Source organism: Narcine bancroftii, chromosome 3 (assembly GCF_036971445.1).
Source record: "Narcine bancroftii isolate sNarBan1 chromosome 3, sNarBan1.hap1, whole genome shotgun sequence".
Lineage (NCBI taxonomy): Eukaryota > Metazoa > Chordata > Chondrichthyes > Torpediniformes > Narcinidae > Narcine > Narcine bancroftii.
The window spans coordinates 260,859,316-260,931,404 of NC_091471.1; the positions used below are offsets into that span (position 1 = coordinate 260,859,316).

At 41.0% G+C, this 72,089-nt stretch overlaps 3 protein-coding genes across 5 annotated transcripts in view; 1 reads left to right on the forward strand and 2 right to left on the reverse strand.

The window, feature by feature from the left end:
* The first annotated feature begins 12,683 nt into the window (after positions 1–12,683).
* LOC138758622 (cytokine receptor-like factor 1) lies at positions 12,684–31,299 on the forward strand. The gene is made up of 9 exons (XM_069927851.1): positions 12,684–13,056; positions 18,483–18,761; positions 20,938–21,067; positions 22,389–22,558; positions 22,936–23,093; positions 25,995–26,163; positions 27,055–27,227; positions 28,864–28,900; positions 30,496–31,299. Exons 1-9 carry the CDS (start codon positions 12,999–13,001, stop codon positions 30,510–30,512), a joined length of 1,191 nt encoding a protein of 396 aa, XP_069783952.1. The 5' UTR covers positions 12,684–12,998; the 3' UTR covers positions 30,513–31,299.
* A 4-nt stretch (positions 31,300–31,303) lies between these two features.
* On the reverse strand, positions 31,304–40,211 carry rex1bd (required for excision 1-B domain containing). The gene is made up of 5 exons (XM_069927852.1): positions 40,072–40,211; positions 38,250–38,332; positions 36,527–36,731; positions 35,400–35,488; positions 31,304–33,918 (listed from the first exon to the last, which is right to left on the reverse strand). Exons 1-5 carry the CDS (start codon positions 40,072–40,074, stop codon positions 33,837–33,839), a joined length of 462 nt encoding a protein of 153 aa, XP_069783953.1. The 5' UTR covers positions 40,075–40,211; the 3' UTR covers positions 31,304–33,836.
* A 2,769-nt stretch (positions 40,212–42,980) lies between these two features.
* The window catches only part of LOC138758624 (F-BAR domain only protein 2-like), an 87,105-nt gene continuing 57,996 nt past the window's right edge, over positions 42,981–72,089 (reverse strand). For 2 of the 3 annotated variants that reach the window (XM_069927855.1, XM_069927853.1), the window contains 12 exons: positions 71,798–71,855; positions 71,349–71,443; positions 69,604–70,014; positions 68,892–69,004; positions 67,281–67,401; positions 65,853–65,964; positions 62,466–62,621; positions 52,207–52,339; positions 51,098–51,291; positions 50,382–50,443; positions 49,359–49,523; positions 42,981–45,908 (listed from right to left, as the gene is read on the reverse strand). In XM_069927855.1, the coding sequence (XP_069783956.1) occupies positions 45,886–45,908; positions 49,359–49,523; positions 50,382–50,443; positions 51,098–51,291; positions 52,207–52,339; positions 62,466–62,621; positions 65,853–65,964; positions 67,281–67,401; positions 68,892–69,004; positions 69,604–70,014; positions 71,349–71,443; positions 71,798–71,855 (1,643 nt within the window). In that variant the 3' untranslated portion in view covers positions 42,981–45,885. The remainder of the gene's footprint in view (positions 45,909–49,358; positions 49,524–50,381; positions 50,444–51,097; positions 51,292–52,206; positions 52,340–62,465; positions 62,622–65,852; positions 65,965–67,280; positions 67,402–68,891; positions 69,005–69,603; positions 70,015–71,348; positions 71,444–71,797; positions 71,856–72,089) is intronic. The other variant, XM_069927854.1, reaches the window with a different exon arrangement.

The window sequence follows — 72,089 nt, forward strand, 5'->3', positions numbered from 1 at the left end:
ATTGACTACCGCCAGTGGGCTGATCTCGCCTCAAACCGTGCATCTTGGCGCCTCACAGTTCGGCGAGCAGCATCCTCTTTTGAAGAAGACCGCAGAGCTCACCTCACTATCAAAAGACAAAGGAGGAAAAACCCAACACCCAACCCCAACCAACCAATTTTCCCTTGCAACCGCTGCAACCATGTCTGCCTGTCCCGCATCGGACTTGTCAGCCACAAACGAGCCTGCAGCTGACGTGGACTTTTTACCCCTCCATAAATCTTCGTCTGCGAAGCCAAGCCAAAGAAAAGATGTAAATGGTTGGTCAAGTTGAACTTCTGGTCAATGGTAAACTCCAAGTTATATTGATGGTGAGGGACTGGAAGATAGCAATGCCATTGAATGTCATGGTTAGGTGGTTAGAATCTCTCTTTTGGGAAATAGTCACTGCCTGGCATTTTAATGGCATGACTGTTACTTCTCACTTCTAAGCCTATGCATGACTTTTGTCAAGGTTTTGGAACATGACTCATCTGCTAAGCAGTTGGGAATGGAATTGAAGTGTGTGCAATCTTCTAACCTAATGATGGAATGACAGTCATTGGTGAAATGGCTGAAGAATCTTGGGCCTGAGACTCTGTACAGAGAAGCTGTGCTATCCTGGGCAGGAAGGATTGATTATCAGCATCCATTTTCCTTTGTCAGATATATGATGCCAAACATTAGAGCATTTCCTGCTGGGTGCCCATTGACCTCAGTTTTACCAGAGTTCCTTTATACCACATTTGATAAAATGGTATTCTCACCTCACCTCTGGAATTCTGCTTTTAGACCATGATGGCGATGAGGTCTAGCAAAATCCAAACTGGGCATCAGTGAGCAGGTTATGACAAATCGGTACTACTCAAGAACATGGCTGATGACACCTCCTTCCCTTTGGTGATGATGGGAGAGCAGATTGACAGGTTGGTAATTAGCTAGATTGGATTTGACAGAGCTGGTAATATTCCACATTGTCAGATTGCTGTGACATTATGACAGGACTGTGCGATTTTGGTTGTAGGCCACATACAGAAAAATATGAAGAGTCATATAATTAAGCCTAGTAATTTCCAACCAGTTTGTGATAGTACAAATCTATCACCAATGTATATAGTGTATATAGTTACAGTATCTAGACCATACATGTCAAACTCTGGCCCGCGGGCCAAATTTGGCCCGCGATATAATTATATTTGGCCCGCAAGATCATTTCAAAAATGTATTAGAGGTGGCCCGCCCTGCAGCGAGAGCCGATGCTGTTTTTTGGTAATGTCACCCCCACCATCCTCCCCCTTCATTGCACATCCTTCCCCACCCCCTAACTATCCCCTCCCCCCTAAAACCACCCCCCTTAAAAGATGGCCAGAATATTCTCAAAAAGGAATCCAGAATGGTAAAGTTCCACAAACCTTCTGCTGGGAATCCTAACAACACCCGGGCATCAGATCCACGGGACGCGGAGGGAGCAAGAGTGTTGCAGGTTGACCGTGCAAACTTTGAGAATGGTGAAAACAAAATTGTAACACGAGAAGTCTGTCGATGTCATCAGCCGGCAAGCCAGTTGGAAGGCTCCCCGCACAACCAGTCACTTCTCCCGCCTGTCGAGCGGTGTGGCGGATTGGCGAGCGCCTGTGATTTCCTGTCGGCGCGACGGAGATGGCAGGCTGCGCACGGCCCCCGCTGTTCCGCAAAGGCTGATCGGCAGCACGCTGGGCCTGAGTGGGTGGGTAAGCAGGGGTGGGCAGAGGGTGTAGGTGAGGAGTAATGGGCAGGGGAAGTTATAGTGGTGCGAGGGGCAGTTAGAGGGAGGGATGAGTAGAAGGAGGGGTGGATAGGGAAGAGGTAAAAGGGGAGGGGCAGGGCGAGTAGGGGAGGGGTGATTAGAGGGTGAGAGACGGGTAGAGGGAGGAACAGGTTGAGGGGAGAGGCAGTAGAGGGGTGTGTATAGGATGGGGTGGGTAGAGGCAGAGCGAGTGGAGTGAGGGGTGAGTAGAGGTTGGGTAAAGGACTGGTCAGGTAGAGGGATGGTGGGTCGAGGGTGAATAGAGGCCTAGAGCCTGAGGAGTGAGCAAGAAATGCTGAGTCCTGATGCAGGCCAAAATGGACACAGCCTGTGAATGCTGACTACATCTCCACAGGGACCAAATATCTTTCCCTCAGGTCAAGCAAAGGGTGAACTTGAGCTACCTACTCCTGACCTGTAACATTATTCTCCTAAAGTTATATCCTAAAGTTTAACATTACATATGTTGAAAGAAGAGAAAACATGCAGATGTTGTTGAAAATTTTCAATAAATATTTAGTTCGGCCCTCGACTTAGTCCAAGTTTTTAATTTTGGCCCTCCGTGAATTTGAGTTTGACACCCCTGATCTAGACTGTGCTTACAGCGATTGGCTGAGAGCTAAGCCACGCCTACTGTCTGGGCCTTAAAGGGTTGTGTCCCTAGCCAGGTCGGATCATTCCGGACTGGTCGGCCACCTGTCAAGAGCTCCTGTCTTTTGCTAATAAAAGCTTTGGTTTGGATCAACAAGTCTTTGGTTCTTTCGACGAGCTCTACACAGTTACACTGCAAGAAAAAAAACTAGAGTTTGACCATAAAACCTGTGTCATCAAAAATTCATTTTCTATCAAAATTACTATAAGACACTTCTTTTATTTAATACTTCACCGTGAACCATGTCAATAACAATATATACAAATATTCATCATTAAAATATACAGTGACATTTTCATTTTCCCCCCTTTCCTCCCACCCTCCCCACCCTCTATAATGTAAAGCAAGAAATTAAAAGAAGAAAAATAAAAAATAAAAGAATACAAAAGAAAAGAAGGAAAAGAAATTGTGTCGTCCAAAACTCCATATTTAAGTATTATTGTATTTGTATCTATCACTTTTAAGAGATGGAGGTCTAAAATCGGTGGTTTCTAAAATACTCTTTGTAGGGTTCCCAAATTTGTTCAAATAAAGTATGTTTGTCTTTTTAAATAACTAAAAGACACCACTAAACAGTTTTAACTGTTGGCGTTACAGTAGATTATCGATGTGCTCACATACTGCAGAGGGCATTTCTGTATCTGCTGCTCTTAAATTTAATTGAAATGTATGCAATAAAACTCTAAAACTCATTTCAAAAAGCAGAGCAAAATAAAAAGCTGGGTGGAAAATAAGAACAGGAGAAAAGATCAAGAAGGCGACAAGGCCGTCTCCAACATTTCTCCACAACTCTCAGTGAATACAGTTCATGGCCAAAGTGTTCCCCTTAAATTTTGTAAATCTGCAGACAGGCTATTAAAGATAGGCTATTAAAATTAACAGATTCATTGCAAATCAAACATAGTTCCTCTTGACTTCCATGAAAAAAATATTTATTTTCCCACTGTGTCTGAAATCCTTGGCACTTCCTTGTTATTTTCCATCTTTTTGTTTTATCAATTGAGGGAAACATTTTTTTAAATTTAAAAAATCGATGAGTAACATTTAGACAGTCTTGTTCAAAATGGCAGCAACATCTAGTGTTGAAATTAAGAAGTGCAGTGCACATACAGTATAATGTGAGATTCAGGATTCGATTTTGTCATGAAATGAAGACAAATTCACCATCTGCAGAAATGTCCTGAAAGTCAGAAAAAGAGAAGCAAAAAAGAATCCCCCCAGAGTCACCTCCGCAGCCACGCAGAGTCCATTTCAAACCATCAGTACCCCAAGCTCCAGATCTGAACCTCCATCACAACCAGGAACCCTTTGGCGCCTCTTGCATCTCAGTTCTGATACCTGGTACTCATTCAACACATCTTGAACCGGTCTCCAGCAGTCTGCAGCCCAGTGTGAATCCCTTGACCGTAGTCACCAGCTACCCGCAGCCTGCATGGGTTCCTCACCTCGAGTCTGCAACAGTCACCGCCTGTGCGTTCTTCAGCCTCAGAGCCCCTCACTGGTCCGCAGCCATGGTCACTGTCCCGTGGGTTATCTCCTCTGCTTCTCCTTCTCAAACAGGGGTTTTCCCCATTTTCTGGTGACCTGCGCCAGTCCTCTGCTTCCCCAGAGTCTGTAACCTCTCGTGGCTGCTGCTAGTCATAGGTGCCGCCATCTTGGGCGCAGACCCTGCGGTTGCAATATTTTAAACTAAAACCACTGTTGGCTCAATTTACAGGGCGTTTAAAGCCTGTAAGGAACTGATAGCAGTTGGACTGGGTGGCTGGCCCCTGCGAGAGCACTCTGCAGGTCCACACCAGTGGCAGCACCTCTGGCAGTGCCGCCATTAGTATCATATTCCATTTTATTTTTAAAATTCACCCTGGGCTGTTTAAAAAATGGGCAACAGGCCACAGTTTGCCCAGGGGCTTTAGTTTGGCCACCCCTGCAGTACAGGAACATTTTGGTTACAGGAACGACTTGTTCAGGAGTACAGGTCTCACAAAGGTGTTATAAATGGGATGTTGTCTGATCACATAGACTTCGCTATATTAAGTGTTTTCAACTGTTTCTTGCTATCAATGGGTCTGTGCCACCATAGGATTAATACTCAAGTATTAAAATGATCGAATTAATGTGGGGGTATTGATGCAGCACATTAACTTAATGCTTTGATTTGGGTCCCCACTGCAATCTTAATATCTGGACTAAAACACTGTTGCTTAGGTGCTGATATGGGGCATTAGTATTAGGATGGTGTTACAACATTATGACTGTATCATTACAGCAGAAATTTTGGGAAATGGGTTTTAGTTCAGAGGCATATTTGGAGTGAGAAATTCTTATAATGCCAACATCTGTATGTCCTAGTTTTTAGGTTATGTGCAATTATTCTATTGAAGACATTAAGGGATAGAGATGGGGTAGATGGATAGGAACTATTGGTTGGGAAACATGGAACGTGTTACCATCTAAATATAAGAGCTGAGTGTTTCCTAAAACATACAGAGACTTACAGAGGTTTGGAACACTTTACCCTAAATGACAGAAAGTGGATGATGACATGAACTAGATGGAGCATAATTACATAAAGTCAACAGTGATACAGTTGATAGACTCAAACTTTCTTTCTGAGGAGAGCCACATTTCTCCTGAGTTGATCTCAGACACAAACTGACATTCCTCAAATGTGCCGATGTTTCAAGTTCCTGCTTGGTTGGCTGCAATAGCCATGAAACAGGAATTATACCCCTCGTGTAATGAACATGTGTCGGAGGGGAGTTTGATATTTTTAAATTGTTCATCAATGGATGGGCATAATCTGTTCATGATCGTGAGACAATCGTACAGTAAATCCCCTGGAATCAGGAAGGGAAAATATTTAAGATTTATGTTACCATTTTTAAGATTTGTAGAAGTAGTTGACAAGGGGAATTAAGTTATTGAAGAGATGTGAGTGATACTGATAATAGACACTAAATGTTAATGAGAGGATGGGAAGCTGATAACAGCAATGGCTAACAGAAGAGAGGAAGATATTTGGCCCTTTAAGGCTGTGGTGCTTCTCCTGGCCAATCTGTGCCCTCACTCCATTTGATTTATCTGTCTGGAGTGTCAGCTTCACTGAAAAGGACTGCATTTATTGCCCATGAGTGGATGGAGTCACAGAAAGGCCAGAATGGTAATAAGGGAGAATAGCCCAGCAGGTCTGCGGTCATCATTACTCATGGCTAGGGCTCATTTTTTAAATGCCAAATTGTTAATGGAATTTCAATGTTGCAATGGCTCTGATACTGTTTGGTTCTGGATAACTTGTGTGGGAACTTAACCCTTATATCACATTCTTTCTTCCTTCTCCTTTGGTCTAAAGATAACTATCCATCTCAGGTATGAAATTAACTGTTGATCTGGAATCAATTGTCATTTGGAGAGAGAGAGTTCTGATTTTGAATGCATTTGCAAAGTTCCCTCATTTGACTTCCTAGCTGCCGATTTGACTTCTGTGTTGGCTCTCAGTAACTTGCATGCAAGGACATCCAGCTCAATTCAAACATTAACCTTTTCTAACCTTTCACCATTTAAAACAAAAATACACATTTCTGCTTTTCTACCAAAAATAGTCCTGTGCTCACCCAGTGACCAAATCTGATATTCGCCCACGCTGACTTGCCTCAACCCCATTCCAGGCCTTTTGGAAATCTTTCTGACTCTCTCTGCTGACCTGCATAATACTCATTTTGAAAGAACACTAAAAAAAAAAGATAAATTTGAATTAAAAGAAAACCCAAATGCGAACAAATAATTAAACAGACATTAAAATAAAGAAAGTCCACTCTTTTCACGAGATCAGCAACCTGTTCAAAATGGAGTTGTAGTCCTTGCTCGAACTAGCCCTGGTATAAATGCAAGGTCAAATGTACATGAATCCACCCTTCTCTCCAACATACCAATACCCTGCCACTATTGAGTCCACCATCTTCTACATTTGGCTCCATTATGATGAGCTCATGTCATGGACTATAAACATCCTCTGATCAACTGTCAATCAAATTGTAAGCTCAATCCAATTCAATTTTTTTTAGCTTTGGACCTCCATTGAATCCATTCTCTCGCTGTTTATAATGCATTCTGGTCTATCACTGTCAGGCATGAAGTGGATCAATGTTTGAATGGAATTCCTTATGGCACTGCTTGGGTCTTCAGGAATGGTGTGCTGAGATTGAAAACTAAACAAAGGTTCAAAGGTCAATATTGGTTCAGAGCATTTCTTCAGTTGGTACTGTCATCCTTGTTTGAAAATCAGTGCCAGTTACTGGCACCAATGCCTCTCTAAAAAGGACCCACACACTCAGCCCCAGTTATGTCACCCCTGACTTCACTGTAAGTGCAAACGCTTGCTTACTCACCGTTCTTTGTCCCTATAGAGATGCCAGTGATTTGTGGGTGGTGAATTGAGCCTGCAATCTGCCCACTGACTGACGCATTACAAAGAGACCAATGCAGGCATCAGAACGAGACTTTGGCTCAGTAAGAGGTGACAGGTCATGGGACACAATTTATAATTCTGGGAATACACTGTATATACTGAGGAGGATGCTGGGTTATTAACCTTTGCAGTGCTATGGTTCTTCAATGACAGGATCAACGGCTGGAGATTGGGAAACATTAGCCTGTGCAGAACTAACTATTCGTATTGATGACAGCTTTGGGGAAGCTAAGCTGGTGTGATGTGAGAAACAAGTTCAGCGGCAGTGCCAGATTTAGGCATAAACTAAACAAGCTACAGTTTAGGGTTTCACAATCCGCAAGGGCCTTAAAAATATGTTAAAATTATTTTTAAAATTACATTTAAGTATTGTTTATGTTATAATCTATTATAGAGATCAAGCTACCAAATGATAAATATGTAATCAGTAAATGCATTCATTTGAAATTAATTTGTATTGTAATTTTTTAACAAGGGATCTCCAAGCTTTATATAGCTTAAGGCCTCACCAAGTCTAAATCTGGCTCTGTTCAGCGAGTCCAAGAAGTAATGAGACTGAATGCTGATTAAGTATAAAGATAGAATCTTTATTACACATGGGGGATGTCACAACACAGGTGGCACTCACTCAGATACACAGATACACACAGATCGCACACAATTCACCTGCAGTAAATGTACACTATAATCCACAATAGTATGGAAAATCAATATAAAACAATACCCACCACCCCTAGATTTTTTTCCAAAAATAGACCTTATTCACAATAAATTATTTACAAAAAAGAAACCTGTTCAGAGTCTTTTTGCTCCCATAGTGTAAATCACATCAATACATTACCATCAATGTACATTGTTACATTTGTTCTCCATTACCAAATGCACCATTACCACCCCTGTGGCACCTTGTCACTTCTACCCCCAACTCTCCCCTGTTGTTTGACGGACTTCCCATTACCTTGGCCCCTCAATGCCCGGTAATGGGAGGACTCTAGACTGTGGTCCTTCGCGTTGGCCGCCCTAAGTCTCTGTGCATCCCTCAGCACGTAATCCTGCAGCCTGGAAAGTGCCAGTGACATCTCCATGTGCTGAAAGTCCAACACACTGCGTTGGTGGTCTTCCAGCAGTTCTGGGTGTTGGAATCTGTGTGTGTTCCCAGGAACAGCCCGTAGATTAGAGACTCCTCTGACACCCTGCTGTTGGGGATGAGCCATGACAAGGCATCCTTCTCCACACTTTCTTAGCAAATCTACATTCAGCAAACAGGTAGGTGACTGACTCCACTCCACCACAGTCATCTCAAGGTCAATGTGCACAGACGGTGATGTTCTGGTTGTACAGGAAGGATCTGACTGGGAAGGTTCCTCTCACCTCCAGCCAGACCAGGTCCTGATGCTTGTTTTTGAGCCCGGGGGATGACCTGGACGGTCAACTCATGGAACCACCCCACCTGGTCCATCAAGTCCTTGTCTCTCATTTTGTGCCGACCACTGCCTAATGTCCACCACCCTAGATAACCGGCAGGTATGGCACTACACTGGATAAGAATTAAAACAGTCTCATGGGTTTGCACCAACTGTAGCTCCCCACCCTTTAATGGCGCACACCTTATAATGGTAATAGTCTTGCCCGTGACTCACCATCTGGAATGGAGCTAGGGTTTTATCCTCAAGGAACCATCTGCTCAGATTGCATGAATTGTTGTTCCCCTTTCTTTTTTACATCGAAAACATCTATCAGATACTGTTGGGTCCCATTTATTTAACTTTTGCGGTGTAATGTATAGTCTGTGTAACCAATTATATTGTATCATACGCAGCCTCGTATTTATTGTATTTCTCATCGTTCCAGAGCATAACTTCTCCCATGTTTCCTTTTTTATCTTTATATTTAAATCTTGTTCCCATTTTTGTTTAGTTTTACCATTTGTTTCCTCATTCTCCTTTTCTTGCAGTTTAATATACATATTTTTTATAAATCTTTTGATTAACATTGTATCTGTAATCACATATTCAAGGTTACTTCCCTCTAGAAAAATTTTGGGATGATCTCAATCAGATATTAAATAAAATAACAGAAAACAATATACCAAAGAATCCAGAGATCTTTCTCCTAAGTAACATAAAAAATAAAGAATTTGGAATTGACTTGGAAGATGCACAAAAAAGATTTGTCAAGATAGCCCTAGCCGTAGCAAAAAAATGTATTATGTCAACCTGGAAATTGGAAGATAATTTGAAAATACAACAATGGTATATAGAAATGAATAAATGTATTCCATTAGAAAAAATAACATATAGTTTAAGAAATAATATTGAAATATTCGAACAAGTATGGGAGCCTTACATTAAATACAATAGCGAAAACCTACCGGGAACAAACATTACCTAAGTTGATGGAAGGAGAAGAAAAGAAAAGAATGGACTCAGTAGAATTTCTGGTGTATTTTTGTTGAATGACAACATTGTCTAACTGAATTAATGCAACCTAGATTGTATACCTAAAATGGATGAGAGGGGGGGGTGGGGGGGGTGGCTTGGGAGGAGGGAGGGGGGAGGGAGAAAAAGTCACTGTAAATGTGTGGAAAAGAAAAAGTGTATATCATGGCTATTGTGATTTATGGTGTGAAAAATAAAAAAGTTAAAAAAAAAACTTGAACTCAAAAAAAAACAAAAAAAGGAACCATCTGCTCCATGTGTTGGACTTTATGCAGCAGCCGGCTGGAGGGGCCGGCTCGGGTATGCCACAAATGAGGGAGCCAGTTCCAAGGTGTGTATAAATTCAAATGAGCCAATAGCAAGTTGTGCATTTACCTGTGGGTGGGCTGAGCCTTGACTGGCGGGTGAGGTGATTTCTGACTTGCCTGGTCAGGAGTAAGCGCACGGATTATCCTTTGGAGGAGTTTTCAGTCTGACCTGTTGGATAATCCTCCGGATAACAGCTGGCTAGAGCAGCAAGAAAAGATCTACCAGCAAAGGAAATTTCGTACAACCCAGGAGTAGGAGAGCTTGGGAGAAAGACATTCAGGCTCTTTCACAGAACAGACTTGCTCGTTCACCATGAGCCTTTGTCCAATTCCCTTTCAATGGCACCTTTTCAATTTTAGATTTCAGATTTATTGACAAAAGTACATACATGACATCACATACAACCCTGAAATTCCTTTTCCTGAGGGTGAGGCAGAATTATCACTAATCGGTAATGCAAAAAATAAACTGTACACAGTGTAGACATATAAACAAATAAAAGAATTGTAAACAGATAACACATGTAAACAAGGTGACTGTGCAATACAGAGAGAACAAAGAAGATCAATAAAGTGCACAAGTAAGAGTCCTTAAATGAGTCTCTGATTGAATTTGTTGTTGAGGAGTCTGATGGTGGAGGGGTAGCAGCTGTCCCTGAACCTGAATGTGTGAATTTTTTGGCACCTGTACCTCCTTCCTGATGGTACAAAAGTGAAGAGGGCATGGCCTGGGTGGTGAGGGACCTTGCGAACAGAGGGTGCTTTCTTATGACACCGCCTCTTGCAAATGTCCTCAATAAGAGTGAAGACTGATGCCCGTGTCTCATTAAAGCCCCACATTCCTCACTATAGCACTTAATGGTCTACCTCAAAGCCCACAATGTAAAAGCCTAATATATCAAACTTTCACTGTAATAATCACTGATATACTTTGTACTTCTCATGTTCACAACCATTATCATACTCCAAATACCCAATGTAACACTCAATAATATCACAGACTCCACACTTAACGTGTTCTGTTAATCCTTGCCACTCACAGACACTGACTGATACTCTAATCTCAGATCCCATGGATACTAATTCTCTCTGTCACGTAAGAATCAAGAATGTTGATGTGAGGTGACTGGCAGAACAGCTGAAGGAAAGATTAAAAAAAAGTAATACATCTTGGTGATTTGGAATAGAATAGAATAGAACCAATGCCCCTGAATGTAAAGCCCAGGTAAAACCCTGAAAAAAAATCACTGAAGACGAGCACTCAGTGGCACAAGGACAGCTTCTTCCCCTCTGCCATCCGATTCCTTAATGGACAATGAATCAAACACGACCTCACATTTTCTTCTCTGCACTTAAAAAGATGTAATTAAGAGCAATGTTTGCACTGTGACGCTGCCACAAAACAACAAATTTTATGACAATAAATTCAGATTCAATGGATATTGCAATTGAGGGCCGTCAGATATATTCGTGAGCGATCTCAGTAACGTGGAGTATATCTGTGAATGATGCAGCCTACAGTAAAAGTGTTTTACATAAGGGAAGATGCAGTCTTTCACAGAGGTGATGGCCAGGGCTCTATCGGAGTGTGTTATCATGGGAGTGTAAGATAAATCATTAAGCGTTATATTAAAGGGTGTGAAGTATATTAGTGTATGATATATCTGTGGTGTGGGATCTATCAGTGAATGTTAGAGTGGAGAGTCTGAGTGGTCAGTGGTTAGGGGGTATTTCAGGCAATACTACAGTGAAGCGTGTAGGGTTATTGTTATAGTGAGGAATGGGAGAATAATTCAGTTGATTATTGGTGTTGGAAGTACCTGGGTGCATAACAATGAAGGATGTGGGGTATAACAGTGAGGGGTTATATGACATCTCAGTTGAGTGACATGATTGTGCAGCAGGTAGTACTGTTGCCTCACAGTGATCCAGGCATGATTCTGCTTTCAGATGCTGCTTGTGTGGAATTTTCACATTGTTCTTGTCATCACGTGAGTTTCTTTCAGGATCTCCGGCTGCGGCGTCTACCCATACCCCAAAAACAGGTTGATAGGTTAATTAGCTACTGTAAGCTATCTCTTAGCATGGTTGGGTAACAGGTGAATCAGGGGAGTTGATGGTCTGCAGGAGAGAATAGGCTTCGAGAACTAAAATGAATACCAAACCTCTCACTGCAACATTCCCACATGCTGATATACTGTACGTTACATTACACATTGTAACGTTTACTGATTTGCCCTTGACCAATGGTTCTCAAGCTTTTTCCCCCCATTCACATACCACCTTAAGTAATCCCTTACTAACCACAGACCTGCTATGGCATAGTCTGGAAAAAAAGGTTGAGAACCACTGCCCTATACCCTGCATTGTACCATTCACTGATATATCTCACACCCTTTAAAGTAACATACACTCATTAATATGCCCAGCTGTATTCACAGTAACACGTACTGAAATACCTCACACATCTCACAGCCTCATTGTAATACTCACTGATATGGTGATGTATATCAGTGAGTATTACATTGAGGCTATGAGATGTGAGGTACTTCAATATGTGTTACTGTGAATGTTGCAGGGCATATTAATGAGTGTATGTTACTTTGACAGGTGTGGGATACAGTGCAAGGTGTAGGGCATATAGTAGATGTTACAGCAAGGAGTGCATCAGCTGCAGGAATGTTGCAGTGAAAAGTTTGGTATATGTATCAGTGAATGTTTCAGTGAGGGATGAGGAAAAACAGTGACTGTTGCTATAGGCAAACAATAAATATGAAGATGTTGGGGTTCTGTGAGGCTTGTGAGGTATATCAGTGCCTAATACTGTGGGAGTTGTGGCTCATGTGCGCATGCCCACTAAGTGCTGAACAGTCGTGGTTACGGGAAACTGGATGCTGTTTACTGTCCCGTTAAGATTTCCTGGAGCCAATTCATCAATTTACAAAGTGAGTCATGCCCCACCACTGACACGAGCTGAGGGACCGGCTCAGACAAGCTCGTGTGCTGACAGGAATCACAGGCATCCTGGCTTATTACAGGAAGGATTATTCAGTTTAACACAAGAGACGTAATTGTGCAGAGGGGCTGAGCTTGATCAAAAAAGGGGAGATTGAGGGACAGGAGGGGTTTGAAGGGTGGAGCACTTGAATAATTAATCTGCCACATCCTAGTTGGAAAGGTAGAAGAAAAACACTAAAAGCCTGAAGATTCTCTAGCAGAAGCACCTCAATAACTGTCTGAGGAAAGAAAAATTTGGGTGTTTTAAAAATTTTGTGGTGCACACTCTCTTTCACTCTGAGGTTAATTGCTTTAAATTGAACTTCAAAGAAACATGCTGCCTTTCCATTTTCTTTTACTCTGTATGATGAAGCTGGTTTTGTGCTCGACACGTAAGTATCAATTTTAAAAGTTTCTGAGAGTTTGTAGCTTTGATTAACCAGAGGTTAACACGAGAAATTAAACAGGGCTCAACTAGATCCAGAGTGAATAATCTCTCTGATTGTGTGTGCGTGTGCTTGTGTGTGTGTGTGAGAGAGAGAGAGAGACAGTGAGAGGAGGGAGAGAGGAGAGAGATGGGTTCACTGAGGTTCAATGCCAAGGCCAGCATTTAGTCTCTAACTTTAATTGCGTATAGGAATTATTGAAATTTATGTAATAGTAGTCTGTTCAGCCACTGCCTTTCTGCTTGCAAATACCAGAGTTATCTAGGTGTGCCATCTTTCAGTTTTTAATCTTGTGAGTTGTGGCTCTTCAAGTGCTAGTTGAGGTACCTTTTAAAAACAACAAAAGTTTCTCCTTCCACTACCGAGTCCTAACTTCCAGACCTCTTTGGATGAATTGTAGCCAGCACCGTAGCACAGCTGGTGGAGCCACTGCCTAGGTTCAATCCTGACCTTGGGTACTGCCTGAGCAGAGCTTATACATTCTCTCTAGAGCTATCTTCTTGGAAATTCGGGTTCCACCCACATACCAAAAGTGTGTGGGCTAGTAGGGTATTTGGGCCACTGTAAATTCATCCAAGTGTGTAGAAGGGTAGTGGAATCTGGGGGGGTGGGGGGGGGTGCAGCTGAGAATGTAGGGAGAATACAAACTAGCATTAATGTTGATTCAGTGGTTGATAGCTGGCCTGGACGAAAGGAGGTTGCCATCCTCTATCTGCATTTTGGCTCTATAAATTATTTTAACTCAATTCCCTACCAAGATCCCATAAGGCAGTGAAGCTTGACTGATGGACTGAAGACAGAGGGTAGGAATAAACAGGTTATTTTTGTATTGAGGGCTGTGACAATTGATGTTCTGTTAGGATTGGGATGCTGGAAACTACATCAGTGATTTGGGAAGGAACATTGAAGGTCATGATGATGTATGTTTTCTGTGTGAGTCCATAAGTTTCCTCTGGGTGCTCCAGTTTCCTACAACATTGGCTACTGTAAATGATCCCTAGTGTAGGTGAGTGGTCAAATGTTTACCCTTCCATGTCGTAAGGTATGCTGAGATTTAAAAGGATATAAACAGTCTAAATGAATGTTTGAGAGATGTGGATCTGCTCTGGTAGAAAATATGGAAAAAAATAGTATTTTTTAAATGGGAAAAGTTTGAAAAATTATCAGTGTTCAGAGAGATCTAGATCTCCTTGTACACAAATCACAGACAACGACCTTGCTGTGGAGCAAAAACAGGATAGCAGCTCTATGTCGGCAAGAAAGTTGAGAACAAAAATAAGGAATACTGCAATTTATAGAGGTCTTTGTTGAGTGAACCTAGAATATTGTGGATTGTGATAGAAGGTGTGTGATGAACATTCCTGGTCTGCAGTGGGGTGGGGGCGGGGGGGGTTGTCTTATGCAGAGCAGTGTCTATATTTTCTGCAATTTAGTAGAATGAGGGGTGATCTCATTGAAATATATGAATGCACGCTATTGGATCTAAGGATAATGTTTCCCCTGGCTCAATGTCTAGAATCAAGGATCACAGTTGAGGGGGCAGTCATTCAAGGCTGACATGAGAAGAAATAGCTTCAATCTGAGTGTAGTGAATTCTAGAGACCTGGGAACGTTCAATTGCTGCTATTGATAGAGTTCTGGAAATTATAGGTATCAACAGTCATGGCTTTAGTACAGGAGAGGGGGTGCTAAGATTCTATCAGTGTGTGGAGATTTTAAATCACCTGCAAAGGTACCTGCCCACGACAAATCCATGGTTTGTCCTAGCTGTACCTCACCTAATGTTAAGCTTTGTGGCAGATCAGTTATTAAAATAAACGTGGGTGTGATTTTTGTTGATAGCGGAATGATCTTGTGGAATGAGAGAGGAGCCTGAGAATCTGAACGGCCTACTGAAATCACCACAGCCTTTTTGGCATTTAGACCCAGGACCAATGAAAGAACATTTTAATTTTTAAAAAGTTTAGACATACAACTCGGTAACAGACCATTTGAGCCCACAAGTCCGTGCCACCCAATTGACCTACAACCCCCGGAAGGTTTTGATGGGTGGGAGGAAACCAGAGCCCTGGGGAAAACCCATGCAGACACGGAGAACATACAGACTCCCTACAGACAGCGCCGGATTTGAACCCCAGTCCCGATCACTGGTGCTGTAACAGTGTCTTGCTAACTGCTACGCTAACTGCGCCACTCTAAGGGTGGTGTTCAACTTGGTACAGAGCTTGCAGAGATGGTTGTTCCCATGTGCCTGTAGAGGGAGGGATTGGGTTTGGGAACTGATGCACTGATGGCACACATCACAGCGCACTGATGGTGGAAGGAATAAACTCTAGGATGCTGCTTGCAATGCTGACCAAGTGGCCAACTTTATCCTGAATGGTGTTGAGCAGAGTGTTGACCGCACTCATTCAACTGAATATTCCATAATCTTCCAGAAAGACTTTGGCAAGTCAAGAAGGAAATCATTTGCTGCATAAACCTCATCCAGTGGCAACACTGAATGCAATGGAGGCTTCTATGAAGGGTTAAGCGTAGGCAGCAATGGTACCAGAAGAATCAGTCTGACCCTTACCATTCTTTAGGATTACTTTCTTTTAAATGATTTCTTCAATCCCTTTACAACTTAAATTACAAATAGATGCCTGTGGAATTTGCAATGCGTGTTATATTTCAGCCTGCAGCGTCCTGCAGCTGGGATCACAGCCAATCTGAATTTCAGACGATCTTCAAACTACTTCTTTTTCTTTGTGCAATTAGTGGGTGGCTCAATTCATGAAAAGGAGAGTGAAAAGGGCAAGCGAGAAAAACATAGGGAATGAAGGAAAGAGGACAAGTAAATAAATCTCACTGAAAGCAAAGGAGAAGAATGTGGCTGGACGAGAAATAAATTAGACAACTGTCCAAAAAGGGGAAGGTGATGAAAGGAGGATTTAGTGTAGGCCCTGAGGCCTGGCCCACACCTTGTTCTTTGGTGTAGATTGTTGATGGCTTTGAGGGCTCTTGATGTCTTTGATTAGTTCTTTCTTTAGGGCTGAGAGCAGATCCGTGCTGACCTGCCATCACACAACGTGGAATATGCTGGGAACCCAGTCAGTGCACCTTGCCTGTGATCAGGCCCTGAATCCTGCATCTCAAATTGTTCAGTGAGGGGGAAAGAGTCCCGCTCAGGGACAAAGCTGTTGGAGTTCAGGTGACTACACATTCTCATCACACTCCTGGCATGTGCCTTTAACTTTGAAAAAAGACTTTGGGATGTCAGGAAGTGAGCATCTAGTAGCTGATTCCAGTTCTTCCTTCTTCTTCTTTGGCAGTATGTCAGGATTGAGGATGAGTTAATTTCACTCTGTCGGCTCTGAGGCTGAAGTGACCCCCTTGATGGGACAGGAGGAACCTACAGGAGATTGGGTAGTTTGTTGAGTTGTTGACTCTTTCATCTATTAGGTTCAGCTTGAAGTTCTTGAGCTTTTCTGAAAGCTCATTTCCTATGAATGTTCACAGGCCAGTGATACCCAGAATTTGGAAATTATCCAGTGTTTGAGGCAACTTTGAGAGCATCCTTGAATGTTTTCATCTAACATAAAATTCAGAATAGTGTTTGCTTTGGATGTTTGGAGTCAGAACTGTGAATAGTGGCACCTGACAATGGAACTGGCTGAGTGGAGTTAAGGTTTGAACACTTAATTCTTCCAGTGGATTTTGAACATTTTGCACAACATTGTCGGTAATAGCTTTCCTGTTACTTGATGTGTCCAACTCTCAAAAACAATCAGAGGTAGGATTCACTACTGATAGGCAGACCGTGAATTTTGTGCTGGGTTTGTGATCTTGATTTTCAGATACTATTTATCACAATTGATTATTGGCTCTGCTGGGTCATTGATGGGGAATTTATCACCAGCGCTGAGAGGATCCTAAAATATGGGAACAGGTCCATGTTCTGCAGGGACTTGCTGTGAACCTTCATTTTCAGAAGGCTCTTCTGAAAAAAATGCCTCGAAGACAATTAATGAATCCAGAGGGGGCCAGTGTGAATGTCTAAATGTGCACCACTGGATACTGACTTCACTAATCAACTACAAAGGTGGGTAGGATACAGAGTAAAGGTCATTCTATTTACACTCTTCCATCAAACCCTCCCAGCAATAGATAACAAATAAACTTCCTTCTGTACTATCCCATCACACAGATGGGTTAGATGAAGTAAAGCTGCATTTACTCTTCCATCATTAATTTCCAGGGTAGCGTCATACAGATTAGATGGTAAAACTTATTACACACTGGCCTATCAAAAACATCCAATATATGGATAGTGTGGATTGGATACAGAATAAAGGTACCTGATGTCTTGATTACAGTTGTTGGGCATCTTCCAAAATGGGGACTGTTTACCAAAAGAACCTTGACAACTGGCAATGTGCAAGAGGACAGAATTAATGGAGTGATCGAACCCAGAAGATAGTAGAACTGGAAGAGCCTACAGAGAATTTTTAAATTCAAAAATATACTTTATTCACAACAATTATAAATGCCCATATCTCAGCAATTCGTACAAGCTATGCCATTCCATCCCTTCAATTTCTTTATGTTAACATGACCACAGTTTTGCTTGAGCCAACAGTTAGGATTTTATGAATAAAAATTTAAGTGTGTGTGTGTGTGTGTGTGTGTGTGTGAGAGAGAGAGAGAGTAAAGGAGAACTGCAGTGTCCTGTGTTATGCTATAAAGACCAATGAAGCTATGGAGGGATTTGATAAGAATTTGTAGACAAGCAGATGTTTAGCCAGCATAGTTCAGTGAGCACAACATAATCCTGTTATGGTTAACTGATTGGGCTGGTCTGTATGTATACATATCTATCACTGTCTGGACTCACATGTGGCAATATGACCAAGCTACACTGGTATCAATTGTGGTTCAAGTTGTATCCTCAGTTCTGAGTCAAAATACTATGGATGTGATTCCCTACACAGCAGAGCTGAGCAAAAAATTCCAGGCCAATGTTTCCAATGCAGTACTCAGCAAGTACTGCATTTTCCGCATCTGCCTCTAGGTTATTTTAAGATACCACAGTCACGATTTGAGGGGAGGGTATTGAAGCAATATTTATCCTTCAACCTGCATCATTAAAACAGATTATCTGGAAACTTTCACCTACCCTGTGTACTTTTTTAGAATACCTGATCAGCTGTAAAGCACTTTTCTTGATGTAACAACGTGGTGAAAAGTACAATAGAATTTTGAAATTTTTGTTTTTCTCAAAATATATCTTGACTTTCAGGAAAGGAAGGAAAGTTAGGATGGAAAGGATTGGGTTCAGACTTCTTGTTGTAAAGGCTTAGTGGCACTGTTTCTGCTCCCTCCACTTTTAGCGTTTGGGGTGGTCATTCCCCAGGATCCAATTCTGACTATTGGCTCTTCGCTGACCGCCACGTGTGCTGTAAGCCCAGAGACAAATGTGGACTCACGGGATCTCTATTGGACACTGAATGGGCAGAAACTTCGCTCGGAACTCTACACACGGGTGAACAACACTGCGCTGATGGTGACAGTGAAAGGGCTAAACGGTTCGCAGCAGCAGTCTGGTGATAATCTGGTGTGTCACCGAGCAGATGGGAGGATTCTGGCCGGGTCCTGTCTCTATGTTGGCCGTAAGTTTCTCCCATTTGCATCTGCATAATGGAGACCGTAAGAATGTGGTTAGTAAAGCATGTGAGATCCTGGGATTCATAAACAGAATTCAAAAGCTAGGAAACTATGTGAAATCCTTACAATTGGAGTATTGTTTTGTTTTCTGATTCCACACAATCTAAAATTTGGGCAGTACAGTTAATGTAGTGGTTAGTACAACACTATTACAATGCCAGTGACAGGGGATCAAATCTGGTGCTGTCTGTAAGGAATTTGTACATTCTCTCCATATCTGCATGGATTTCCTCTGGGTGCTCCAGTTTACTCCCACATTCCAAAGATGTATGGGTTAATTTGTTACATGGGTGTATTTGAGTGGTGTGGACCGACCGGAAGGGTGATTGCTGCAGAGTGAATGCAGAAAAAATTTACTCCTGTGGATCTGAGGACCAGAAATTTCACATACCAGATGAGAGATGCTGGGAGATGTTCTCCTTGGAGAAAACAAATTTGATGGGGAATTTGATAGATTGTGACGGGTTTAGATGAAGTAAATAATGGGGAGCTTTTACTGTAAGTGGATGGTTCAGTGAGGGGAGACCAGAATATGATATTATGGGTAAAAGATGCAAGGGAAATGAGTATAGTTAGAATCTGAAACATTGGTGCCAACAGAATCAATTGGTGCTTCAAGCAACTGTATCAGCACATTGACGTTGACACCCTATTGTTTGTGATTTATATAAATGACCTGGATTAGAAAGAAAGTAGGTATCCAAATAAGTTTCAAGTTGCCACTAAGCTGGTTGAAGCTGTGGACAGTGGATAAATATACCGTATATTTTGGCATTTAAGACAACCCTTGAAGCACCCAAAAAACAAAAACGTGACTCTACTCAAGGTACCACTCGATTTGTTCCATAACTCACTCAAACCCTACCCTACAACAACATTTTAAGATGCTGGGATATTAGAAAGAAATTTTCATTGTAAAAAATACATCTAAAATTCTTCAAAATCATTACCATTATCATTATCTGAGGCAAAGATAATGATAAGGACATCCAGATTTTCACTGTTTATACCGTCATCATACAAGTCCCAGTCTGAATCAGATGAGTCGGCTTCTGCTTCATCATCCAATGTCCCACAATAATCCTTCTTTGGCCACTTCAATGACTTTTAACTTGCTTCATACTTTCTTCATTTTGCTGGAGGCTCCATGATAACGCCCATGCCCAACAGCTCAGTCAACGCCACACCAGTTCAGTCAACACATGTATTTTTTGGGGGTCGACTTATACACCCGATATATGATAAAACCATGAAATTCAGGCTGAAACTGGGACCTGTCTTGTGTATATATGAATTGCAGATATGGGCAGAGAAACGGCAACTGGAGTTTAATCCAGACGATGTGAAGTTTTGCACTTTGGGAGGTGAAATGTAAGGGGAATGAATGAAGAAGGATCTGAGTTGTTTAGGCTGGATGTTTAAAAGCACTAATGTGCAAAGGGATCTGTGGGGGAGGAAGTTTAAAGGACATGTGCGGACTAGTTTTTTTACATAAGAATGGTAGATGCCTGGAACGGGCTGCCACAAGTATTGGTGGAAGAAGATAAAAAAGTAGTGTTTAAGAGTTCTGACAAGACACCTAAATATTCAGGATATGTATAATGTGCAAGCAGCAAAGTTTTCATATAAATTGGGCATTGTGTTCACACAAGACATGTGGGTTGAAGGGCATGTTCCTATGAGGTTCCATATTCTACATGAAAGAGAAGTTGTTGCAGGAACATGTGAAAAATCAGAGGAATGGAGGTGATGGGATTGATTTGCTATGAACTAACATAGACGATGGACCAAATAGCCTCTTTTTTCCCTAAGAACCATATAAATCAATGATTTTCTGAGATGAGCATTCACTGTGACTTTGCAAATGTCCTTTTCTGTGTATTGATGGATGTGACATGAATGTTTTGCCTTAATCTTGTCTCCGTTTCTCGCGCCCTTAAATGAATTGAGTCAACTGTTCGCTAGCCGACTTGCTGGTCCAGCTTCATGATAGGACAGCGCCATCCTGACAACTTAAGAATGGTCAGGACTGGCATTAGCTAAAAATGAGTAAAGGTGCAACACTGTCACATCTCTACAGAGTGCTCAGTGTCTGGCTGATTTCTCCTCTTCCTCATTCAGTTCCTCCTGAGAAACCCACCAACATCACCTGCTGGTCCAAGAACACCAAGGACCTCACCTGTAAATGGAGCCCAGGGAGTCGGGGAGAAACCTTCCTTCGTACAAAGTACACGCTAAAATACAAGTTACGGTAAGTCACTACATCACTGGCTAATGTGCCAATGAAGGGGGCAGAATTAGGAAGTTTAATTCAATGTATTTTTCAAATTTATCTATCAAGTGAATTCTTTGGAAGGCTGCCATTTCTTGCCAATCTATAACTGTCCTTGAACTGAGTGGCCTGCTGGGTGATTTCAGGGAGAAGTTGAGAGTGACCATATTACTGCCTGAAACTATGTTATAAGCCAAACTGGCACATGGCCTATTTCCTTCCCTATTAATGAACTAGGTGGATTTCTTAAATCAATCTGGTAATTTCACAGATACTATTACTGACAATAGTGTCAATTCAATTCAATGCAGAGTTTCTTGTCAAACAACAGAATTATAAAGGCTAAACTGTGATATATTAAATAAACTAGACTGTATTCTTTGGATGTAGGTACCTACAATTTTAAAAGTATGTAACGATGGATAGAGGGAAACATTTTCATCTTATGGGAAATCCAAGACAAAGAGCAAGAAATGAGAACTTTGCTCTCTAAAAGGTATACAGAAAAACCCCTGGTATCCGGAATTCAAGAAACCAGCAGCCTCAAGCAAATTTTAATAAATTTTAAAATAGAATAAAATAATAGGTAAAAAAATACATAGGTTTAAAATTGTAAATATTCTCTGAAGTTACACATCAACCTTTGGTGAAGATGGAAGCAAATATTCAGCCAGCAGAGGGAGGGCCTTGGTCAGGCTTTGTTCATAGTGGCTGTTGGGGTGACTCTCTTAAAGTGTCTGCTTATCCCTGCTTAGTAAGAGTCGCCCAGTCAGAGGCTTTGTCGGTAAACTCGGGGGAGGGGGGCTTAATTATCTATAATGTTATTGTTCATCCTTAAGGTGGCTCCGTGGAGGGGGAGGAACCTGCAGATGCAGCGATGGTTAAATGTTTTCACTGACTGAAAATAAAGTAAAATGCTTCATGGCTTATATATTCATGCCCTTCAGTGTAAGTACAGTATAGTGTTTTTATTTTTTTGTCTTTTAAATTGTTTATTCTTAATGTAGGTGTATAAGTTAGACATTGTAAGATTAAGTCTCAAGCAAGCAGAAAATACACTAATCTGCCAACTACTAATCCCCAGGTGCCGGATACCAGAGGTTTTACTGTAGTTCAAATGCGATGAGCTGAATAGGTGTAAGATTCTACAGAGATATGGAGAAAGACGTGAACAGCAGAGAAGAAACATAACTGCAGTCTCATTTCCACTTGTTTAAAACTATCACAGAATTATGAGAACCCATATAGTTCCACAATACAGAAAATAAAGATGCCAGCAACTCACCATTGTCTTCCCTAGGTGGTATGGCAAAGAGAATGAGTGCCATGAAATGGGTACAGCTGGACCGAACTCTTGCTACATCCCCAAGGATCTGGCATTGTTTACTCCCTATGAAATCTGGGTTGAGGCCACAAACAAACTGGGCTCGGCAGCTTCTGAAATCATCTCCCTGGATATTCTGGATGTGGGTGAGTGGTTTCTCTGGGTGCTAATGCAAAATATAAATGGTAATGAGCAGTGTAGTAGCATAGCAGGTAGTGACCAGGATTCAGCCCGGACTTGGGGGCTCTCCATGCAGGGGTTGTACATTTTCTATCATTTTGATGGTTTCACTAGTGAGTGTTTCAGTTTTCACAAACACCATAAAGATGGCCACTTAAATGATTTTTTTTTGTAGGTAAGTGGGCAAAAAATTAAAAGGGATGTAAGAGGAAATGAGCTAAAGGGTTATAGAAGAACAAGAAGGGGAATGGTGCTGAAAGATAAATTGCTGGAAGAACTCAAAACACCCACTTAAGTCTTACACAGCACTAAAGTTTCCACTTGACTGTTTATTTTACGGTAGTTACCACAGATGCCCCATCTGATGTTCAGGTGAATCGTGTTGGTGATCTCGAAGACCAGCTCAGCGTCTGCTGGAGCTCTCCTCCTGCACTGAAAGACTTCCTCTTTCAAGCCAAGTATCAGATACGCTATCGTGTGGAGGACAGCACCGAGTGGAAGGTAATCGCCACATTTCATGCCCTCTCCTTCTCACTTGCAAGGTGCAGAGGTGATTTGGACTATCTGAAGAGTGGACTTGGTACTGTTCTTATTTTCAAATATTTACGCCTGAAGTCATTTAGTTACACTAGCTGCATTTACCAGCTCACTGGAGATATATTTATCAAGTAATAATGATAATAACTAACTGGTTAGCTACTTTCCCCAGTAAAAGGGGTTTTCAGATGACCCCTCTGCGTTACATTCAGTTAATACAATTTTTAGCCCCGAGAGATAGTTTCCTGAGGGTAGGGAGACTAAACTGAGGAATCAGAGTGGAAGACAAGCACACAATGAAGAATAAAATGCGGAGGATTTTCTGAATGTTGAGGACTTCTAAAATGTTCTGCCTCTTTGGATGCATTCAAAGCTAAGATTGGTCAACTATTGGTCTATCAGGGTATCCAGGGATCTGAGTATTGGCCAGAAAACTAGGAATGAGGTAGATTTTCAGCATGATCTTATTGAATAGTGGATCAGACATGAAGGGCTATATGAATGGCTATTCTTATTTCTCACAATCTACATCCAATAAAAACTTTCTTATGTGAGAGATTCTTCACCCACCTTTCCACATCTCAAAAAGTCTCTATTAGCTCTTTTGTTCTTTCTAGAAATCCATTAAAGGTTCTTCTTCATAACCTATGCAGTTGATTGTTCCTTTCACTAACAGTACCATACCCCAACCTACCAGCCTTACTCACCTTCTCACAGCTCCTATTTTGGCTGTGTTAAATCTCACTCTCCTGTGGTGTGCACATCAGGAAACATTGACTTGCAAACTCCCTCACTAATATCTTCATGTTTCTTGATTTTAATTACTTCTGTCCTGCTCTCTCTTGTCTTCCTCTTCTCCCAGTGAATAGATGAGGGTTTCAATGGGGGATGCTGACCAAATAGACAAAATCTGTCTCGTCTTAACATTATCTACTACTTTCAGGGTATCATTGCAATGTCACTAAACTGTTGTGTGTGAAGGTCTGCATTCCACTTTACCTTTAAATATGTGTGTCTGTGTTTATACAAGGGTAATAGATGAAATTAGGATGAAACATCAATGTCTGCTGATGTCCTCAGGCGTTGGGGTGAGTGATGTGGAAATTGTGGCCCAGCAGAAAGGTTTAGACAAACATTTTATTTCCTCCTGGGCTCCACAGTTTTAAATTTGTAATCAAACAATTCACATGTGATTAAAGTGCAGATTCCAGAATTTTATTCAGGATTATTTGTATATGTTTTAGTTTGATCCTGTAGAAATGACAGCACCTTTAATACATAGTCCCTTCATTTCAGGGCACCATAATGTTTGAGACATTTGGCTTCACAGTTGTTTGTGAATACTCAGGTATATTTAATTACTTCATAGGTGCAGGTTTAAGAGAGCAAAGCTTGCTTCTGAGCTTATGATCACCTTTGAAGTCTGTAGTTGTCATTTTTCAGTATGAGGACCAGAGTTGTGCCAATTAAAGTCAAAGAAGCCAGTATGAGGCTAGAAACCAAGATTAAAACAGTAAGAGACATCGCCCAAACCTTAGGATTACCAAAATCAACAGTTTGGAACATCTGTAAGAAGAAAGAGTACACTGATGAGCTCAGTAAATGCAATGGGACTGGAATTCCAAGGAAGATCTCCACTGCTGATGACGGAAGAATTCTCATCATAATGAAGAAAAATCCCCAAACGTGTGTCTGACAGGTCAGAAACACTCTTCAGGAGGCAGGGGTGGATATACCAGCCTCTACCATCCGCAGAAGACTTGATGAACAGAAATATAAAAGAAAAACGAGTTTTTACCCCAAACATTAAAGAAGACATTGTAACATTAGATTACAAAGGAAATATGACCAACAGGATAGGCTCTGTACCTGAGCATGGCAGCTGAGGGCCTCAGACCAGGCATTAGGCTGCTGGATTCTGTGAATCAGGTATCAGGACAAGGATTTGTGTAGGTGCAATGGTGAGCAGTGTTCATCGGGCGATGATTGCTTCGTAACGCGAGGAGGTTTTGGAAACGGGGGTTGAGGAGGTGTGACTTGGATGCCTTGAGCTCAGCTTCATTGCTGGACAGAACTGGAGCCTGTGTAGCTATGGTTATTGGGTGGGGGAGGGGGGGGTGGGGGTGCAGGAGTCAGCGGCAAATCCATGGATACTTGAATCTTGACAGTGAAATAGGTCTTTTGGGTTTATAAGCTCCATTGATCTCCTCCCATCTCTCATCTAAATCTTTCAGCTATACCTCTCTATTCTCTCCCCCTTAGATGCTTCATTAACCTCACCTTGTGGTCTACATTATTCAAAATTCTACATTCTTATCACTCTATTGATAAAGACATTTATTTTGAATTTCTATTGGATTCTTGGTGACGGCTTCCAGTCGCATTCACTCCCAGCATCTTCAATATTTTCCATAATTTTAAACACCTATTTATTAGGTCACCCCTCTGCCTCCTGACCTCAAGGGAAATAAAACTTGTGTTTGATCATTGCAGGTTTTACTTTATACAACAAAAGGAAGATACCATTCAGCCCCACAAGCATGTTCCACCATTTAATATTAACTGATCTGCGTCTTAACTCAAACTACTCACTTGAGTTACATTGATCTTAATATCCTTCAATTTTTTTTCAATGGTAATCATCTTTTTTATGGAGACTTCCCGCTTTCCACTACCCTCCAGAACACTTTCTGACGTTATCCCAGAATGGCATGGCTCTCATTTTACCTCACTTGCTCTGAACAGCCCCGCACCAGAGAAAATAGTTTCTCTATGAATTCCTCCAGTCATCTAAGTTGTTGCAAGTTTAGTTTCTGTAACTCAGCTTTCTAATTTAACCCTCTTTTCCCTGCCTTCTCATTGTAGGTCGTGGACGACATTGGAAACCAAACCTTGTGCCGATTGGCAGGGCTGAGACCGGGAACCGTGTACTTTGTGCAGGTGCGATGTAATCCAGTTGGTATTTATGGTTCAAGGAAGGCAGGGATTTGGAGTGAATGGAGTATCCCTACAGCTGCTTCTACTCCTCGGAATGGTGAGCATCTCCGCACATGCTATCATTTTCCCTCAGTCCTGCCTCTCGCACATTCAATTCTTTAAAAACAAAGAGACCTTAATTTCACAGGTGAACAGAGAAACATATCAAAAGTTTGATTTTGAAAGTGGACGGCTGAAACAGCCAGAGTTGTGGGGGGAGTACTCTTACTTTAATCCCCGCTGCATCTATCTGGGAACGTTTGCTGGAACAGTTCGGAGAGGGCCTATCTAATCTGCCTTGAAACTGTGTCATGGGACAGAAATTTAAACCAATCTGTACTAACCCTGCTTTGAGAATGTTTGAGGGGAATTTCACTCTGCATGGTTGACGTAGCGGTTAATGCAATGCTAGTTTGTACTTCTTCCCTGTGTCTCTGTGGGTTTCATCCCACTGTTCAAGATGTACGAGTTGTAGATTAATTGGTGTATGTGGGTGGCATGGGCTCGTGGGTTAGAAGAGTCTGTTACCGTGCTGTATGTCTAAATTTTCAAAAAATTATAACTGATAAAATTTTTTCCACTGAGGGTAGGTCAGGTACAAACCAGAGGACATGGATTAAGGGTGAAAGGAGAAACATTTAGAGGGAAATTCTTCACAGAGTGTGAAATGAGCCAGTTGAAGTGGTGAATGTAGGCTCAATTTTAATATTTAAGAGGAATTTGGATAGGTGTATGGATGGGAGGGGCATGGAGAGCTATGCACTAGATGTAAGTCAGTGAGACTAGGCAGAAAAATAGTTTGGCACAGATTAGAAAGGCTGAAGGGCCTGTAATATTATGCGGGTCTAATTAGGAACTGTGTGAAGGAACATTGATGCGTCAGAGTTCATAAGGAAATGATATTGATTTTTAATGCTAGGTAAATAGTGCAGTTCCTGTGTGTTGACAGAGAGATCCAGCAATACATGTTACCAGAAGAGTGGAGAGAGTGGCTCAAACTTGAGACGGGAGCTGAAGCAGTTCTTTGGCTGGGTGAAAAAGCATGGATGTACAGCCCTCAACATCAAATTGTATGACCAGTGGCGTGTGTGGCTGCAAAAGTCACACAAGACACGCAACCAGGTAAACATTTCACTCACATGCTCTCAATGCTCCATTTCAGCATACAGCCGGAGATAAAAACAGAAAACACTGTGAATACATACTCAGCTAGTCAGGCAGCAGCGACAGACAGGGGCACAGGGTTATCAATTTAGGATAATAACTTTCATCACAGCTTGTTCCAGCATTCTGTTTTCTTTCCCCCAAAGGCCAGCATCTGCTTTTTTTTTTGCTTTTTTAATGAGCACACAGCAAAGTCTTGTATTTCGGGAGAGATTTCACTGGCTCAGGACAAGGTGATTCCCAGTAACTTTTGAAGTGCAATTGCTTTTGAAATATCAGGAATATGATAGCCAATTTGGTTCCACAATGTCATAGTGACTTGTTTATCTTTTCCAGTAATGTAGTTGAGATGAGATAACCTCTTTTGTCATTGCACAAGTACAGTGCATACATACATCAAACAAATAAAATATACAAACAACACAATAAAACACAAATTTCAATGTTTAGCGGTATTCAGTTCACGTACGGCTCCAGGGCTAAAACTGTTTTTAAGCCTGTTTGTCCTTGATTTAATGGATTTAAAACGTCTACCTGAGGGAAACAGGTCAAACAGATGATGACCAGGGTCTCTCAAGATTTTGGCTGCTCTACTGAGGCAGTGAGATCTGATTAAATCCTCCAAAGCGGGCAGTGAGCTGTCGATAATCTTCTGGGCTGTACTGAAGGTCCCTCTTGTCTGTTGCCGAGCAGCTGGCAGACCACATCGGAATGCAGTAGGCCAGCACATTCTCGATGGAGCGGCGATAAAAAGGACACCAGCAATTTCTCTTTCATTTTGACCTTCTTAAGATTCCTCAGGGCATGGAGTCGTTTTTGTGCCTTTTTAACTACTGTGATGGTATTGGTAATCCAAGAGCAATCTTCAGCAAAGTGCGTACCCAGAAACTTGAAAGTAGTGACCCTTTCTGCACATTGATGTATAATGGGTCTGAAACTATACTGTTCCTCCTGAAGTCTACTACGTTCTTTTGTTTTTGAGGAGTTCAAGACGAGATTGTTTTCTGAACACCACGCTGTCAAGGATATGGCTGGAAGGAGCTTCCTTCCCGTTACAGGATTAGTTTGAAAAACTAAATGGGACATTTTTGAAGAACAGGATTTGGAGGTGTACTCATCAGCTGTACTGTTTCTCACATTTACATCCACATTTCCCTCCCTAAAGGAGGCCTAAAGTTAATCAGCTCATCTGCCACAGGCCAAGTGTATAGGACACATCATGCAACAAGGAGTTTCCGCCTTTATTTGGCTCTTGAGACTTTGTTTTAGGGTTTAACCCCACAAGCCATGAATTAGAGACAGGGTGCATTTCAGTCAGATACTAAGCAATGGTGAGAGAAGAAAAGAGTAGGTATGTTGCTGAGTGTGGGTTGGTGGGGGGGTGACACCCTTGAATCAGTGGGCTCCAGGAAAGAAATTGGATAATTAAAAGATCCCATTCCTTCATTCTCACAATCTTTGAATTATCCCTCACCTTCCTCAAAACCTTACTCTCTACTATACCCTAACACTACAACCAACCGTACACACCACAATCCTAAATCCTCTTTGGCTCTTGGACTCATAATTTTCACTCTTCCATTGTTTCCCACAGAATCAAGAAGTCTCAGTTTTTATTGGATCTCAGGAAGGTGAGTCAGACTATTTTGTATGATCATTGAATATTTTGTATGATCAACTAAGAGATCATGTTTCTTTTGTGAAATGTGAATCACTCAAGAGTACCTAATTGCATCTGATTATCCTGGGAGTTAATAACTTGCTGTGGCTTTCACCACAAAGTTGAATCAAAACAATTTAATTTTTGGATTTATTAATCTGTCCTTGAATTGAGAATTTTATGTGAGAAAATCTCTGTACTGAGTCTGATCTCTTGGCCAAAATTCATCTTTATCTTTTGCTATTCTATAAAACTATCACCAGTGCTGTGAGTACACTCTGGCCATCTATCTCTTATGTTTTTATCATGTGGCCTCCAGCCACCTCATCCACACTTTCTCATCCAACATGTCTGTATTTGTGACATCCACGCCAATTAAAGAGCACACAGACTCATTCATACCCACTGGATTAATCTTGAACACAGCCATGGAATATAATTAGTGTGACTTTTTTTTTTGCAAATAGTCCTACACAATTTTTCTCTTCTCAATTTTTAAATTATTGGACCTGCTTCATGATCCTTTCAAGCAGGACATTCAAGCTCAAAAATCATTCTCCCTCTCTGGGTATTTTACTTGAGAGTCTTATATCTACAGGTTACCAGTGGAAAAGTTAGTTGGAAATTATAGTCTCAGCAAAGTGATGCACAGCAGCCAACAGATACTTGGAAATTCTACAGCAGAACCCAACATTTTTTCCCCCAAAAATCTAGGCATTACAGGTTTACTGTAGCTGCGATTGTTCCTCTTCATCACTGGTAATGGAGGAGCGAGCTCAGAACTGATTTGGGAGGGTTCAGGCAAAGATAGACATGATTTGGGTATAAGACTGAAGTGGGATTGGCATAGTACTGAGGGGAGGGGAAATTGACCCAGGGATGGTGCATTTAAGATTATGCATTTGATAAGTGATGGTAGGAGGAAGAGCTGACACAGAAATCAATTTTAAAGTTAAGGAGTTTATCTGAGTTAAAGAATAAAGTCTACAGATGCTAGGGTTGGGTGCAATACATAAATGGACTGGAGAAATTCAGCAAGTTGCACAGCATCAAAGGATGTTTTGGGCTGCAGTGCTAAAGTCCACATTCCAAATGCCTTTCACATGACAATGAATCAGTCCTTTATTAACTGGGTTGTACATTGAAAATCACAGACCTGGCAAATAAACTGCATTGCAAGCTTCTATGCATTGTTGCAATAAATATGCAAAACCAGAGGGAAAGTGTGGACTTCATGATCTACATGTAAAATTCCAGGTCTCCTTTAATGAAATATTTTTGAAATAAATTTTATCAGGTAGAACATTATGCTAGGTAACAGAAGTTACCTCAGGCTTTGACATAGCAACAAACACTTCCTACCTCTGATGTTTTAACAAAATTTTGTAAAAGAGATTCATCTCCCAACATTTCTGGAACATTGGCATTCAGATTAATCTTTAATGGCTTACAATTTACTGAAAGATTCTCTCTGTCTATTTCTTTATTTTTCCTTCTTCCTCAATTTAACTCAGTGTCTTTACCCAGCTATCTTGTTCTGAATGTTATATTTTTGCACATTTTTAGATACATCTGCCCGGTAATTCCAAGGAATTTCAGCCTCTTGCCACATGGATTGAAGATTTCCATAGCATCTTGATTATTAATCCAAGACCATGGGAAATAAGTTAACACAACAGTTCTTCGATCCATAGTATTACTGACAAGAGATGCTTAGATTCTGCTTACACTAAGACAGAGAGGATTGAGTGGCAGATGCTAAGACAATATTATACTTTTAAGAGTCTCAAAACAAAATGATCTTTCATTTGGTTAGCATTCACTTTGCAATTCAATGTCAAGATTCCGGGTCCATCTAGGTTTCTTGATATTTCTTGAAATGCATGAACATGTAACTTGATGCCTCTTTTCATCTACATTTTCTTAAATTATTCCCTCCTTTCCTTATTGCTGTAATGTCCTCCTGCCCTGTTCCTCTCTAAAATCTCTATGCTCTCCAGTTCTAGCCTCTTAGATGTTTATGATGGCTGTGGCTCCAGCTTCTTAAGATTTCACTTCAACTGAGCATCTTAATCACCTGTCCCAGTATCTCTTACATAACTCAGCATTATTTTTAACTGAATATTCCTGTTAACAACCTTAGGTGTGTTTTTTTTATATTGTTAAAGGTGCTACAAAATACAAGTAGTAGTTGTTGCTGAACAGTTCAAAACTTTCAAGTAAATTTAAGACACATGGAACATTGAAAAATTCAGCACAGGGAAGAACATCTTCACAGCACAACAAATAAACTGACTGAATAAAAAAATAACATAACTTTGAGCATTTCAAATCATTTTACTTTTGAATAAACCAAACATTGCATTCAAAGCAATCATGTTTCAGATTATTTATTTGGAAATTTCTCTGTGATGCAAGAGCAAGAACTTCACACATCATTTAAACTTGTCCCAGTACAATAAGGCTAAAAGGGAGAAATTATCCTGGTGCCTTATCATCCAATAACTTCATCCCCACACTGGACATGAACACTGAGGAACAGCTGGGTAGGGTTAGCAGCAACCTATTCAAGCAGCTCAAAGGGTGCCGGAACTCTCTTCTCCAAAACATTAAGCTTAATATGGCTTTCAAGAGGAATTGAGGAATGTGAAGCAAAAGCTGGTAAATGGATCATGTGATATATTTAAATGGTGGAACTGCCTCTTCCCTTCTTACTTGTTAAACCTGTGCAGCTAAAAATCCCCCTGCACAATCCTTAGGCATTCCACTCTAGTCAATCACACTTCTTCTTTCTTCTTTGACTTGGCTTCGCAGACGAAGATTTATGGAGGGGTATGTCCACGTCTGGTGCAGGCTCGTTGGTGACTGACAAGTCCGATGAGGGACAGGCAGGCACGGTTGCAGCGGTTGCAAGGGAAAATTGGTTGGTTGGGGTTGGGTGTTGGGTTTTTCCTCCTTTGTCTTTTGTCAGTGAGGTGGGCTCTGCGGTGTTCTTCAAAGGAGGTTGCAGCCCGCTGAACTGTGAGGCGCCAAGATGCACGGTTGGAGGCGATATCAGCCCACTGGCGGTGGTCAATGTGGCAGGCACCAAGAGATTTCTTTAAGCAGTCCTTGTACCTCTGTCTCGGTGGCCAGTGGAGAGCTCGCCATATAACACGATCTTGGAAAGGCAATGGTCCTCCATTCTGGAGACGTGACCCACCCAGCGCACTACCCCTATGTTATACGACATTAAGATAAATGCTTGTGGGTGGTCTGCCCTGTCAAGCACCCATACCTGGGTAGGGTTCCTGAAAAATAATGTCTCCGCTGAGATCTGTACGGGCATTGCTTGCAAAAAGTGGGCAGACCATCTTAAGCCTGGCTAGGCTGTGTATGCAATTGGCTGAGGATGAGTGAAGACCTTTAGTTCCCAGGGTTAATTCAGGAGCCTCCACCTACAAGTATTAAGTCATCTATTTACCTTGATTTTGATATCTTAATGTGAGCACCCGGATCGTTTTCATTGAAGTTGTAAAACATGAAGAACACTGATTTTAAAGTCCAAATTTTTGATTCTCGTTTTAGACTACCTATTTTAAAAGAGGGGGTGGGGTAGAGGAACTCATTTAAGTAGCTAGTATTAGAGGCATTTGTAATAGTTCTCTGTTCAAAGATCTTAGATCTACCAATAGGGATCCTTGGGGGAGTGATGGTATTATTAATCGGAAATGGAAACCTTTGATCTTTTGGATGAAGGAGGAAGTGGATCAGCTCCTTCACATATCTTAGACTGGAGATCAAATATAATCTCTTTACTATTTTTGGGTTGCTGTTAAAGCTGTCAGACTAGAAGACAATTCACATTTTATTTCCTATGGTTTTTACATTTCACATGTGGTTTTAATTTGGGTAATTATGCTTTTTAATATTTTATCTTTTCAATACATTACTTATGCAAATAATATTAGAAATAACCAGATGATCTTTACCCTGGCTTTAGTCATAAGGTGATTGTTTTTTTCTCTTTGCCATTTCTATTTTTTAATTTCTTATTTTTAAATGCCATTTCCTGTTAATCATCTCACTGGTATTTCTAGTGAAAGAGGTAGTAGCGTGTCGGCCATATTTCAAGAACCACATGGTTTCCACCTCCAAAAGCTCCTCAAGGATACAAGGACAGCAGAGGTGGTGAACAGGTATAAGCCTCGCTTTGAGTATCTTATTCCAAGTGACATATTCTTGACTTATTTCCATCTATATCTAATGCCACTTCCTTCATGGATCTTGGGACTTCCAATGTAATCAGATTTACAATCGGATTGCATTTTCTGCAATTAAGTCCTATACCAGTGACTATAGCAGTCACTGGTATGTAACTTTGTTGACTATACCACGTCAATACTTCCAGAGGCAGGCCAATCGGGTCAGCAACAAAATATAAACAAACCATTTGAAGATGTACTGAATTCAAGAACATGGGTACAGTGTTAGGATAGTGAGGTATCGCAGATTAAAATACTTGGCAAATTTGGAGGATTATTTAATCCTCAAAATGATGTGCAGAGTGGGTGAATCTTACATGCAGATTATCACACAGCTAGCTCAGTAAATGTTAAATGTCACACTTTTGAGTGGTTGGAATATCAGCAGAAAAAGATAATTATTGCAGGCACCTTCTGCTGAAATTTGGTCTCCCATATGTTCTGCATTTTCTTCAAGAATGAACTTGCCTGTGTCAATTTGTGATAACACAGATAACATCATTAGATAATTAAGAGGTGTAAACCAGCAAAAACTCCAGCCTCCGGTGGGTAGGAAACCATTCTGGACACTGCAGGCAGAAGAGGTGACTCCAAGGTGTGACTTTATGCACTAATCCCGTCCCTCTGACTGTACTTCAATCTTCATCGCTTCCTACCATTGGACTATCCACTGGATTCAATCTCTTCAGAATCATATTTGAAGTCCTGAAGAATCTCGTTGATTGCCTCAATGGTCTTATTAATCCTGGATAAGGTGATAAATATTTAGTATTATCAGAATTGACTCAGCAGAAATTTGCTACTTTCACAATGTACAATCTGCTGTAGGAATTCATTGAGTGGAGTGGTATTAGTGAGAGAAAAAAGAATTAGGACAGAGTGTGAAGGAGAGAGAGAGGAGACATTCTCAACCTGCTGAGCTCCTCTAGCAGACTGTGTGTTGTTCCAGATTTTCAGCATCTGCAGTCTCTTGTGCGTTACCACGTTCACATTTCTCCACATAAGCTGTGCTCTCAAGCCTTTGCAAAGCAACAGCATATCACATGCCTAGTCAGTGTGCAGAAGCAAGTTTTTACAAGGGCTTCATATTCCTGTTCCATAACGCCAAGAGACCTATTCAGACACCATCTCGCAAAGTGAGGGAAAGGTGGTTTCCAGGATAACTGGATTCTGAATGTAAAAGGAATCATCGATTATCCCTCTATCTCAGAACAGAGGGGACTGATGGCAATTACAATCTGGAGCACTTAACATGGCAAGGAGAAGAAAGAGGATACGCAATTCAGCTATTATACATTGCTCTGAGAAACATCAGCTAAGGTAATGACTGTCTATCCTGAGTTAGTTAAGAATACAAACGGGAAGCTGACTTGTCCATTCTCTCCCTGACCAACACAAGAGTTACAAGAAGGGTTTCACGATTAGTTCATTTTTGGACAGGGCACTGAGAAAGGACAGGGAGTACAGTAAAACAGAGCAGGGAGCACCTTCACTTCTGTCAGATGTTTATGGGTATATCTCCTGCTAGTAAATACATTTTGTGTCTTAGAAACAGACTGTTTAGTGTGGACAGTTTGTTCTGTTCTTTGTTTCCTTTTTTTTTAATCAAGATTCCTTTTACATGCATCAGTGAAGCTGGCAACAACTCCATAATTCCTCCCCCCCCCCCTCCCTCCTGCATGAATGTTGCTGGACCACTGAGTTCTTACAGCAGTTTGATTTTTGATCCAGATTTCAGCAGCTGCAGCATTTTGTGTGAACATGTCTCACATTCTCATCAATCTCTGGAGAAAAGTTTCTCCTGAAATCTCAAATAGATTCATTAGTGATTGCCTTGTGTATAATGTCAGTGGCGTGGTTTCATTGTGCACCATTTACTTTATCCTATCAACTCCTCCATGATACAAAACTTCCCATCAGATAACACAGCAGACTTTGTTTTTTCTTTAAAAGAGGAATGAGCCCAGCAGATTCAATCTTTTACCATCCAAATCACATCTTTGTAGATCAGACCAACCTTTACAAGACAATATTTTCCTTATAACTTGAGCCCCAAGAGCTCAGGATACTGTAGTAATTTATCTCCCCAACCAGCAAATCTGTCTGCCCCAAACATTGGCTCAGAAAGTGGCAAACAGATTCAGTGGTGAGGGACAAGACTAGCAGCTAGGCATCTATGCACATAGCAGCCAAACTGGGAATGAGGACATGATGTAATGTTCGCACCTATGTTTCAGTTCCCGAGCCTCTTCCATGTAGGTTTCGTTCCCTGGATGGTCCAGTGCATTCTGTTTGGCAAGTTGTAGTTGAGCTGTCTGGAGGATGAGAATAGAAAAATTCATCAATATCTTACAACACAGTTAACATAATGGATAGCGTAACGCTGTTGAATCCTGTGATCTGTAAGTTTGTACATTCTTTCTGTGTCTGCATGGGTTTTCCCCGGGGGCTCAGGCTTCCTCTCACCCTTCAAAACATATGAGGGGTTGTAGGTCAATTGGGTGTACAGAATGGGCTCATGGGCCGAAAGGGCCAGTAACTATGCTGCATGCCAAAATTCAAAATATAAACTCTTGGAACTATACTTTCTAAACCATGTTATTCCTCCCAGGAGATATTTGATATATTCACCCCTCTCTTTACAAATTATAATGAAATTACATAAAACTAAACAGTGAAAATTTAGAATTAGCACTGAAGGGTAGAATAAAATCTCCACGAGGTTAAGGGAGTCAATTGGCACAAACCTGGCCTTCAGCTATCATTACTCCAGAGGAGGGAGATAATCAAATCTTTCCCTAATGTCAGCTCAATCGCAAATGATATACAAATGGGACAACTCGACGGTGTGTCGGGGAGATTCCCCGGGTCTGCTGCTCAGGATCAAACAAGCAACTTACTGACTCATATCCGGCTTGTTAGACAGTGGCAGGAAAAAATAATCTAATTGTATTGACTTTTGTAAGAGCTAATGAAGTAATCGGATGCCTGTTTTTTTCACCATTGATCTACAAGAATTTACGCTACAAATTTCTTTCTTCAGAGTACCTAATTCTTTTACTGCCCTGTCAATCAGTTTAATCCAGGCCACATAAATTCACTGTTGTTTTTGATTCTTTTGCTAATCACCTAATTCAGTGTCCCCTGGTTACAGTTCTCCTCCTCTCACTACCACCACTCCCCCACACCCCCCCACCCAAAGACTGGAAACAATTTATTCTAAAAATTTTCATTTTTTCTCTGCTATGATAAACAATGGCTCTTCCTGCATTTTCAAGCATCCCCTTCCTCTCAAACTTACCTACAGTGTCCCATAGCAACCCACTACCTTCATAATTACCCCAGTATCTTACCAGCACCAATTTCTCTTGCTCCCGTTCCTGAATCCTTTCAAGGTGTTTTGAGAGGTCTGGACGGTCAAACTCGTCGTGAAACCGGTCCCGGAGTTGAATCACTTCCTTTGAGATGCGGTTAAAGGCCTGTGTGATTTCGTGTACTAGCTGCCGGTATCTGATGAAGTCATAGTTAGGAGCTGAGCGGAGATAAGCTTGGTGTCCTCTGGAACAGAAAACAAAGAGGAAAGAAATGGTCATTCAAAATTATCGAAGATATCTAAGATTTATTTTTTTTAAATACCCAATTTCCCTACAATCATAAAATGGCCAAACCCACATTTTGCTCTGGTAGTTAAGATCAGTGGTGGGAAAACCTTGGCAGGCCTCAGGAACAAGCAGGAGAATATGATAGAGGGTGGAAGAAGGCAGTGCAATGGAGGAAGGGGGTGTTGGGGAAGAGCAGAAAGAAATGGAGGGGTTCGTGGGAGAGAGCATGGTCTGGAAGGAAATGGAGGTTGTTGGGTCAGTGGAATGGCAGAGATTGGTGAAAGGAAGGAATTCCAGAGAGGGGGTGGGAAAGCAGAAAATGCAATTTCATCTTTCCCAGAAAGGCGGTGGGGGGGGGGGGGGGGGGGGGGGAGGCTAGAAGGGATGAAGTATGCCAGATGAAGTGAGGGAGGAAAGGATGCAAGTCAATAGGGTTTTGGGGAGGAGGATTGGGAAACAAAGCTGGGGAGATGAAGGAAGAGAGAAGAGGATCACAGAAGAATATGAGATAATAGAAACTAGAGTTTTAGGGAAAGTTGGGTTGAGAAGAAGAAAGATAGGTTAGGAGCATGAAATTGAGAAGGATTAGGAATGTGAAAATGAATAGATGGGGTAAATTACGAAGTAGAAGGATAATAGACAGGGAGGCATAGTAAGTGAAAGATTGAGTAGACAAACAAAAGGAATGAAAGAGAGCAAGTGAGTGATTGGATGGGAATGAACAATGAAATGAGAGGTCAGATGTTCAGATAAAATATAGGAGAATAAGAAAAAGCAACAAAAATTCAGGGAGAGTGAAAAACAAAAATTGCAGAAACCAAGATGAATGATTTTGAATTTAACGAGAACTGAATGTGATTTCTGCTATGTGTTATCATCATGTCAGAACCAGAATTTATTGTCATGTACATGTCACAAAATTTGTTGTCTTGCAGCAGCGTCAATAGTGTAAACATTTCTCTCAACCTCCTTACCAAATAAATAAAAAATAGTGCAAGAAAAAGACAAAGAATGAATCTGATGGCAGAGGGAAAGTGATACACATTTCAGTATAATTCCTGGAGGGAAGGTTGCAGGGCTCCATTTGTTTCCAACTCGTTTACCTTCAATAAGTAAATCAGCTTAGTTAATTTGGAACGGGAGCCCAATGCACAATTGGGTAATGGACTGAGGGGGTTTAATAAGTCAAAAGGAGCTCACACTGATGATTCAAACTGTACGAGTCCTGAAAGCGTTTTTGATGCAGCATTGGGATGCAGGTTCTGAGAGAAAACAATTTAGTGACTTAGCGAAAAGGAACGAAATGCATTACAGTGAGACTGCAATGGTGGTACAGAGATACATTGAAGGGAGACATACTAATTCCATGCAAGAATGTGGAAATTGGGGCTTTACATTTTAAAATGATATATTAAAAAATCTTACACAAAGTTGCATTGAATATATGGTATATTGGTAGGGTATATTTACTCACACATCAAACAACCTGTAAGCTTCAACCCGCTCCTCCTGCAGTGCATACAGGCTCCGTACTAACCCATTCAGGCCTCTTGCATTCTATAACCAAAACAAAGGGAAATTAATAAGATGCAACAGAATTATACAGTGCAATAGGACACCCTTGCTTGCCCTGTTAAATTTGTGCTGGTTCTTTGAAATAATTATTCACTTCATTTCATTCTAATCCCATTTTCCATTGAAAGTTACTATTAAATAAGTTCCAACAATTTTGGAGGAAAATTACAGATTATAACTCACTGTATAAAATATTTTTCCTTGTGTTCCAACTGATTCTTTTGCCAGATATCTAAAATCTGTATAAACTTATTTCTTGTACAGTGCTTTTAACCTTTCAGGATGCCCCGCAACAATATATTTTAATGTCATAACCATTGTAATATAAAAATCAGCAGCCCATTTGCACAAAACAAGATGCCACAGACATCAATTTTATAGTGTTTATATAACTTTTCAGTGAGATTGGGTACCCCTAGTGAAAGCAGCTAAGCTAACAATATTGCCACAACATACTGTAGTTAAATATAAGCGCTCTCAACTCCACTCACTCCATCATCTTATACCACCCAAACCTTAAATCCCTGCTAGACCATGAAAGATGCAGAGCAGATTCAGATGTTTTATATATAGGTTAAGAGGCACTTGAATTTAAAATTTTGGGGAAGAAGTCTGTTTCACAAATTACAGGTCCTCGCTAGATAATTAATAGGTTCCATGCACACATATCTCCCTGTCGTTTCGTCCTTTAGAATATGGCAACCATATCTCCACAGATTTGTTGCAAATGGCATCAAAAGCATATAAAACTAATAAAAAGAAATTGCTAAAGGCAAAGAGAGGGGAGTGCAAGTGTGAATATTGAACTTTTAAATTTAATATTATAAAGTTTGTTTGTATACAGGGGTATCCATAAGTCAGGTGTTTGTATCCCATGAGCAGTTTGTAATAAGATCAATGCTGAGCCCTAAATGATATGGCAGATGATATATGAAAAAATCTGAGATCATCCACTTTAGTTAAAAAAATAGAAATGAGTATTTTTTAGTGTTCAGAGAGACTTTGAGTGTCCTTAGGCACAAATTATTGCAAGTTCATGTGTAGGTTCAGGGCAAGAGGATTTGAGTACAGTAGAAAAATCTTGCTCAATTAGAGAGGGTTCTGGCAAAATCATATCTGGAATGTTACATGCAGGTGTGATCTCCTGACCTATGGAAGGACATACTTGTCATTGGGGGAGTGCAATGAAGCTCCATCAAGATTGAATGCTATGTTGATGGGTTTGTTATATGATGACATAAGGACTATACTCTCCCTTGGACAAGGGGAGAGGGATGTGGGTGGGAATGGGCCTCGACCTTGGACAGGGGGTGCAAGTAGGGGGTGGGAGTGTGCCTCGACCCTGGACAGGGGGATGGGAATGGTGAGTGGGGGTGGGCTTTGACCCTGGATGGGGGGGTGGGAATAGGGGGGTTGGGAGTGGGGGTGGGAGTAAGGGGGAGAGGGGATGGGAGGGGGGAGTAGGGAAAGAGGGGGAGTAGGGGAGAGGGAGGGGGGGTAGGGAGTGGGAGTTGGGGGTAGGCCTCGACCCTGGACAGGGAGGTGGGAGTAAGGGGGTGCGGGGGGGAGAGATTGGGAGTAGGGTGAGTCTCGACCCTTGACAAGCGGGTGGGAGTGGGGGCCTCGTCCCTGGATAAGGGGAGGGGACCTTCCATGGCACCGAAGGACCAGGGTAACTGAGTCCACGGTGATTCTGGCTCCCCGATACAGGCCTCACTCACCATCTTCGCCTCGCCCTCGGCGATTCCCGTTTACCTCGATAGCGGGGAGGAGCCGAGGCACGGCTGGCGTCGAAGAAAAGCCCTCCACAGCACCATCAGCGACGGCGGCGTCGCCCTGGAGATTCCCACGACAGCGCCACGGCCGGCAGCAAGGCGAAATACTAGTGAGACCAAGTTACTGCATCACATTGGACGCTAGCTCGACAGCACCACCACAGGCGAACCGGGGTACTGGATCAGCCATCCTCCCGGCAGGTGGGATCGTCCCCCCCACCCCCCCTGCAGGCCAGCTGAAGTATTGCAAAACAGCGCATACTTCCAGATAGGTGGGGACATGATTACTTCACCACGGATGCAATGCTGGTTGTGCATCTTTATCTTTGCTTTATAAAGTACCTGCTGAGTTTCTCCAGCGTTGCTTTTACTTCAATCACAGTGTTTGCAGGCTTTAGTGTTTTACTTCGGTTCGACTGCATCTGTTTCCCATATTCGTCATGACCCGACAACTAGACCTGCATTAATCCAATTAACACACTTTGTTGGTCTGGATTCCTTACCCACCCAGCATTGTCTGAATTTTAAGATTTCCTGCTTCTAGCTTATTCTTTGATGACGGGGTCAGGCTTGAAACGACAGCAATACATTCGTTGTCTCTTATAAATGCTGAAAAGACCAGCCAAGTTCCTCCAGCATTTTTACTGCATCCCCAGCATCTGCAGACTCGTGTTTCATTTGGATTCATCTTTTCACTTTACATAGTTTCAACAGCTCCAAAGCAATCATACTGCAAAATATTGAGACTATTAAAAGTAACTGTATTAGATGAAAATCCAAACCAAAACCAGAAAATACTGGAAACACTCAGCAGCCACTGTGGAATGAGCTGGCGTTTCGAGTCAAAGCCACTTGGAGTGTGAGACAATTGGTCCAGCATTCTTACAATTCTCTTTCACTCTCCACCTTGTTTACTTTTTACTTCAGATCAAGATATAGGGGCCAATTGGCAACAACGAGTTTGATGATCTGATGACACCCTTTTCTTCTTCAGTATAATGTAAGGCATAATTCTAATCAGTGATCAGGACTTCCCAGCAGCCAACCATTTTAATTCTACAACCCATTCCCACCCCAACATGTCTGTCCATGGCCTCGTGCACTGCTAAACTGAGGCATCTGTTGATAGAACAAGTTAATTTTCCATCTGGGCACGCTGCAACTAGATGGCATTAACGTCGACCTGTTTTCTACCCCTCTGTCCCCATTACCTCAACATTTTTCTCCTGCCCCCTCCTATGATCTGTTACATGTGCCCCTGCCCCTTCTTCCCCTCCCCACCTTTTATTCAGGCACCTGCCTGCTTTTTGCTCCTATTTTGACAGAGGGCTCAGGCCTGAAATGTTGGTTACTCCTTGCTTCCTTTAGATGTTGCGTGACCTGCTGAGGTTCACTGTTGGTACAATTACAGCATCTGGAGATTTCTCAGTTCCAGAGTCAGTGTCTGCACAATTCTACTTGGGGGGGGGGGTTGGGGGGGCAAAACAAACTGTCATTTGAAAACTCACTCATCAGGGGGCAAGACCTGCCATGAACCTCCTCCATGCGCTGCCATCACACTTCCCCCTCCCTCCAATGTAACAAACATGCTTATAACACGTGGAGACAAAACCACATGACGCTACAGCTGCGGGTGGGTGGGGGGTACAATGACAAATGGGGGGGCATGGCCCATGAATTACAACCCCCCCCGCCCAAAAGACACCGAGCCTGATGCCTGATCAGTTCACAAGGGGATTTATTCAAAATATCACAGGTCAAGCGGACCAACCTTGAGAGAAATGTTTTGCTGGGATATGGGTTTGAGCCTTTGGAAGGGCTCAACCATCTCATCAGTGAAATTGACCCGAGACACATCCTTGATGCTCAAATGAAATAGAAGTAGGCTAGATAATTTGGTTGAAAATATGGTAATAAGCCTTTTTCTTTCCACTCACATCCCACTTTAAGTATTCCCTATGCCATAGGAGCTCTGTGATTAAGAAGGGATTGCTTAAGGTGGGATGTGGGTGTAAAGAAAAAGTTTGAAAACCACTGTTTTAATCGTACCTAATCGACTTGATATGTGCATGGTTTCATAACTCCAAAGGAAATGGGCCAATAGCAATTTTTCTCAAGCAAAATATTTCAGTAACAATTGGATCTAGATCAGTGATTCTCAACCTTCCCTTCCCACTCACATACCACCTTAAGCAATCCCTTTCTAATCACAGAGCACTGACGGCATAGAGATTACTTAAAGTGTTATGTGAGTGGAAAGAAGGTTGAGAACCACTGGAGGATACTCGATTAGAAGTGCAAGTGAACTGAAAAGATTGTTTAGATCTCTGGCTGGCAGGAAGGGAAGAGGGAAAAGGGAAAGTGTTGCAAAGAAAAGTCCTATTAGAAGAGAAGCAGTCAGTAGAGATGGAAGAACTGACCAGGCAGGCAAGTTCAATCAGAATGCCAAAATGGGAATAGAGGTGATTCATCGTTAGGTGGAATCTTATCGGAGGCTGTCGAGGTGGCAGGTGAGGCAAGCTTATCCTTGATCTGGCTGGTAGGGGAGAAGTATGAGCGAAACAGTAGGAAATAGAGGAGATATGGAGGGAGCCCCAGCAACTATGGCAGAGGTGAAGCCATGGTTTCTCAAATATACTGATGTAGAAAATGGTACGTTCGGAGCAAATACAAAGTACACAGAAAAACTGATAAAAGAATGGAATCCTTGCAGGGAAAGAGCAAATACAGCCAACCTCAATTCAGTTCTCTCAATATCAAACTTTATGCATTTGGTTATTTCCTCTCAATCACAACTCTCTGCAAACAATGACTGTTGCATTAGGGAAATTGTCAACATAGAATCAATAGGTGGAATGGCCTTGTACTGTGCTTTTACGGAGCATTTTTTTTGCTTTCTTCATGGAGTGTTTCTCTGTGGCCCCTCCTATTTTTCAGGGAAAAGAAAAACAGAAGTTGGTTTGGAGTCATTTTTATTGCTTGGTTCAACACAAACCTCACCTCAGAACAGCAAACACCACCAGCATTCACAGATATAACTCAACGATGAGACTCCATGCACTCCTTCTGCACCTCAAATTGAGATCCCTCAACCGATTTGGAATTATGAAGGGAATATAAAGGATGTAGAGGTTGTTGAAACAGAATTATAAACAAACAAAAAAAAACACACACACTCAAAGCTACCCCAATAAAGATTCATTCTTAGATGTATGTACGCTTCATGATGTTATCAATGATGTATTTTAATTTACAGACTATTGATGCAGTCAATCATGGAGAAATTTACCCAACACTACAGGTTCCCTGGATGTATCAATAATGCTTTCTCAGTTTAGAAACATTTTTGATGATGTCTTAGGAAGTTCATTAGACTTTTTCTTCCATGCTATAAATTGGAAAAAAAGCACTTTGAATAGAATTATTCTTTCAAAGCAGAGTGCTTGGCAGTAAAAGGAAAAGATAGTGGGGTGGGAACATGTGTCACAGCAGTTGGAAGAGCAGAAATCTCTCTAGCAGGATAATTAATCTTCTGAATGGCATTGTGCAAGAGAACACCCCAACTCATTTGTTATCGTTTTATCCAGTTATAATTGAACAGAACAAATCTCCTGGAGCAGGTAGTGATTGGTTAAGGCGAGCCATTGCCAACCAAATCAGCCTCTCAGCTCCACTCCTTTTATTTCCTTGTGGTCAGCACAAACTTAAATCTTCAACAGCCAATGACACAATTAGTCAAATCTCTTCATCAGGAAAACACACAGATATAAAAGTGCAGTTTTCAAATTGTAGGTTTGTTTACCCAAGTTCACACAAGCGCTTTACACGCAAAGCAGCAAATCAAAAATAACAGTGCAACAAAGTCCAAACCAACACTCCCTCCCAGGTAGTTCCAGCAAGATCAGAACAGAACACAGTGCAAAACATATAGATTTTTCATTCTCCCTGGGTATTGGCCATCTCCAGGACAGCAGCCAGTGAGTCAGGAAGGACATTCAGAAGGATATTGAAATATTATCAACATTTTCTCCACTATTTCAACTATTTCATTTATAATTTGAAAAAAGAGGTGGAAGTGTTAAAAAGTTTTGACTGATAATTTAATAGCTAACCAAAAATCCTTTTGCTTTGTAATTAGCCAGCTGGGAACATCTCTGAAGGATGGATAGATCAATATGGGGAATACAAGGGCAAGATGTTCCCAGATTGGAGACCTGTGATGAAATGTCAAGGAAAACCCCCAGCGCTGACAAGTCATTTATACACAATGCAACACTGCAATCTAAGTGTCAAAGGAAAATCAAACACTCCCACCCTTTTACCACCCTGCATCAGGGTATGATTCTCATTCCTGACTCTAAATGGGCCACGATTTCCTCCTCTCCCTAGGTGCTAACCTTCACTGTGCTGTAGATACAAACTCATTCCATTGCCCCAAGACCTTCCATTGAGCAGAACCTGAAGCAAGTGGGCACTTCAACTTATAAAAGGTATCACACCCAAAACTAATAGCTGCTCTCACCTACAGAAGCAGGAATCCCAGCTAGTTATGACTGTAGGTTAAGATATGATTAGGGACAGTTACAGTATTCTCATTAGAATTTTGAGTGTGTTCACACATCACCTGAGATCTAGGACTATCTCACAAGCCAGCTGGAGTCTATCAACATTCCAAACAATATTAGTTTTGCTGATTTTAAACTCCCGTTGCTTAAGCAACCCCATTCAGTGTGAAATACTGATTGAAGCCAAGCAAACAACAGCAAGACTGCAGTCCAGAAACAATCAGACTCGTTGCTCACAAACTAAACTCCCCTCGAAAAAAGTTGCCTCAAAGAATAAGGATCTCAGCCTTACAGAAGTGCCCTAGAATCTCTGGAAATCAAACATTACATCTCCCACATAACCAAAATCCAGGGAAAAATGCAAACCTCTCAAACCAAAAACTGAAAGGTGATAATTTATCATGTCAGTTTGTTGACAGGTTCAAATATTTTCAGAGTTTGTAATTCAGTATTTGAAAATATCATGGCAATGCATTTTTCTCTCTTGCTCAGAAGACAAGGAGCTTGGAATCTTCAAAGCCATTTTCCTTATGGGATAAACTCTTCCTGGGAACATATGATCACCAGAGGGCAAGGATGGAAGGGTCACAGTCACTCTCATTTGCTTCAGAACAAGTCAGTGTCTTAATCAAGAGCAGGGGCTGAGATCACAAAAGTTTCAGTTCCAGACAACACAAAATGGGATAAACAAATTCCTTGATGTTCTGTGGTGCTCCAATTAAAAAAAAACATAAACACAAGTACTCTGTCAATCTTCAAAGTTAGCAAACTCAGTTGCTGATGTGATTATTTCAAAGTGTGAGTGATAGCCACGGAGAGGTTGAAGATTATGTTCAGACAATAAATCTGAGCCTTTCCAGTTTTGACTTGTTGGGTTTGCCAGTAGTCTGAGGTAAGAGCTTTAAACACACAGGTGAGCAACTTGAAATGCAATCACAGAAATAAAAGATCTTGATGGAAAAAAGGCAAAATTCTGTTCAGCAATTTTCTGGAATGGAGAAAGAGTCAAGATTTAAAAAAAAAATGATGAGGTGAATTTGGAGAGTTGACAATGAGGTAATGGAGTCCACTAGCTGAGAGTGGATTTCGTGACTCTTGGAAACTGTGGAATCTCTCAAACGGATCCTGCAAACCATTCCCAGATGAAGATACGGTGAATCTACACATAAGTATACCACCAATGACGAACTCTGCACTAGTAAGCTGCGAAGTATTTGCCTAGAAAGAAAAAAAATCAGAACACAAATTTAGTGTTGCAAGAATATATACTTGGGGCTATAGGTCCTGGCATGAAGGCATACAAGATCCTTTACTTTATGAACAGAGGCACAGGGTCTTTACAAACACTGGTTCAGTCATATCTAGAATAGCATCTAGTTCTTTGTGTCACACCTTAGGAAAGATATGAAGCTTCAGGGCTGTGTGCTCAGTTCACTCCTGTTCATGCTACTAACCCACGACTGAAATGCCAGATCCATTTGCCACAGTCATCAAGTTTGCAATGACACGACAGTAGTTGACCTCATCAGTGACAATTATGAGTCGCATTATAGAGAAGAGGTGGAAAGTCTTGAGATATGGTGTTGGACAAGACAAAGGAGATGATTACAGATTAATAACCTAGTAGTGGAGAGAAGAGAGAGAACTAAGTTCCTCAGAGTCCTTTTAACAAGTGACCTATCATGGACCCATAACATCTCCTTACTTGTCAGGAAGGAGCAACAGCAAATGCACCTCCCGAGAAGACTGAGGCTACCAGACATCATCATGTCAACTTTCTACATGAGCTCTATTGAGAGTGCCCTGGCTGGTTGCATTACAATGTGTAATGGTTGCAATGAATAGAAAGTCAATCCACAGGAGCATTAGAGCAGCAAAGAGGATCACTAGAGTCTCCCTCCACACACCCTCATCCCCATCGAGGTGATCTACCAGGATCGTTGTTTGAAGAGGGCACACAAAATTGTTGAGGACTCCTACCACCCCGCACGCAGCAACTTTCAGTTACTCCCATCGGGAAAGGGACACAGGAGTATCAGGGCCAGAACCACCAGGCTGAGAATAGCTTCTTCCCACAGAGAGTGAGACTGCTGAACAACTGAATGAACTGCTCATAAATAATCCACCGAGATGCTACAATTTGTTACACAATATTTATTTATTTACAGTGCCCTCCATAATCTTTGGGACAGACACTTTTTTCTCCACAGTTTTACATTTGTAATCAAACAATTCATGTATAATTAAAGTACACCTTCCAGATTTTTATTCAAGATTATTTGTAAATTTGACTATGTAGAAATCACAGCACTTTTTGTATATAGTCCCCCTCATTTCAGGGCACCATAATGTTTGGGACATTTAGCCTCATAGCTGTTTGTGATGACTTAGGTATGTTTAATTACTTGATTGGTGCAGGTACAAAAAGCTTGGTTTGCTTCTAAGTTTTTGATCAGCTTGGGAGTCAGTAGATGCCATTTTTCAATGAAGACCAGAGTTGTGCCGATGAAAGTAAGTCAAACAAGCCATTGAGGCTGGGAAATAAGAATAAAGCAGTAAGAGACATCGCCCAAACCAAAATTAACAGTTTGGAACAACATTAAGAAGAAAGAACGTGCCCGGTGAGCTTAGTAACAGGAAAGGGACTGGCATTCAAAGGAAGATCTCCATTGCTGATGACAGAAGAATTCTCATCACCATGAAGCAAAATCCTCAAACATCTGACCAACAGGTCAGAAACATTCTAAAGGAGGTAGGAGTGGATGAGTCAATGACTACTCTCTGCAGAAAACTTCATGAAAATAAATAAAGGCTCCACTGCAAGATGCAAACTATTAGTTAGCCACAGAAAGGATGACCAGATTACTGTTGGCCGAGAAATATTTCAAAGAGCCTGCAGAATATTGGAAAAAGAACTTGTGGACAGATGACACCAAGATTAACCTGCATCAGAGTAATGGCAAGAGAAAAGTGTGGAGAAGTAAAGTAATTGCCCAAGATCCATAGCATATCTTTGCAGTAAAACAGTAAGAAACATCACCCAAACCTTAGGATAACCCAAATCAACAGTTTGGAACTTCATTAAGAATTTGGACTGGTGAGCTCAGTAACCAGAAAGGGACTGCCATACTAAGGAAGACTTCCACTGCTGACGACGGAAGAATTCTCATCATAATGAAGAAAAAATCCCCTAAGGCTTGGGTGATGTCTCTTACTGTTTTATTCTTGGTTTTCAGCCTCATAATGACTTCATTGACTTTTAATGGAAAATTGGAAAAACTCTGGTCCTCATGTTGAAAGTGGCAACCACAGAGTCCAAAGGTGATCAAATGCTTTGAAGCAAGCCTAGCTCTCTTAAACCTGCATAAATGAAGCAAATGAAACATGCCTAGATAGTCACACACACCTGTGAAGCCAAATGTCCCAAACATAATGGTGCCCTGAAATTGGGGGACTATGTAAAAAAAGTGCTGTAATTATTACATGGTCAAACTAAAATATATACAAATAACCTTGAATAAAAGCACTTTTAATTACCATATATTTCGGCGTACAAGTCGAGTCGTGAAACCCAAAAAAAACGGGGTCGACTTATACGTCAGATATACTTTTGAGACCTGAGCTCAAAATCCAATCCGCGCTGATCCAGCGTACGACCCTTGAAAAACCAAAAAAAAAACCCAACTGCAACAGGTTTTCATTAAGATTTTTATTGAAAACAACAACACATTTAGAACCCTTCAAAATCACTCTCATTATCATTATCTGAAGTAAAGATGGCAGCGACACATCCATACTCTCATTGTTAAAACAGTCATCATATGGGTCCCAGTCTGTATCTGAGGAGGTGGTTTCAGCTTCGTCATCAATGTCCCACAAGAAATCATCTTTCATGCCATCAATTGTATAAGAGATACCGCACCTTTTAAATGATTTTATCACAGTCTCTTCTAACTTTGTCCCATGCTTCGAGCACGAAGTTACACAGCATTGCCCCCCCTTTTGTAAACTACTTTTCTGCATTCACCATTCATGTATTCCATTCCTTGCTCACATGGTCTTTGAATGGCTTATTCAAGCAGACATTGAGAGGTTGCAACATAGACATCAAAACACACGGGATAACTGCCATGTAAGTGTTATGTAGTGCTAATCTACTTTTAGTGTTCTCAGTTAAGTGGCTACGAAACATATCCCAGACCCGCAAACTCCGCTCCTTGTGTAAACCGCCTGGCTGCCTGTTCAACACATTGTTTTACATCATTTTCATCCATCCATCCTTTTTCATGAAAATGTACAAAAATACCTAAAGGGAACTTAATTTTTGGTTTAATTTTGTGTTTGAAGATTATGATTGATCTTAACACCACAGTTAACTTGGACCTTTCGCAGCCTGTCCTTCTGGTTTGCACAATTTTAACACCTTTCCATTCCACTGTTCTACTGCCTCTCATGTCAAAATTCATGGAGGTTTCCTCCATGTTTCCGATATTTTTCTTAAATGTCAAAACTGACCATTTACAAATTCAGTTGGCAGCTCATTCCACACTCGCATCACTCACTGTGTGAAGAAGTTGCCTTTAAACATTTCCCCTCTCACCCTTAACCCATGTTCTCTTTTTAATTTCTCCAGTCAACTGCAATCCCTTGGAGAGATTAAATATTTACCTGTAACTAATTTCTTCTTTACCAACGAGAGTCTGTATCCACTGCCTACAAGGCGAACTTCAGCTCCTGACATAGTGCAACCCTCGCTTGTAAACTGCAGTGCCAGGGGCATGGGCTTGTTTGGACCATCAGATACCTCCCAGCTGGCACAGAGTGAGCTTTTCCCTGCAGGAGCCGGACAGAGAAACAAAGAGTCAGACAGTGACCAAGACACAAAGCCTCTGAATGTTGGAGCCATGTGCCAAAACAATCTCAGGTTGGGTTTGGGAAAGAAGGCACAGCAGAATTTGATGGAAACAGTCAGCTTCCTGGGCAACTGATCTTTTTCTTTGGCAACTGTTTTCAGGATTAACATAATATTCTTTGATTCTAGTAATTTTTGGTACCAGACAGCCAATCTGTTTGCTCATAGTTTTACTATTATCTGATTCCACCTGCATTGAATTCGCCCATCGTTACTGAATGAAGATCTACTGGGACCAATGCCTGAAGAGGGCGCACAAAATCAGTGAACCGGTGCGGACTCGAAAGGCCAACGTGGCCTGTTTCCGCTCCGTAAATGGTTATATTGTTATAATATTACAGTCAAGGTCTATAAATCCAGACCACCTGAGAATCTGAACTTTTCAAAAGCTCTTAAACTTTTAAAATTTAGCGTGCTTTTGTATGAATGCATAAGCGCCAGATGCACAGAAGTCGCGAAAATGAACAAATAAATAATTATTTCTTTTTTGTACTTTGTATTTTATATGAAAAAATGTTTAGTTAATAGACTATCAAAATTTACCTGTTCGTCTCATCTTTAAATTTGAATTTTAAAAAGTACTGCCCAAGAATCTGGACCAACCCAATCCCTGAGCAGTCCAGATTTTAAGACTTTTACTGTTCAAAGAAAATTCTCTCCGAAGTACCAAGTTTATAACCCCTCTCATACTCCCCTGGGAGAGGTAGAGCGCAGGGGCTTAAAGACGCATCACCAAATTTGCATGCTCTCTGCCCCACTGAGACGCAATGACTCCTTACCAGTTCCTGACAGGGCACTGATATCTGGAAGCTTCCATCGCAGTCGCTTCTGTTTGGAATTCCTGCAGAAAAAAAAAGCAGGTCCACTTTTGAGCTAGCCAATCCTTGAGCTCTTGTGGTGAATGTCTGCCAAGTTGCCTGTCCCCCCTCTGGCGAACCTTGCTGTACTAACATTGGCTGTGCATTATCTCTACTCTTAAGGACACTCCCCTTGGGTATAACTGTATATGCACCTATTGTCTTTTATTATTGCTCCATGAATTTCTGCTAATAAAAGCCATGATTATTGTTTGACCACACCGTCTTTGTCTACTTCAACAACTAGCATTTCAGCTTTGGAGTTCTTCCTCAAACCTCTCCCCCTTTACTCTTAAAATATTGAAACTTACGCACAGACCAAACCTTTTGTCATGTAACCAGATGTCATGTTAGATGGTTTATTGTTAAAGTTTGATAGCTAATGTTCTTGTAAAGCTTTACTGGCCCTCAGTCATGATGCATGTGGATGTAATAGGCTGGACTGCCACTGAGGATGCTGGTATATTTTCCCTATGTGCAGGGATTAATGGAGGGCTTGTGTAGGATTGAGGGGCTTGGTGCACCCAGCCTGGATTTATTTCTCACCCTCTGTAAGGGGGTTGGCCATCAGATCAAAGCCCAGTCTCTGTACCCTCTGAACTCCCACCCTATAGGATACAGATTTGTGACCCCCTCACCAGACAGCAGGTGGGTGGGATCGGATGTTACTAATGGCTCCTTCCAGCGGCATCAGGGCATGCAGGTTGCTGAGTACCATGCTTGCGTTCTCCCCAGCGTACTCATAATCCACCTCAACCTCTGCGTGGGTGGATTCACACTTCCAACGAACGGCGACCCTCAGAGGAATGGCTGGACAGTCAGCCGCTGAAACCTGTGAGATGCACACAAAGGCAGATGCAAACCTTCCCAATTACTGGTCATCGCAAGTTAAGATAAATTTTCATATCCCCCATACTCCCCCCCCCCTCCCTTCCACTCATTTATCCTGAAGGTTCCATCTCCCCTCAACCAAAAAAAAAATCTCATGCTCTTCTCCCCATCCAAACATTCCAAACCAGAGGTGGCCAAACTATGGCCCCCCGGGTCAACTGTGACCTGTTACGCTTTTTTTTTAAAAGTGGACCAGGGTGAATTTTAAAAATAAAATGGAATATGGACCGTCAGAACATGGACTCTAACAATAAATTGCACTGTATGTACATTGCATCTCAGTTTCAACACTGCCATTTAAAAACAGCAGATGCAGAAATGCCCACTGTAATATGTGAGCACATCCATAAGCTACTGTAATGTCAACAGTTAAACAGTTCAGTAGTGTCATACAGTTATTTTGATACCACAGGGGTTTATCTTCCAGTGGTTGAAAATTGCCAGGTCTTCATATTGCTTGGCCTGTGATTCCTTATATTTTTCATACACAAAAATACAAGGAATCACGGGCCAAACAAATATTTGGCCCATAACCAAAAACGTTTGGCCACCTCTGATCCTTCCCTCCAGAAGCTCTCCGTCATTCGATCCTCTCCCCCACTCCCCCACCTTCCATAATCTTTCCTTTGCCAATTACATACTTATGAAAATAAATAAATGGACCTGGCTGACAACTCAAGATCACGCTGTGCCAAAAACAATTATGCTTCAATTATGTTCTGCCATTCTATTTGAACAGGGCTGACACATGTTTCTCTACATTTACCCAAGGCTGCTTACTGTGCACATGAATTTTAAGTAGGGATGATCTTCCCATATCAAATGTGGACTGCTCCAATATTTTCCCTCTCCATACCTGGTACTTGAGGAGACTAATGTTGAAGTAGGAAGCGTTAGGGTTCTCTGTGGCCTGTTTCTGCAGCTGAGCTGTGAGAGCAGGCATGTTCAACCAGAAATCTTTCACACAGGAATCACTCTGCGACAGATCACTGCACGGAGACAAGAATTAGGCTGCAGACAAGATGGAAAAGATCCCACTGGAGACCCCCTTTGCTGCTGAAAATAAGCCAAAAATTTCTCAAGAACTCCAAACATGGGGGGCGTGGCAAGATGGCATAAGGATCAGACGTGCCTTCCAGTCCTCTCCTGACTCTATCTTATTGTTTTGTCTAGAAATGCCCGTTAAAATTCTTTAAAAGTTCAGATAATTTCAGTGCTGTTAATTTATGATGGTACAATTGGTGGAAAAGAGCAAAAAAAAACGACAACAGATCATCAAAAAACTACATTTTCCAAAAGTTTTGGAGCCTACCTACAGGAAAGACACCGGGACTCAGCGTGAAATGGATCCCAGGAGAGAGGTACAGTGTTCGGATGTAGAGCTCTATGTTACATCGGTAGAGCCCCCTAAAGAGGGCGCCAAACAGCCTTTAGAACAAAGTTACTCAAAGGCATTTGTCAACTGTAGAGGTGGCGCTGCAAACTGCATCTCTTGAGATAAAAGAACCTATACAACTTGATGTACTGGGAGAACTTAATACATTATGGACTGGGGAAAACCCCGGCCAGCATCCTCCAGTCATTGCTGGAGAGGCTGTGGCTGGGGTTTCCACACGAAGGTCATACTACAAGGAAAGCAACCAGAATGAAGGAAGGAACAGAAGATCCTTTGGTTATGCAGAAGAAGCAGGAATCTGTTGAGCCAAAATCTCTTCCAATTGAAAAGATTTTTGTGAATCTTGAATCTAAATTATCTTATACAATGCAGGGATTATCCAAGATTATGACTGAACTTGGTACTAGGTTTAATACTCTGGTGAAAATACATTCTCAACAGATGGCTGAGTTTGGAGCTTTTAAGCTTTTTTTTAAAAAATTTTTTATTTTTCACACCATAAACCACATAAACCATGATACATACTTTTTCCTTTTCAAATATATACAGTGCCATTTTCTCCCCCCCCCCTCCTCCCATCCCACCCTCCCTACCTCCCCCCTCCCATCCATTTAAAGTACAAAATCTAGGATACATTAAACCAGTCAAACAATGTTGTCATTCAATAAAAATAAACAAGAAATTCCACTGAGTCAATCCTTTTCATTTCCTTCTCCTTTCGTTAATTTAATGTCCCCGGTAGGTTTTCGCTATTGTGTTTCATGTAAGGCTCCCATATTTGTTCAAATATTTCAATATTATTTCTTAAACTATATGTTATTTTTTCTAATGGAATACATTTATTCCTTTCTATATACCATTGTTGTATTTTCAAATTATCTTCCGATTTCCAGGTTGACATAATACATTTTTTTGCTACGGCTAGAGCTAGCTTAACAAATCTTTTTTGTGCATCCTCCAAATCAATTCCAAATTCTTTGTTTTTTATGTTACTTAGGAGGAAGATCTCTGGATTCTTTGGTATATTGTTTTCTGTAATTTTATTTAATATTTGGTTTAGATCTTCCCAAAAATTTTCTACTTTCTCACATGTCCAGATTGCATGAATTGTTGTTCCCATTTCTTTTTTACATCGAAAACATCTATCAGATACTGTTGGGTCCCATTTATTTAACTTTTGAGGTGTAATGTATAGCCTGTGTATCCAGTTATATTGTATCATACGTAACCTCGTATTTATTGTATTTCTCATCGTTCCAGAACATAACTTCTCCCATGTTTCCTTTTTTATCTTTATATTTAAATCTTGTTCCCATTTTTGTTTAGTTTTACCATTTGTTTCCTCATTCTCCTTTTCTTGCAGTTTAATATACATATTTGTTATAAATCTTTTGATTATCATTGTATCTGTAATCACATATTCAAAGTTACTTTCCTCTGGTAACCTCAGACTACTTCCTAATTTGTCCTTCAAGTAGGATCTCAATTGGTTATATGCCAGCGCTGTATCTTGAGTTATATTGTATTTATCTTTCATTTGTTCAAAGGATAATAATCTATTTCCTGAAAAACAATTTTCTATTCTTTTGATCCCTTTTTTCTCCCATTCTCTAAAGGAAAGGTTATCTATTGTAAAAGGGAGTAACTTATTTTGCGTCAATATTAGTTTTGGTAATTGATAATTTGTTTTATTTCTTTCTACATGAATCTTCTTCCAAATATTGAGTAGATGATGTAATACTGGAGAACTTCTATATTGTACCAATTTTTCATCCTATTTATATAATATGTGTTCAGGTATCTTTCCCCTATTTGATCTAATTCTAATCTAGTCCAATCTGGCTTTTCCCTTGTTTGATAAAAATCTGATAGGTATCTTAATTGTGCGGCTCTATAATAATTTTTAAAGTTTGGCAGTTGTAAGCCTCCTTGTTTATACCATTCTGTTAATTTATCTAGTGCTATCCTCGGTTTCCCCCCTTTCCATAAAAATTTCCTTATTATTTTCTTTAACTCCTTGAAGAATTTCTCTGTCAGGTGTATTGGCAATGCCTGAAATAGGTATAATATCCTTGGAAAAATGTTCATTTTAATACAGTTTATCCTTCCTATTAGTGTTAGTGGTAAATCTTTCCAATGCTCTAAATCGTCCTGTAATTTTTTCATTAGTGGATAATAATTGAGTTTATATAGTTGGCCGAGGTTTTTATTTATTTGTATACCTAGGTATCTTATTGCTTGCATTTGCCATCTGAATGGTGATTCCTTCTTAAATTTTGAGAAATCCGCATTATTCATAGGCATTGCTTCACTTTTATTTACGTTAATCTTGTAACCTGACACTTCTCCATATTCCTTCAATTTCTTATATAATTCTTTTATTGATAGTTCTGGTTCTGTTAAGTATACTATAACATCATCCGCAAATAAACTGATTTTGTATTCCTTGTCTTTTATTTTTATCCCTTTTATATTATTTTCTGTTCTTATCAATCCTGCTAGTGGTTCTATAGCTAACGCGAACAATAAAGGTGATAGTGGGCATCCCTGCCGTGTTGACCTGCTTAAGCTAAATTGCTTTGATACATATCCATTTACTGTCACTTTCGCCAATGACCCCTTATATAATGCTTTAATCCAATTAATATACTTCTCTGGTAAACTAAATTTTTGCAATACTTTGAATAAATAATTCCATTCTACTCTGTCAAAGGCCTTCTCTGCGTCTAAAGCAACTGCTACTGTTGGCGCTTTACTCCCTTCTACTGCATGAATTAAGTTAATAAATTTACAAATATTGTCTGTTGTGCGTCTTTTTTTAATAAATCCAGTTTGGTCTAGATTTACCATTTTCGGTACATACTCTGCTAATCTGCTTGCTAATAGTTTAGCTATTATCTTATAATCTGTGTTAAGTAAAGATATTGGTCTATATGACGCTGGTGTGAGTGGATCTTTCCCTTGCTTTAGTATTACTGTAATTATTGCTGTTTTACATGAATCTGGTAAGTTTTGTGTTTTATCAATCTGGTTGATTACTTCCAGGAGGGGAGGAATTAATAAATCTTTAAATGTTTTATAGAATTCTATTGGGAGTCCATCCTCTCCTGGTGTCTTATTATTTGGTAATTTTTTTAATTATCTCTTGTATTTCTACTATTCCAAATGGTTCTGTTAATTTATTTTGTTCCTCTATTTGTAGTTTTGGTAGTTCAATTTTAGTTAGAAATTCATCTATTTTCCCTTCTTTCCCTTCGTTTTCAGTTTGGTATAATTGTTCATAGAATTCTCTAAAGTTTTCCTTGATCTCCTTTGGATTATATGTGATTTGTTTGTCTTTTTTCCTTGATGCCAATACCATTTTCTTAGCTTGTTCTGTCTTAAGCTGCCATGCTAGGATTTTGTGCGTTTTTTCCCCTAATTCATAATATTTCTGTTTTGTCTTCATTATGTTCTTCTCCACTTTATATGTTTGTAGTGTTTCATATTTTATTTTTTTATCTGCCAATTCTCTTCTTTTAGTTGTATCTTCCTTCATTACTAATTCTTTTTCTATATTTACTATTTCCCTTTCCAACTGCTCTGTTTCCTGATTGTAGTCCTTCTTCATCTTGGTTACATAACTTATTATTTGCCCTCTAATGATCGCTTTCATTGCATCCCATAGTATAAACTTATCTTTCACTGATTCCGTGTTTATTTCAAAATACATTCTAATTTGTCTTTCAATGAATTCTCTAAAATCCTGCCTTTTGAGTAACATGGAGTTTAATCTCCATCTATACATTCTTGGAGGGATGTCCTCTAACTTTATTGTCAATATTAAGGGTGAATGGTCCGATAATATTCTAGCTTTATATTCTGTTTTTCTTACTCTATCTTGCATACGAGCTGATAACAAAAATAGGTCTATTCTTGAGTATGTTTTATGTCTAGCCGAGTAATATGAATATTCCTTTTCCTTTGGGTGTTGTTTCCTCCATATATCCAAAAGTTGCATTTCTTCCAACGATTTAATTATAAATTTGGTTACTTTGTTCTTTTTGTTATTTTTTTTCCCAGTTTTGTCCATATTTGAATCCAAATTCAGGTTGAAATCCCCTCCTATTAATATGTTCCCTTGCGTATCTGCTATCTTCAAAAAAATATCTTGCATAAACTTTTGATCTTCTTTGTTAGGTGAATATACATTGAGTAGATTCCAAAACTCTGAATATATCTGACATTTTATCATTACATATCTCCCTGCTGGATCTATTATTTCCTCTTCTATTTTAATTGGCACATTTTTACTAATTAATATAGCTACCCCTCTTGCTTTTGAATTATACAACGCTGCTGTTACGTGTCCTACCCAATCTCTCTTGAATTTCTTGTGCTCCAATTCAGTTAAATGTGTTTCTTGCACAAATGCTATATCAATTTTTTCTTTTTTCAGTAAATTTAGCAGTTTCTTCCTTTTGATTTGGTTATGTATTCCGTTAATATTTAAAGTCATATAGTTCAGCGTAGCCATTTTATACTTTGTTTATCTTCCCTTTCCGTTTTTCCATCATTACCTTTCCTTCTTATCCATTTCTGTTTTCTTGTTTTGAACACTTTATAAGACAACATTTCTAAAACATCAAACATTTTCCCTATTCTCCTATTTAAAACTTCTTTAACCCCAATCTCCCCTCCCCCTCCTGAGTTGTCCTTTATCCCTTGTCGGACAACCACATCTCCCCTCTCCATTTGGATTTGCGAATTCACTCGCAAACGTCAGCTGATTTTGCAGTGACCGTAACTCCTCCCCACCCAGCCCCCCCCAGAAAAGATTTCAAATTTCATATGTAACAAAGGTCACTCTTTTAATTCCCTCCTTATTCCCTCTATTCCATTTCCCTCCCTTATTAATTCTTGTCTATACTCTATATATTTTCCTCTAAATACGGATACATTCATGTATGCACACTATATATATATATATATATATATATATATATATATATACACACACATATACCCCTTTACACACATACATATAGATCGTGGTCATTTTTACTCTTATTACATGTCTTCACCTCTCTGCTTGTTTTGTAGTTGTTCTGCAAATTTCCTTGCTTCCTCTGGATCCGAGAATAGTCTGTTTTGTTGCCCTGGAATAATTATTTTAAGTACCGCTGGGTACCTTAACATAAATTTATATCCTTTTTTCCATAAGATCGTTTTCGCTGTATTGAACTCCTTCCTCTTCTTCAGGAGTTCAAAACTTATGTCTGGATAGAAAAAAATTTTTTGACCTTTATATTCCAGTTGCTTTTTGTCCTCTCTTACTTTCTTCATTGCTTTCTCCAATATATTTTCTCTTGTTGTATATCTTAAGAATTTTACTAAAATGGATCTTGGTTTTTGCTGCGGTTGTGGTTTCGGGGCTAAAGTTCTATGTGCCCTCTCTATTTCCATTTCTTCCTGTAATTCTGGTCTTCCCAGGACCCTGGGGATCCAATCTTTTATAAATTCTCTCATATTCTTGCCTTCTTCATCTTCCTTAAGGCCCACTATCTTTATATTATTTCTTCTATTATAGTTTTCTATCATATCTATCTTCTGAGCTAACAGCTCCTGTGCTTCTTTAGCTTTTTTATTAGATTCTTCTAATTTCTCTTTTAAGTCTTTTACTTCCATATCTACAAATGTTTCTCGTTTTTCCATATTTTCCACTCTTTTTGCCAATTCTGATATGGCTACTTCCATTTTATTCATTCTTAATTCTTCTTTTTATCTCATCAAATTCTTGTAATTGCCATTCTTTCACTGATTCCATATATTCTTTAAAAAAAGATACATCCATTGTCTTGCCTTTCTCTTCTTCTTCCACTTCTTTCTGTTCTTCTTCTTCTTCCTCTGGATTGACCATCTGTTGTTTCCTTGTTTTCTTTTTACCCTCTTCTTTCTTGTTGTTGTTATTGTCTGTGTTCTGCACCTGCTGCTGTGCTGCAGGTGTCTCTCTCAGCTGTGGAGATCGACTCCACAGCTGTTCCCCCCTCTCGTCAGTGTGTTTTTTTTTCATGCGCGGTTGCTCACTTTTACTCGGCTCTGCGAGCCATTTTTGTAGTCCTGAGCCCGGGACCTCCACTGACCTGTGGGAGCGGGCCTCTCTCTCCGTGGCGGGCCTCTTCGGACAGGTAAGGCCTTCACCTTCTTCTTCCGACGTCTTTCCTTCTTCTTTTCTTCCCGTTGTTTTTGGTTTTTCTTTCTTCGCTGCCATTGTCTTCACACTTTTACTTTCACTTTGTTTTGGTTTTTAAGTTTGTGCCTTTGTTTTTTCTCTATCTTTTTTTAACTTTTCTGGAGAGGGCTGGAGTTCCCCGACCGGCCACTACTCCATCACGTGACTCCCCCGAGCTTTTAAGCTTGAAGTGAGAGATAAATTTAATTCGTGTGAAGAAGATATAGACGAAATACGGGATCAGGTTTTTGATGTGACCAAAATGGTCGAAGACTTACAAACTCAAAATAAAAATTTGGTGAAAAAGATTGATTATTTGGAAAACCAATCCAGACAGAACAATATAAAGATTATTGGTTTGCCGGAAGGTATGGAGGGACCAGACCCAAGAAAATTTTTTACTGAATGGATTCTGCAGGTGCTGGGTCAAGAACATTTCCTGGAAGGTATAATACTGGAACGTGCTCACAGAGCCTTGCGTAGAAGGTCAAAGTCCAAGACCTGTTTTGGTTCGTTGCTTGAATTATTACGACAGAGAAATAATTTTACGAGTGGCTATTAGAAATGCACAACAGAGAAAATCACCCTTGATGATTCAAAATAATCGAGTTTTCTTCTATGCGGATTTGAGTCAAGAAGTTATGTTCCAACGACGGGAATTTAATTCTGCGAAAGAGTTGTTGTGGAAGAAAGGTTACAAGGCAACCTTTAGATATCCAGCTGTTTTGAAGGTTTTTCAAGATGGTTACCAACCAAAGTTCTTTGATTCTCCAAAGGAAGCTACAGCATTTGCTCAAGAGCTGCCAATTACTCAGTTTCAACAGAGACATAGTCTGCCGCGATCTCTAAGGAGACAAGAGACGGAAGAAAAGAGCCGTGCTCCAAGAAGGAATGGTTGGAATGGTGACTCGGCAGTTGGAGCTGATTAAAAGAAGAGTTGTCCTTTTTTTTTTCTAATGTTTTTTTTAAAAAAAAGGGATATTAAGTAATGACGATGTTAGTTTAAGATGAAGTGAGAGTTGGGGGAGAGAACTGGATAGGCACTATTTCCTGAAAGTCATCTGCTACGTGTGAGTTATCTCACACCCATTTTTTTTTGGGAGTTACCGCATTGCGCGGTTTAGACGGGAGGGGGTATTTTTAACCTCCTACCCGTTTTTTTTTCCCTTTTTTTTGTATTACTAGATTAAAGAGTGAAGGGGTTTTTTTTTGTTTAAATATAAAAAAAAGCATAAGAAAGTATTTGATTGTTTAAAAAACTAAAAATTGATGTGGTTTTTTTTGTAAAGTTTATTCAGTAGATAAGGAATATCTGAAATTTAAATGTGAATGGGATGGATAAAATTTTTTAATATTTTTTCTTTAACTTTAAGGTGAAAGGAGTGGTGTATATTATTTTGCTATTTTAGTTATAGAACCAAGGGAATAATGGTGAAAGTTATAAATTGAATTGTACAATTCTTAATGAGGCTTGAATTTTGTTTGTGGTTTATGCTCCATTTGTTGAAGATATAGATTTCGTTGTAGATATGTTTTTATTATTTGGATATCTGAATTTTAACGTAATGATTGGGGATATTTAAATGTGGTATTGGAGCTTTTATTGGATAACTATTCAAGAGTAAAAGGGAAAAATGGTGGAAGAGTACTAAAATTGAATTGTACAATGCTTAATGAGGTTTGAATTTTGTTTTAAGATGGTGGTTTATGTGACTAATATGATGATAGATGTGAAGTTAGTTGATATTTGGTGAAGGTTTATCTCTATAGAGAAAGTTTTTTTCATCTTTTTTTTCATGCTACAATTTTTTTTTAAGAATTGATTATTGTTTAAGAATTTTTGATAGATAATGTTACTAACTTTACTAATTTTTTATATTAGGTTTGAGTTAAATATATGTTTTATCTTAACTCTGTTAAATATATGCATTTAAGTTTGATTTAAATAGTGGTTTTTTTTCCTCACATATATTATTAACTTTATTAATTCTTCACTCTATTTTGGGGAGGGAAAGGGGGGGGGTTGGACTAATTTGAGTTGGGTTATTAATGTGTAATAATTATTGGGGAGGGTATAGTTTATTTAGATTACTGATACTGTATTGTAATTTTATTATTTTATTCTTAATTTTTTAAAAATGTAATCCTATATGTTATTCATGTTATAAAATCTTAAATAAAGTTTAAAAAAAAAGAACTCCAAACGTCTCCTTGTGCTATTCTCATCCTGCACTGAGTAAAGCACCTTATTTATCTCCAACATGGTAACCACTCATCACCTTTCACATCAGAAGTTTATGTCATCTTATCCCCTTGTTTCATTCACAGTCAATTCGCTCAAGCCTGTCCCAAATTCATTTAGAGATTGTTTTTATGAAAGCTCAATCCCAGGCACCCACATTTGCTCCATATTCAAAATATATATTTAAAAAAAATCAACCTAGAAAGATCCAATGGACCCCTAACCTCAATGTATTCTGGACCAGGTTCTGGATTCCACCGTTCTTTGGTTGAAGAATTGTTCTCCATCATCAACCCCAAAAGGCCTGGCTTGAATTTAAAATTCTGAATTGCCCCAGTTCAAGGGAAACGAGCAGAGACTACTCAATATAACCCTTTTATTGTTGTCCTGCTAAACGTTTGGACCCATTCTCTTCACGCTGAGATACGGCACACAGAATTGCACCTTAGTCGGCAAGGTCCGACCATTCTGAATGACTGAAGCATCAGTTCTTCTCTTGCCATCCCAAACCCTTGAGATAAGGCCAATATTTCCTTTTGATGGAAATGGACCATTTGCCCCAGGAAGTCTGTCTGTGTTGGTGTTAGTGTTTATGTTCAGACCCTTCTCACACCATCACTTTCTCTCTATCCCTTTCTCACTTGCATGCTTATCCACCTTTCCTTTAACATATGCCCCTGCCTTTCATTTTCACAATCCTGAGTGAGAGTTTCACATTCTCACCACTTTCTGAACAAAAAGAAATTTCCATTTGGGAATTCATTAGTTCTGGTGTCAATAGTGTGGAAAAAATCTCCACAACTATCCTGATTAACTTTTTTCAATTTTGAAAAGCTCAATCAGGATGAAATCCCAGTCTTCTTCATTCCATAGAAAAGATCTGCAGGTTGTTTATTCTTTCCTGACCTTCTTCAGTGCCTCAGTATCATTCCATAGTACAGAGACCAAACTAGTGTATAATGTCCAACTTATATTTGATACCCAATACTCCACTATAGCTCAGAGTTTCAGAAGCCATTCCCTTTGCCAGTTTTTGTCAAGTTTATTGTCATCCGATTGTACAAGTACAATGAAACAGCGTTCTCTGGTCCTCACTGCAAAACATGCAGACACACAACCAGATGTTACTCACATACAGATACATAATACATATGCAGGGCTAGTATTTTATCTATAAAAATAAATAAATAAATAGTTTCAAAGATTTATCGGGCTGATTTGCCAGAGAGCAGCAGCTGTCCACACCCCAATCTTCCCAGTCCTCACCTGTACAGAAGCTGGGTGTGGGGCAGAAACTGGCCAATCCGGTTGGCATTCAAGAGCCTGAAGCTGATGACAGCAGGGGATGGGTTCCCACTGAAGATCCGCACTATTCCCGCTGGAAAGGACATGGTGACGTCCCCTGTCAACTTTACGATAACACTGAGGAAGAAAGAAATTTCACTAAACCACCAGATAATCCACATTCAGAAACAATAGCACTTAGTTCCAAAGGGTAAGAAAATCAAAGGGAGTTGGTCTCATAGCTCCACCTCCAGCTTAGCTTCTCCACTGCTGAAATTTTTATGAGGATGACTCTGTATAGGACAACCCTGGAATTTCCACCTAAAATGTTGGTTTTGAGTGATATCCTTTGTAATAGACAACCCCTCTAAATCTGGCACTTACCGCTGACCAGTTGATGCTATTAAAAGCAAATCACAATATTTTAATAACAATTTATCATTTAAAGGTTTAAATTTTATTTGATATTTTAAAATAAACCACTGTTGGCTCCTGTAACAGGCTGTTTAAAGCCTATACAAAGCTGACAGCAGTTGGACGAGGCAGATGACCCCACAGAGGAATGCTGAGACTTTGCAAATAACTAATGGGGCATGCGCGATATTGCGTTGGAGCTGGGAGGAACGTGGCAGCGGTGTTGAGACTTTGTCATCAAGGTAAGAATTTTAAATTCCTTGTACAAGACAACCCCAATTTTAAGGTGAAATTCTTAAGTTTCAATCATCCTTCTTTCTTTTCTTTGGCTTGGCTTCGCGGACGAAGATTTATGGAGGGGTAAAGTCCACGTCAGCTGCAGGCTCGTTTGTGGCTGACAATTCCGATGCGGGACAGGCAGACACGGTTGCAGCGGTTGCAGGGGAAAATTGGTGGGTTGGGGTTGGGTGTTGGGTTTTTCCTCCTTTGTCTTTTGACAGTGAGGTGGGCTCTGCGGTCTTCTTCAAAGGAGGTTGCTGCCCTATACTTCAGCATATTTGGTATTCCAACAATCTTCTGATCAACCTTTCTCTCTCTCTACCTTTATCGTCATCAGCTCATTTAAACCTCTCTGCCTGCGACTTAAACTCTCACCAAGTTTGTTCACTCATCACCCCTGCGCCTGCTGACCAACAAAAAAATGGTGACACTGCCTGAGCTGCTGGCACAGCAGCTCTACCAGGAGCGCAGTGGTGCCAAAGCTCAACCTCACCGGGCTGCTCCAGCATCTCGTGGAAGAGGTAGCGGCCACAGCCCCCGCCTTCTGCTAAGCGCTATTCTCTATTCTGCACATATTCCATGACCGTTGCCCTACTTCATAGTCCTACAGTTCGCTGTCAATTATACAACACCAAATACAACATGGCGGCCACCAAGGCCAGATCTCGCGAGACCTCTTTGTCGACGTTTTAGTGAGCTCCGGGACCTAAAAAAAACTAGGACTGCACCCCTGAGCACTGCTGCTGGTGCGGACCTATAGAGAACGAAGATACAGTGTTCCCCTGCGGTCTTCTCCCGCCCAGTCCTTCTGCCAACAGCTCCGAACAAGCTTTAAATGGCCTGTTAAAGGAGCTGACCATATTATATTTTAAAATCCTGTGATGATAGGGTCTAAGCCCTCAATCACGGTGCACTTGTGTTCAGCAGTGGCCACAGGGGGTTGCAGACTCCGAGGGAGCAGCGGACTGGTGCCGGGCACCAGAACTGAGCAGAACAACCCCACTGAGAAGGAGAAGCAGAGATGATTGCAAGGACAGTAACTATGGTGACAGACCAGCGACGGGCTCTGCAGCTGAAGGACACACATAGGCGGCAGGCTGTTGGCGACTTGCGAACGAGGAACCCACACAGGCCCCACGGGCTGCCGGAGATTGGTTCATGAGAACCGGGATTAGAGAAAATGCTGAGCGCCCCTCCTTGGGGGCTGCAGGCTTCCTCATTGTGTTGGAGGTTTTGATCTGGACTTGGGTTACCAATGGTTTGAAGATAACTGAAGTCTGCGCAGCTGCACCGACTGCTGGAGGGGCTGGAGGCGAATCCGGAGACACACAGTGGCTCTGAGGGGACTCTCTTTTGCTTCTCTTTCTCCAACTGTAACGGACACCGAGCAATACTAATGGTGAATCTTTGTCCACCTTATTATAGACTGCAATTTCGTGTAATATTATATTTCTGTTGTTTTTTTTTAAATTTAGTCATACAACACTGTAACCGGCCATTTCAGCCCACTTGTCTGTGCTGCCCAATTTACACCCAAATAACCTACAACTTTGGTACGTTTGGAATGTGGGAGGAAACTGGAACCCCCCGGGGAAATCCCACACCAGACACAGGGAAAACGTACAAACTCCTTACAGACAGCATGGGATTCGAATCCTGGTCCCAATCATTGGTGCTGTAAAACTGTCAGCGAGACGGGGGGCTGACGTCACACTTCCCCCTCATTGTGCATGTGCCACCGGCACTTCGTCCACCGCTGTCAGATTTCCCCCTCACTGCGCATGCGCGCGAAAAGAAACATTTGCCGCATTTAAAGGGTAAGTGTCCTTTCTTTCCCTTAATTTGTCCTCCATTTTGGGGTGAGGGAGATTTGATACAAAATAATGAGGGTCGTATTCAGAGTAAATGTAGATAGGCTTTTTCCACAGAAAGGTAGGTGTGATACAAACCAGGGGGCATGGGATAAGGGTGAAAGGGGAAAAGTTTTGGGGAAACATTAGGGGGAACTTCTTCACATAGAGAATGGTGGGAGCGTGGAACGAGCTGCCAGCTGAAGTGGTAAATGTGGGAATTTCAACATTTAAGAATTTGGACAGGTGCATGGATGGTGGAGGTATGGAGGGCTATGGACTGGATGGAGGTCAGTTGGCAGAATAATAGTTTGGCACAGACTATAAGGGCTGAAGGGCCTGTTTCTGTGCTGTAGAAAAACAAGCCATTATTGTGACTGACCTCCATCAAAGAATTTCTCCATGAAATGGCAGAAATCAGTTTATATCTATATCCCCGGGCAATCTTTCTACTGCCTTTGGCCCAGAGTTCATCTCTACGTCTTCACTGAATACATGACAGAATCAATCTCTGCTAAAAAGTTACTCACCACTCCAAAATGGAAAGGGACACATGATCTTTCACATCCACCTGACTGCAAAGTTCTCAGCTTAATGTATTTTCCCCAAAGATGGCATCCCCTTAGTCCTGGGACTGAGATTATTGGGCTGGATTATGGGGCACAAGTTTCTGGAATACGGCAAGAACATGCAACTGATATGCAACTCTCATTGAACTCTTAATTGCTAGTTTTGAAGAGAAAAATAAAACCTTAAGAAGATCAAATACAGCCAACTGCTTAGTCTCTGTTATTTTAAGCATTTCCTTATTCACACAGACACTTACTTTGTGAAGTCTCCACCTTTGAAATAAGCATCAATGCATTCTGTAAAGGCAGCTGCAATTGGCAGAGCATCATGGCAGCCCAGGGTCACAGGGCTGGGTCCTCGGGAGATGCCTAAACAAGGATTGTAAAACAGGGTGATCATCTTAAAAAAAAGCTCCCCCTCCCCACCAAAAGCATTTCCACAGCCTTAATCAATTCTACAAGTTACGTAGCATTTCACAATTAGACCCTTTGCAGTCATGAAAACACAGTGACAAACCCATTCTTCACCCAGTTAACCCTCAACCTTTCTTTCTGCTATGTGGTGCACATTTAAGGTCTGACTGAATACCTAATAATGGATCAACATTGACATGAGCCATCGACAAATTTAAATTTCAACCTGAACAGTTGCAGCTTTATTCCCAAAACTTTGATAGAATTGCTCAAAAGAAAACAAGAAAATATGCAGAGGCTGGCGTCTAGTGCAGTACATAAAAGTGCTCGAGAAACTTAGCAGGTCACACGGCATCCAATAAATTTCTATGAGGGACATGACATCTTCTGACCAGAGATTAGAACAACATATGGGTCATTGTTTGCCTCATCTAATAAATACAGTAAAAAAAATAAGCAAAAGAAAGAATTAGTTTTTCTCCCATAACTTTGGGATCTCCAAGCGTTTATACAGTCACTGAAATCTGGTTGCAACATAGAAAAGAAGGTGACCAACATGCAAACAGCAAGCTCCCACTAGCTCCAACTTTGCCTCAGATGATTGGTTTCAGTGATGAACACTGAAGAAGAAATATTAATCACAAGAGCAAAACCACATCTATTGGAGGTATTCCCCGGTCGAGCAGCATCAGTGGGACAAAAATATTTTTTTTGGTAATATATAGGTTGGCACAACATTGAATGCCAAGGGGCCTGTACTGTGCTGCAGTATTCCATGTTCTTTAATTATTAATGCTTTGGATCAGATCTCTTCATCAAGAAAGAGTGGAGAGGGGAAGATGTAGGGTGGGAGGGATAAGACAGGGGGCAGGGGGGGTGGCATGGTGGTTAACGAACAAGGAGGGGTAAAGAATGACAAACAGAAGAGGAGGAGAAGCTGGGAGGCTGAGGCAGTTGATTGGAAGGTGCCATCGACTGTGAGGCAAGAGGAAATCAGAAAGGGGTTTGGATGGAGAAAGAGAAGCCATATAATGACTCAACACAAGACATTTGCAGTAATTCCCTTCAAATTGGTGGCATTGGGGCCTTTTATGCTGGTCTGAGTAGTCATCTAAAAGACACTATTTCCAACAGAGAAGCATTCTTAGGAGTAACTGTAGTCACAGCAACCTCTCAGTGGAGAGTGCTATGCTCAACGACCTAGTGCTGTTATAGCTCAATATCAGTGTTTTCCTAACCCATACTGAGAGTGACAGACCAAGGACACGCACTTGAGGCAGGAGTGGTAGCTCGACTTCGGGAGGGGTGTGTTGTAGTTGCTTCATCGACCAAACTCAGAACAGCTGCAGATGGACTCTGCGGTGTTGTAGACATTGGACTAATGGATCCAGACTGCGGGGCACAAGAAATCAAGAGTTGAGTCTTCCATTTCAAAATTGAGAGCTTGGAGAATGAATTAGAAATGAAGCTCTCTAAAATCCAAAGTGGAAAACAATGAACAAATGAAACAAACAAACATATTTATGAACAAATATGCATCTTTCTCACAATAATGACAGTCTAAAGTGCCTTCCAGACAGGGAAGTATTTTTAAGATGCAGTAACTTGGAGACCCATTCACAGCCTAGTTCTTGCAAACCACATGATAATGGCCCAATAACAGTTTCTCAGCGACGTTAAAAAATTTGGAGGCCTGGAACACTAGGGAAAACTCCCTGATCTTATTCACAATAGTGCTTTCGGTTCTTTTATGCTGAACTGCAAGGACAGATGGGACCTTGACATGATATTTCATCCTTACGATACCAATTCACACTATTCTCTGGAGAGCAAGACATTACAGACTCCAATCTCTGGAGTATAGCTTGAACTCACAACCTTTCCATATATAATCATATAACCACTTACAGCACAGAACAGGCCAGTTCGGCCCTACTAGTCCATGCCGTAGCAAATACCCACCCTCCTAGTCCCACTGACCAGCACCCGGTCCATACCCCTCTAGTCCCCTCCTATCCATGTAACGATCCAGTTTTTCCTTAAATGTAACCAATGATCTCGCCTCGACCACGTCTGCCGGAAGCTCATTCCACATCCCCACCACCCTCTGCGTAAAGAAATTTCCCCTCATGTTCCCCTTATAATTTTCCCCCTTCAATCTTAAACCATGCCCTCTAGTTTGAATTTCCCCCTTTCTTAATTGAAAAAGCCTATCCACATTTACTCTGTCTGTTCCTTTTAAAATCTTAAACACCTCTATCAAGTCCCCTCTCAATCTTCTACGCTCCAGAGAAAAAAGCCCCAGTCTGCACAACCTTTCCCTGTAACTCAGACCCTGAAATCCTGTCAACATTCTCGTGAACCTTCTCTGCACTCTCTCTATTTTGTTTATATTAATTTTTTTTCTATTATATTCAATTGAAACATGTCCAAAAAAAAAATCACTCATTTAGAAATGGTTCATTTCCTAGAAAGTGGGGAGTGATGGGATGGGGAATGAGGATGGAACCAAGGGGCAGACCAAGGTAGCAAATAAGTCATTAAAATCTTCTGATTAAGAGGAAATCCGTTCCTCTTGATGCATCCAGAAAGTGTGCTTACTTAGCTGGGGCAGTCACAGTGGGTAATTTCTGTGACAGGACATTGAAACTCATGATGGACAGTGGCCTTGGTGCAGTGCCTCATCAGAAGTAGAAATATCTGTAGATAAAATTACCCCCAGAATTTAACCAGCCGATTGGGAATGGCACACTCCAAGGATGGATGGAAAGGAACATTTTCATTGGGACTTTTTTTAACCATTAAAAGGAAGCAGTTTGGTCCATTGGGGTTCTACACTTGGTTCAGTGTCCCTTGGACTAAATGACAGGACTCTTACGTACCACATCAGTGCTCTCCAGCTGGAGAGGGAGAAGTTTCTTTTTTGAGTGGCAGCGAGGCAGTGCGACCAGAGCTGCTCTTCCAACAGAATCATCAGCTTGATCACTCGCAGAGCCTGAGGACACACAGAGATACATCAACACATTTGTGGAGCAGCTTTAGAGGGAGATTTGCTCTGCCCATCAAAATCCCAGAGGGCAGCGACAGTGCAGGAAAGTACAGTGTACACTGAGATTTACTCTGTACTTCCCAGCATTGTCACTGCTCTGGGAGTGCTTGATGGGACAATGCAGAGGGAAAATTACTCTGTATTTACCCTTACTGTCACAGTCCTGGGAGTATTTGATGGGATAAGAGATTAGTTAATTAAAAAAAAAGTTTAGGGGAAACATCAGGATAAATTATTTTACAGGGAATTGTGGGTGCCTGGGAGGTCTTGCCAGGGATGGTGGACGTTGCAAGATTAGGGGCATTCAAGGACTCTTAGACATGGATTAAAGAAAAATAGAGGATTACAAGAGAGGGAAGATTTAATTTTTTTGGTAGGAATAGGTCAGCACAACATCAAGGGGCAAAGGGCCTGTATTGTGCTGTAGTTTTCTACGTTCAATATACAATCACAGTATCTGGCTGACTTTCATGACATATAATAGAGGAAATCATCTGTTTGCTTTTCTAACAAGGCAACAAAAGTCAAAATATTAAATGAGAAACCTGTAGTAGGTGCAGCATTGGTAGTAGTCAATCCATGGAGGCCTGGGACAGGGAGTTCAGCTGTCACACAATGCTCCACAGATGAGCATTCACCGTCTGCTGCTGGGTGGCAGCTTTTCCCCGAGCTGAGCTGAGGATCTGTGCCGCTGGTGCCTTCACTTGATTTGGGGCCACGGGTGGAGTGAAGGAAAGCATCGTCGACTGTCGGGGAGAAGGTCCGGCTGAGTGAGAGCGAGACTGGTGGAGTGACGGGCTGAGGGGTCCAAGGCCTGGACTCAGGAGATGGTGAGGAGCCCTCTGTGGTTGGCAGAGAAGGAGAATCCAAACCCGAGTCTTCAACGATCTCAAGAACACTGGAGCCAGTTGGAGGGCTGAGAGACAGTGGGTTTGCACTGACTTGGTTACACTGGGCTGGGAAAGAGAGCAAAATCTTTTAATGAGAGTCAGTAATGGAAAGTCTGAATTCACTACCATCTAGAAACTTCATTCCCTCCATCTAAAAGTGCACTGTATTGACTTGCCAAAGCTACTCAGCTGTAGCCTCCAAAATCTTCCAAACTGACTATGCAATAGAGAGAAAAAAATTAATAAAGTCATTAAATGAATCCCTGAATGAGTTGGTTGTTGATGGTGGAGGGACAGCAGCTGTTCCTGAACCTGATGGCATAAGTCTTATGGCACCTACACCTCTTTCCACAGGTCTTATGGCAGCTATGCTTCTTTTGCTGCAAGGTTTAAATCCTGGAGCTCAAGGACTGCAGCATCTCACTATTTCATACACAACAAGCAATAAATGCCAATCTTGGCAGAAACAATCAGATTCTGAGTATAAATTTTGACCCTTTTTAGCTCATCCATCAAGTGAAATTTGTCAGCCTTTTTCATTACTGCTCCCAGATGTTACATTGATCACTCTAGTCCTATATTTGTTGACTACAAAGTGCCAATGTCTTTAGTATTGTCAGTTTCCTCCTACCTAGATGAAGCAATGAGGGGGGGGTTGGTAGGGTGATAGGCTCTGATGCAAATGATTGACCCATGTCTGTGAACGTCCTCACACTAGCTTTTCTGGAGTTAGACTAAAAAGTTTTATTAACTCTTGACAGCCTTTCAATTGTGGATGCGGCCAAGGGCAAGTTTGAGGAGTCCCAATGGATGCCAGGAGCCTGCTGGGGCCATCAGTGTGAGGTACCAACTAACAATCTTCTTGGGCTTAGCTGCAAAGTTAGTGCAACGCTGTTACAGAGCCAGCGTCTGGGGTTTTTTTCTCTCCAGTGTCTGCGTGGGTTTCCACCTGGATTTTTTCTACCCTTGAAAACGTACTCGGTTGTTGGTCAATTGGGTGACACAGGCTTGAGGGCCGAAAGGGCCTGTAACCGTGCTGTTTATCTCAATTTAAATTTAATTAACCCAATGTGAAATCAGATCACAGCATTCCCAACTTATCATGAATACCCATGGATTCGGAGTTGTGCGCCAGTTTTGAGCTCACACACAGATGACTGATGTTCTTCCCAATGTTTCTACTCCACACTTGACCTGGCCCCCTATCCAACACCCATATCCTTTTTGTGTTTATCTCTATCCCTCTTAAATCCACCTCAATCATATTCTCCTGGTTTTTTTTTGAGGAGAAAGGTTTCTTAGTGACATCTTACACTAATGATCTTAAATCTTAGCCTTTCCCAGAAGTGAAAACATCTTGCTCAGTTAGCACAACAACTTATGCAAGCAAAGTGCATTACCTGGGAAACAGGACTTGTCAAACGTGGTGGACTCTGCTGATGCCCCAAAGAGTGGGTCAAGAAAATTGATGCCATTCTGGGAGATGGTGGGTTGGCTGGAAAGAAGAAACAAAAAAAAAAGAGATAAAATCGTTCAGCAAGTTCCAGCAGATTAGAAACGGCGAGGAACTGCTTTAATCATTGGAGGGAGTTGGTAGGAAAGACCAGGGAAAGAAGTGGTAAAGGAAAGGAGGGGATGGGAGGAAAAGAGTGAATGGTAGGGTGGAAGGGTGAGCAGAGGGTTTGCCCATAGTTTTCAGGAGTGATTATTATTATGCCAGATTGTTTGCGGGCCTCTGCCTCCCAACATCTTGTGCTAAATATGAGAAATCCAGGAGGCAAGACACCAAAGACCCTTCCTACTTTTGCAGTCAACCCAACATCTTAGCATGCCCCAAGAGTTTGCATACCTATTGGATTCTGAGCCTGGAGCAGTAAACTGGTACATTGTTGTCATTACATCTGTAACTAACACAGAAAGCAGAATCAAAGCCTATTCAAAAACAATCATCCGGAGAGGATGAGGGCAATAATAGCAATCTCAATAATGGTTGGGAGTCCATTAATGAAAAAAGATAAGCATCTAAACAAAAACATTAGGAAGTTGGTTAAAGCTTATTGCCAGGAATGGTTAACAACAAATTTGCACATTTTATCATGGCAGGGACACATACCTAATTCTCGACCCTATATCTGGCATGC

Coding starts and splice junctions, on each gene's coding strand:
- rex1bd (XM_069927852.1), bottom strand. Junction 36,732..38,249: donor GCTTACAGGTTGTTTGATGT/GTGAGTAAATAT, acceptor TTTCTGTTCCAG/AGGACACCAAGCTTATCTCC. Junction 35,489..36,526: donor AGCAAGAGAAATTGGTGCTG/GTAAGATACTGG, acceptor CTCATCCTCCAG/ACAGCTCAACTACAACTTGC.
- LOC138758622 (XM_069927851.1), top strand. CDS start 12,999: ATGCTGCCTTTCCATTTTCTTTTACTCTGTATGATGAAGCTGGTTTTG. Junction 18,762..20,937: donor GTCCTGTCTCTATGTTGGCC/GTAAGTTTCTCC, acceptor TTCCTCATTCAG/TTCCTCCTGAGAAACCCACC. Junction 27,228..28,863: donor CACACAAGACACGCAACCAG/GTAAACATTTCA, acceptor TGTTTCCCACAG/AATCAAGAAGTCTCAGTTTT.